Raw genomic sequence first — 70,876 nt, forward strand, 5'->3', positions numbered from 1 at the left:
TGCCAGAAAAACACAAAAGAGGATCTGAGGCAGCTCAGAGGATGCATATGGCTTGTGTAGGTGGAGAAAGCTAAGAGACTGTTACTTTGGGTAGGAAGTGGATTTTCTCTCTCCTATAATCTTGTTAAATTACCCTGTTTTTAAATCAATGATTTATATCTCTCTCTTCAAATCCAGAGGGGGGGGAAAAAAAAAACCTCTCTAAACAGCAAGTATGTGACAAGCAATACATTTTCACTTTCGTTTATCCTCACATTGCAAAGTTCACTCAGCTAACCAAAAGTGTTAAAGGAAAATACTGGGAAGGACCAGTTAAAAAGAAAAACTTGGCTGAAATGAGATGGAAAACAGATTTCCCGAGTTAGGTAAGTATCAGAAAATAATACATAATGTTAGACATCTGAAAAAGGAAGTAGGAAAATATTTAGGAATTTGCATAACCATTTGCAGCCTAAGAAAAGCACAGAAAAACAGTTTCATTACAAAAGAATATTTGAAATAGGCAGCCGTGCCGGGAGGTGCTGCGCACCGTCATCCTCACCGAGAAATGGCAATTCCCTGTGCACAGCACTGGTTTTCTTGCAAGTGCCTGTGTATAAGTGGCTGAGGATTCCCAAACAGATTGCCATTTGCGGTGCTTGCTGTCAGAGTTTCAGGGAGTCTCCCCTCCCCTTTACATCAGTTTTGCATCTGTGTAGGTCTAGCAGCTTCCATGGGGAATCATCTCTTAGCAACACTCACGAAAATAAAATGAAACAAAATAAAACCCCTCACAGACCTGAGACAGAGGCCACGCTGCAGCCCACCTGCAACGGGTGGCGCTTGGGAATTTACACCAACAGCCGCGGATTTTCAGGTGGGGAAAAGGGGAAAAAACCAAAACACCTAAAATCTCTACTTAGTAGAGTTATATACGCTCTCCCAGCAAACTGCAAGGAAATACCAGCAACCTCAGCACTTCTGGGCACACCACCACCACCTTCAGCTGCGACCACCACCCCAGGGAGCAGGGCGAGGAAAACGCAGGGCTGGGAGAGCTGCTGCCGCTGGGATGCATTTCCCCCGGTGCGTGGTCCCATGGCAGGACCCCCCCAGAGGGCCGGCATGCACCACACTCACCACAGCTTTGGGATGCAGCGCTGGGACGAGTTTCCAAATGAAGGCCAATGTCCATGGGTGGAAACCCAGCAGCTTGGCGGGCACGATGCTTCGCGGCCGTGCAAACCAGGCTGCTCCCAATGGCCCAGGGAGTGCTGGTTACCCCTGCACCTAATAAAGGTCACCATCTGAAACGCTGACAGGATGCCAGGCTTTACGCCTGTCAGCTCAAACGCTATAGACCCTTTGGAGGCAGACGTGCATGGCCCAGCTGCCTCTCCTGTGCCGGCGTCCTGCTGTGCCGGCTGCTCCAGGTGATGCCGAGGGCAGTGCCGTGGGAATCGGGAATCAGGTGCAGAAAAGCAGGTTTTGATGAAAGCATTGCTGCAACAACACAGGGGCAAGAGCTGGGCAAGGCACCGCATGCCATGGCCGAGCCCCCCTGCAGCGTGCCATGCTGTGCTGCGGGCACAGCCACGCGATTTCCTGCAATACGTGAGGATTTGTCCTTGGGGGTGCAGGCAAGTGGCGGCAGGGACGGCAGCCCACGCTGCCACCCCGGCACATGTGCAGCCCGAACATCAAAGCCTCTTCCCCGCAGTGGCGTCTTTCTCCTCTCCCCCTCAACCCAGCCACTATTAAGTGTCCCAAACCCGTTAAGCTCGATACGGCCAAAACTGGAACAAGTCAGAATGATTTAAGAGGTACCAAGGTTGGCATCTGGGGACAGTTTGTCCTTGCTGAGCTCTGAGGAAAAGTCTTGTTTTGTTTGTTTATACGGAAGCTTTATTTTCCCCTTGCAGCCTGCAACTTGCGCAGCAAGCCCTGCCAAGGGGTACGAGTCGTCTCCGGGCTGAGGGACAGGACCCTGCAGCTGACCACAGCACAGCCCCCGATTTTCATGGCCCAACACAGGCTGCTCCAGCTTTTTAAGCTCAGAGAAGCATGAAAACTCCCCACATCAGAGCCAAGAAATTGCCTTACATTAAATGATTGTGTCCGTTCCCGTGGAGGAGACGCATGACGTGTTTTGGGTGGTGTCCCCCTTGCCTCTTCAAAGCAGGGTTCAAATGACTCTGAAGGGTCTGAACCTGTGTGTAGGCCGGTGGTGAGTCTCTCCCCTTGCTCTGGGGGACACCACAGAGCATGACCCAACCACTTTAAATCTATCAAATTAACATCTCATCTACCTTTCCATTTCTGAATGCCCCACCTTGGTGCTGCCATCGAACACCAAGTCTTCGCTACTGCCCCAGGAGCAAACAGCTCTGTCCTACCACCCAAATGCCCAGCGTTTGGGAGAGGAGAAGAGAGGAGCCAGGAGGAAGCACTGACATCATGGACAGACATCTGCAGCTCTGCTGACTCACCGCTTTCCCCCCCAGCCTCCAGCAGGGAAAACACATCCCAGCACCGAGAGCCTTTCCCACTGCAGCCCACGTTACTGTTGGTAGACCCACAGCTGAGCAAGACGTGGGGGAACACAGAAGAGCCCCTTTTCTATTTCTGGACCCTGGGTGAGACGGATGGAAATCACAAGGCTCCCAGTTCCCGTGGGAAGCCATTAATAACCTCCTAAATGCCCGTCACATCCTTTAACGTGTATGCTATTATGGAATGCTGAGAGAGAAGCTGTTGGGTTGGTAAGCCCGTGGGGCTCCTTCCCCCGCGCTGCCCACCAGGCACTGCCGGGACAGTCCTGCCGTGCCCCAGCCCAAGACGTGACTGTGCAAATGTCCCCACTGCTGACGGCGTATTTGGAAAGGAAATCCTCCCGCACAGCCTCGATGGCCGCGAGGGAAATAAAGCCAACGGTTCACTGAGACATGCCCGCTTCATTCCAATTTATATAAAGAGCTTATATTAAAGGATCTCACTTAGATGTAAATCCCCTTTTGTAAACAAACCTTACGGGTCTCAGCCCCAGTCTCTAAAGAAAGTTCCAATCTGATTAGTTACTCTACATGCTTTAAATCCCCCCTTATAGTTACAAATAAATAAAACTGTAAACTATCTTTTCGCTGAGACATATTAAACACTTACTGAATTTCACCTTGAGGTGCCCTTTGCAGTGATATTTAGTGAAAGCGGGATCTTGCTGGGTGAAAGACAAGTAATTTAATTTGTTTCATTGCAGTAGTTGTTCTCCAGACCACCGCCCACACACCACAGTTCGAGACCTCCACAACAGTACAGCACACACTGAATTTTCTCTCCCACATACGCACCACTGTTGACTATTTTTGGATGACTGCCTAAACCAAAAAGCACAGCGCAAGGTGCATAGTTCAGTATATAAAAAAACAGGAGACTGAGTTAATGAGAAGGGCGTCCAGCAATAGTTTTCCAACTTTGCCCTGGGAAGCATCTGTGGGAAAAGCGCTTCATTTAGGTGAGCTTACCTGGGTGGGACAAGGATTGAGCATTGCTGCAGGACCTATACACGCTTGTTGACTCTATGAACCCTGGAAAAGCAGCCGGATGAGGAACCACCATCACCCCTACACAGGAAATGTATTTGTTGGCTGATGGTTTAAACCTGGTTAGAAGCAAACGGATCCACGGGCTGCTCCTCCGCAGCTCAAGGAACGCCAAGGAAACTCTCCCAGCTCCTTTGAGCGTGAGCCTTTCACCCTTCCATCAGTATCCGCTTTCTTCTCTCAGATAATTAATTTGTCGTCTTGGTCTTTACACTTCCATTTGAAGAGACAAGCCTGAAAGCTCCCAAAATTGTAGCCCAGCCTGGCGAAACTGTTAAGCACTGTACATCCCTGCCCCTTTTAATTTCAGCCCTGGGCCCCTCTCTGCTCCCCACAGCAGTGAAGTGGTTCCCGGTCACCTCAGTGGGCACATGCCCATCAGTAAAGAGGGTTTGATCCTGGGTCAAAAATAGCCTAACTTCTTTCCCTTGCCTCATACACCACTTTTTTACTATACTGTTTAAAAAATAGGCAGAGAGAAGCAGGAAAATTATCAAACTATGAGAGCTAATGGAATATTAAGAAGTACACATGTCATTTATTTGGGTTTCTTCCCTGTCTTTATAAGTAAAGCTGAGACCCTAGAGGGTACCTGGGGTGGTCATACGGAGGCGCTGGGTTTGCTTCTCTTTTCTTGCTTAGAGTCAGACCCACAATCTTTGCTCAGGAAGAAAGGTCCCTTTCCAATAACGGGAATCTCCCAAACATGGATTAAATATTTTGGCCCTGCAATAGAAAACAGTAAGAGATGCATTTCTGGAAGAAAAAGAGGAGGAAAAAAAAAAAAAAGCTTTTCATTAAAGGTGAGCCCAGTTCCCCAGGAGGTTTCCATAGATGGAAATTCAACTCCTTGTCCAGGAGCTGCAGTTTGTCAGAGGCAGGCACTGGGAGAAGAAAAGGAGAAATCATCTCGAACCTGTTGACAGAGCAGGATACACACATGTGGCCATCACGTCTCATTGCTGTCCTTCCCCAGGGGTGAGCAGCTCTTCTGTCAGCCCAGGGCTCCCCAGCCGCTGCAGAACAAGTATCTCCCCCTCGGCCTGGAGGTAACAGAATGGGAAGGTTTGGTCTTACGTGAAATTCATCACAGAAAGTGCAATTGTGGGTGCCCCGTATACCTGTGTGCGGGGCAGAGCTCCTGGAAGCTGCCAAGCTGCACCGAAACTGGTGCAAGTAAAGGAGGAGACTGATGGCAAGAGAAGAGCCAGTGCTGGGAACCCTCATGATTTTGGCATTGAAAGCGTTACAGAAAACATGCCATCAAGTTCCTCTGAGGCCTTAATGTCCCTCCCCCCAACCTTCTTTTGATTTTGATCCCCTCCTTTCCTCGCATCCTTTGAACTTTTTAAAAGGCGCTTTGAAGACATGTCATAAAGCAGCATTTTCTTTCAGGGTCTCCTCTTTGATGCTCCTCCTGCTGCTGCGTGTGAAGTGCAGCCTCACAGGATGCGGGAGCCGGAGGAGCCGAAAGCCGTGACGGAAGGAATGGAGAGAAAAGTAAAAGTGTGGACACGGTGTTTGTCAGCAACTCGCTGGGGACACACAGGCAGACACAGGCAGCAGCCCTCATTCTTGACGAACATGCTGAGTTCTGGGCTCTAGGACCTGGTGGGAGGATACCCAACCTTCTCCTCCCCAGGCACCACAGGCGGGCAAAGAGAGAGGGGAAACAGAGGAGCCACTGGCTGGGAAGTCATAGAATGTGTTGGATTGGAAGGGACATTTAAAGGCCATCTAGTTCAACCCCCCTGCAGTCAGCAGGGGCATCTTTAACTAGATCAGGTTGCTCAGAGCCTCATCAAGCTTCATCCTTCATCCCAAGTCCTTCATGCCAAAGGCCATCCCCATCTCCCACCTACCCCCGAGATCTAGGAAGACAATGCCAGAAGAGGCAGCTGACCCCGGGGAAGAAGGGATGAGCAGCACACGCTTAGGTCCTGTCCCTGCTCCTGACTGTCTGCCTCCCACCGGGGGGATTTAATTTGGCCTCTCTGTATCCAAAACCACAATGCCGCCAGCTTGTCTGGGCTGGCCAAAGGCAACTGCCCGGCCCAAATCAGTCCTATTACAAGAGCAGCTCTTCAGCCAATAACCCAATTATTCTAAAGAGAGAAGACACACGGCTATTTTGAAGTAGTTGCTAGATGCAAGATTTACGGTATTATTAACTCTATTCACTGGTTATTCTATCTCAAATCTGTGTCACTTACATTTAAATAAATCCTGGTGCCCTCTTTTATAATTTTTTTTTAAATCTCAGGAGATGGAGATATTCTTAAAGTCCTGAAAGTGGGGATCCTATGGCATGGGCAAAATCTTAATTTAAGTTTTAAAAGGATTTCTAACCGCAATGGTTAGTACAGAACAACTGAAAATAAAAAAGCTGAAAACACACAAAAACTAATTAAATGATAATAATAATGAACTAATGCAAGTAAATAGAAACGTATTGCAGGTTTAAGTGTTATGAACTCTAACCCTTGAATTCTAACCCAATCCTCTGATGTGGAGATACATCCCAACTCCCAGTATTTGAGCAGTTTGATACTGAAATGTCACCACAAGCTGCGCTGGACGTCCTTGACCCCAACCAACCCTCCCCACTCCCGAAGCGCTGAGCCCTGAGGGTCCCCGGGGGGGTTCTGTTACACAAACCCCAGTGCCCAGCAGCCAGGCAGGACGGGGATGGGCTGCTTCTTCTTGTGAAAAACCCACCCCAACACGCAAGGAAGAGATTTCTTCTTCTGAAGAGGGATGGCTCGAACGTGATGCTAACTATTTGCCATGACAGATAGCGCCTGTGCCACGTGCTGTGGGATCGCCACTGGGTGTTATTGGATCTGCCTGTCAGGGGGAGACAGAAAGACCAAAGAAAGGATTACATGCGACCATATAATTCTGCATTTACAGCTACTTAAATAGAGAATCTGTGCTACAGGATTATATACACTTGATATTTCCTGGATCAGGCAGACTGTGTAATTCATTGTGATCAAAGTTACAAGGAGGGTTTTTTTTCTTAAAAAACAAAAAAAAAACAAAGAAAAAAAAAAACACAAAAAAGCCCCCTCCTTCTAAATAACTCTGCCAGCAAACAGGTGTTATTCCACCAAATCGCACTAACTTTATTTCTCCCAGCATCAAGGAGTCTCCCCTCACTCTTAGAAGCCAAAGTCACAGTCTCCCCGTCCCCCCGCTCCCCCACTGCTGGGCCACCTCTGCCATCAACTCCCATCATGCCCATCCGCGGGGCTGTGCCTGTGCAGCACGTGGGACGCACAGGTTCGGCCCTGAGCGGGAGTGGGAAAGCAAAGTAAGTAAAGTTTAGATTAAATATTCTATATTTATATTAGATAGGAAGAAATTGTTTGCTATGAGGGTGGTGAGCCCCTGGCCCAGGTTGCCCAGAGAAGCTGTGGCTGCCCCATCCCTGGAGGGGTTCAAGGCCAGGTTGGACGGGGCTTGGAGTAACCTGGTGTGGTGGGAGGTGTCCCTGCCCAGGGCAGGGGGTGGCACTGGGTGGGCTTTAAGGTGCCTTCCAACCCAAACCATTCTATGAGTCCATAACCCCAGCTGTACCATCCGCTAATGCACCCTGCCCAGGTCCTGTCACAGGCAGCTCTGCTCATAGGGCCAACTCATGCTCTAGTGGAAAGAAGAATTTAAATAGATCCCGGCACTTCCCGCTGATGCCGAAAGCAGCGGAGCTGGGAGCTGCCTGCGATAACAGCAACTGCCCAAGCAGAAGGAAGCGGATGCCCCAGCACCAGCTCTTCACCCCCAGCAAAGCGCATTTCTCCCATCGCACTTTCCATATTAAAATATCTTCCCCTCAAACTAGATGGCTCAGAGCTGCAGCCCAAGGTGACTTTTTTTTATTCCCCCCCCCACCCGAGTTTCCTTCTGAATTAGACTTGGACATTTCTGCGGCGAAGCTGTTTTTGCGGCGCAGGCCTCCTCCGTGGCACGACGCCACCGGCCGGAGCCGCTCAACTTTATTTAACCTTTGTGTAGGGAATTGCATTAACTCATCGCAAGAGAACCTCTAGGCAAGGGAGAAACAGATGTTCAGGCATTAGATAAGCTATAAGCAAGTCCGCGGTGGTTATCAGCAGGGATGTGGGGTTGGTTTTGGTTTTGTTATTTTTAAAGGCTGACCAGTGGTAGGAGTTATTCGGAAATAAGTGCAAATTATCCTGAAAACTGCTTGAGGGGCTTTTGAAAGAATGTTTTTCCTCAGTTGCTCCTTTTTACCTGCAATACCAATTACTTTTTTTTTTTTTTAATGTTTTTTTAAATTACAGCCAAGTATCTGCTCCTGAGACTGAATGCAGACGCAGCTGGAACAGGAAATTTTAACTTGCTTCCAACCTGGGAATTTTGCACTTTAAACTTGAGATAAGGGGAGAACTTTGTTTTAAAGACACATGTCCCCTAACAAAAGATAAATATATTTCCAAAGGGGCCACCCCACGGTGCTCCTGAGAAACCAGTACTGCAGAAAATCGCGAAGTCTAAATAGCTATTACGGTTCTACTGTGCATTTATTAAGTTATCCCCATTTAATACACTCCTCCCTGCTTGGTCTTTAAAAAAAACCCACTACAATATCCATGTTCAAATTATTTCTCTTGATTTTGTCCGATTTGTCGGGCATCTGTTGGTTATGCTAGGAGCTCAATCTCTCTGCTCTGCAATTTAAGCCAGAGCAGGTCTCTGGAGGTAAAATCTGGCCGTTGCTTCTCACGAACAGTGTGTACACAGACACACTTGCACCCAGGTGGAACCTTGCATTGGAGTTTTTCAAAGTGCTTAATGTGCAGCCATTAATTTCCCTGCTTGCACTGCTCAGAGATGTGGGTTTAAGCCAACTTACTGAAACCCCGCACAAACCACAAAGTTGCTTGCATTTCAATCAATAACTGGCTGACTTTTTATGTAGATAAAAACTGAACTATTGCATTACCCTGCATTAACTGCATCCATTGACAGATGAGTTCTGGTGAATCCCCACACAGCATTTATAAGTTACTGCCCTGACCGATGTTAGCAGGACCAAACTTTCAGTCTACAGAGAAAATAACTTGGCCAAAGCCACTCATACACACAACTCCACAGACCTCAGAATTCATGGATAAAGGAATTGTAATTGTGACTCAGCAACATGGTTAAGCTTCAATTTAAGTATACATATATACACACACACTCAAAGGAGAATGAGATTCGGGGCTGATAGCCCCTCTGTGCTTAGGATTGTCCTCTTAAAGTGTTCAAAAGAGAGGCCAGGCCCTTTGTGATGCCATGCGTTGTCAACGCCCAAGCAAAGCAATAGCCGTCCTACCCAGAAGATCTTACAGAGGACAAGCAAATCGGGCAAAGCAGCCACGGCTCTTCTGGGTGCACCCAAGCACCAAGCGCCGCGGCGGCCTGGCTCCTTCGGCAGCAGCTACCTTCACACAAGCAGGCTTGAGTAAAGTGACCAAAGAGAAAAATTTTACATAGTTAAGTGAAAAACGAGTGTTTCGTGAGGGGCATTTTGTGTTACTAACCTACAGCAGAATTTAAGGCGCGTTCAAACATCTAAAGCTACAAACATAAAAGCTGGCGCTGCCGAGAAACCCGGTGCCCAGCCTGCCTGCGTCTTAGCTACCCAAACATCATCTAAACCTCAAGCCCTGAGGTTTTCACCCTCTGCAAGCTCTGCTCTCCCGCTTTCATGGGGCATCTCCCCCGTATTGCTCCGTTGGCCCCAGAGCTTCCCAAGGACCTTCACCAAGAGGAAGGCAGGGACGGAGAGAGCTCGGCGGCCTCCCTGCTACCGCCAAACCCACTCTTCAGCAAACTAGGTCAAATTCTAATGCTTTGCTCTCAGCTGAAGGTCACTACTGTCTCCCCAGCCTGCGCTGGGCCAGCTAAAATGTATTTACATTGAGAAGATGCAGAGAGGTTTTGGAGCTGGAAGTGGTTAGAGGAAAAACAGGCTGTTAAAGAGAACATGTGCATGAGCGTGCATCTAAAATGGTGAATGCAGAGGGAGGAAAGAATTAAAAAAAAAAACAAGTCATCAGACATTTCCCTCAAAGGGCAAGAGCACCAGCCCTGCCTTCCTCCCTCCTGGTCAATGGCTTGTAGGTGTTCCTGGTACAAACTACAGCATTCACTAGAGGTAAAGGTCTTGGATAACATTTGCAGAGCACTTTGACACAGAAAGCCCAAATCCCCCTATATGGAGGCAAAGTCTGACAAAAGCATAATGGAAATAGGCTTCCGACGGACAAAAAAAAGTGACTCCCTGGCACACACACAAGCCCACGCAAACTTTCCGGCCTGCCCTCCAAGTGTGAGTACTGGTGTTTCCATTAAGCGCCTGAAAGCTCAGAAAGCATCCGGAGAAAAAGTAAACTCACGATTAGACCGAGCATGACTTTTTGCTTGAATTTCTGCAGAATTATTACAAGTAGTTTTACAATAGGATCGAGGATCACTCTGTAAATTTGAGTGGCTCTTCCGACCGCCATACAGATAGGAATACAGATTTATCCATCTGAGAGTATTTGTCTAAAATTATTGCTGTCAAGATCTGTGTGAGGAGACAGCATACAGAGGAAGGTTGGAAACAGCCCTAGAGCCACACTGAACTTTGGGAAAGCCCAAATCTGGACCACGCTGCCTCCCCTGCCCTGTCTCCCCAGCATGACCCCACTACCACGGTGGGGACACATCCTGACATGGGGGTTGCATCATGGCCATCATTCACACATTATACAGACCAGGTCTTCTGTCCCGACAGCATGGCTGTGAAAGTTATAGCATCGCCTGCACAGGAAAGCTACGTTAGAAGACTAATTAATGTATTTTGGCTGTCTTCTAATGAAACTCGGCAGCTGGAAGCAGGCATGGAGCCAGCGCCACGTGACCGCTCAGTACTTCCTTGGACACGTTTCAGGAATCTCTTTGCTGATGTATCCAGTTGTCCTGCACAACTTCCCCCCCCACCCTCCCCGAACTGAACTAATCAATGTCTGTCTGCTCGATATCATGGAGGGACAGGGAGAAACGCGCACAGACAAGCTGTTGTACATCAACCTCTGTATTATAAATATGCTGGTGATAGAGCTATACACAGTATTTTACTCCACCATTTATCTTCACGCAAGCAGAAAGGCTGTAAGCGGATGAGTGTCTGCCATGGAGAGCAGTTTTAAGTGAGGTTATTGCATTCTTGACTTAAGCCCATTTTTCTGGTTTCCATGCAAACGTCAATGAATTTTAAAAGGGAGCATTCAGTCCAGACCTTCCGATTCAGACAAAATACAGTATCTCTCTATATGGGGATTATACTCTTGCTTGGCAGAGGGATGAATCCAATGGATTTCTCCTGCCTCTCACAGTTAGGACCCCGGACTGTCTCAAAGCACACATCCCCGTTACCTCCACCGTTTGCTGCGGCAGCTCTCACAAGCGCTGGGCAGGAGCGTATATTCTAAATGCATAGGGATGTATATGCTTGCACCTCATACATGTATGTACGCACACATACAGGTGTGTGTCCGGGACCAAAGACAACAGGAATGTAAATATATTTTACGCCTAATTATGGAAAGTACTTTGGCAGGAGGCAGCCAGGGGCACAAAGAGCTACTATTGAGATTCCTCAAGGCATGGCCTCCATTCAGTACACAATCGACAATATTTAGACAGTATGGGCTAGTTCCTTCCTTCACAAGGTAACTTCCTCCGCCTGGCAGCCCTCAGGCAGGCTATAAAATGACCTTATGTTTAAGGACAGTGTCAAGTTAAATAAGCAGTCAAAGGAAAACCGCGCCTGCTCACTCTCCCTGTATCTCCACCCTTGTTTTACGGTTCTCTTCTGCTTTGTCTGCAGAGCACAGGCAGCTTCTCCAGCTGAACGGAGCTGAAAAGCTGCCGAAGCCGATGCCCCCGCGCTGCCCGGCAGCAGCCTGAGTAATCCCACTGCATGGCACACAGTGGCTGCTCTGAGCAGGCTGGCAAGCAGCAGGAAGAAAAGTGAAAAGAAATGATGGCATGCAAATTAAAACTTACATATTAATCCCAAAGGAATTTCAGTTTGGGTTCTGCCCCTCTCATGTTGCCCCCTTCTATGAGATGCCCAAACATTTTCTTGCCTTGCCGCTGTGCAGCTTCACTGGCCATCCCCTCTCGCTGTGCCGTGTCCCGTTCCGATCTGCTACCCGTAACTCTCGGTTCCAGACCACAAGGCACATTGGCTTCTGAAAGTCTGGCTCTACAACCAAATAAAAAGCTTTTCATTGACACTCAAACATATGTGCAGCAATTCAAAAGCCTTATTTTTGTGTTTTACAGTGCTCCCACCTGAATAAATTCATTTTAAGTGCCACTTTTCCATTTGTGCATTATGAAATGTTGGGAGGTCTGGATGCCATAGCCAGGTACCAAAAGGCAATATATTTCCCATTGCAGGAGTCTGTTGGTGCTGCTCTAACCCAGAGCCATCCTCCCGCTAAAGCTTTGCGGAGCTCTGACCCACGCAGCCTCCCAACATGACCAGAGCCCTGCCTTGGACCCGCAGCCACAGACACACAGACAGCCGCACATCCGCCGCTCGCAGGGAGGGATGGGCGAGTAGCCTGGTAAGCTGTAAAGCAATGGTGGGACTTGAATGTGACATGTCCCAGTGGAAAAAAAATTACCAATATAAAATTTTTCCTAATCCACCCACCTTCCTGCTCCCCGCTGGAGCAGAACAGCTCCATTATACCGCGGGGTTTGCTCAAAGCCAGAACCTGCGCGGGGAAAGGAGGGCTTCCCCCGCCCTTCAGTACACACACACACACAACTCCGATCGGACTGCATTTCTCACAACCACCCAATTTAAATACAGATGTGATTCTGGCCATTTTCAGCTATAAGCACAGCATCGCCTTAAATTACATGTGTATCTGTGGGTGTAAATGCCTGTGTATGCAATAGATACAGGTATACTCACCTTACACATTAACGTGTACAACAGAAATCTGGAGAAATAAAGTAGCATGGGATTGTTGGCTCTGCCTATATTTAATTTTCCAGACATTTTTAATCACGTGGAATGACAGCGTAGGTGTATCAGAGCATCACTGTCTACCGATCCAGAGGACAAAGATGCTCCATGTGCACAGCTAAATGATCTGAAGCTCTGTCCGTAGTGGGAACATGTATCACCCTATCAAACACAGAAAATACCAGCAAGTTCAGCGTCTTTCATAAAGGATTAAAATCCAGATCACAATGACTCCAAAAGCAAGAGGTACTATATAAGCTCGCTTCTACCCATTCAGTAAATGACAGGTTTGCCCCAGCCCTCGGTAGCTCTCAAGCAAAACACAGAAGGTTTAAGTTTATTCTGCCGGTGCAAGGAAACTTCTGTGAGAAAGCAAAGAGGCGTCTGGCCGGGAAGGCTGCAGCACATGGTTCCTCACTCCTCGCACATACCAACCTTTCACAGTAATGCAGGGACAGAAGCACTAGGTGGCAAAAAAAGCCAACAGGTCCTTATTAGCTACACTCTGGAAATGAGCATTAACGTATCTATAAAGTTTCAGGTAGTTTAATAACAACCGCGATGGATATCAGCCCATATAGCCATCAGCACGGTTTATTGTTCCCGGTGAAGGAATGGAAACGAGGGCTCACAATCATAGAAAGAAAAGGGGGAGAAAGGGGTTAAACTCCAAACTGTTACTGAATAAATGTTAGCAAAGTACAAATAGCATCTTGCTGGATTTCTGTGCGCTGTTTCCTTCCTGCTAATGGCAGTGTAATAAAGCATCAAAATAAACAGTAATCAAAAAAAAATGGCTAGGATCGGTCTGTATTCCAGATGAGAAACATCTGCAGGGGTAGATCAGCAGATCTTTTCTCTGTTTCCTGGGCAATTAGTTGGACAATGCTGCATTCTCGTAGGTAAAATTATTCTTCCAGCCTCTTCTATCACTTCATAAATTAAATCAGTATTTTTGGAAAGGAAGGGAAAAAGAAAAATCAATAAATACCTCTAGATAAATAAGAGCAAAAGACTCCCTTAGATATAGTTTAGATCCCTGCCTTCGCGAACATTTCCTGTACAGCCCTTCTCATCTCTCGCTGCATTTTCTCAAATGGATGGGTGGAAAAAAGAACCCTCAAACACTTTAAAATTTAAAAATAAGAGTATAATTTTTCCTATACTAAAATAAATAAGAGAAGGGTAGGGTTAGACCAATGTATTAACTGTCTGACTCATTACCAGACAATAAACAAGGACAGTCTCATTAATTTTGGAACCACTACAGCCAATTATGAAAGCATTGTGTTTGCCATACACATTGATTAGAAAAGCTGTTTATTTGAACTAATAAAGCAGTAAATGAGCTGAAATTGTCTTTTCTTTATTTTTAATATGATAAATGGAATAAACTATGAGTACATCTGTTCTGAGCCTCTTTTCCACAATATGGTACATCTGAAAAGCCTGAAAAGTGTTCTTTGCTATTCCAACATTTCAAATTAATGATTTTCTGCAAAGCATCACCTACAAAACATCCATCAGTGCTTGCACAGTTTAATCCTCATTCTGCATTTAGTTCACATTCTAAACTAAACCACGTTACGTGAGGAGGAGAAAACAGGTATTAGCCAACGAACAAATGGTGGGTATCATAGCCCATGGACCTTGAGCCTCCCCCTGGCAGGATAAGCCCCTGGTCATCTCAAACAGGGATATGCACACAAACTGCTCTTATTTTAAAAAGATTTCCGCCAAAGAGCAAAAGAAAGTCCATACACAAATCCACGCCCTACTGCAGCAGCCCTCTTTTCTAGAGAAACACCACACTACTGTGTTTTTCAGTGGAGTAAATGCTGGATCTCATTTTTTGCCCAGGAATTGCGATGACTGAGCCCGTTAATGCAAATACATGGTCCAGGCTCAGGATGTCCCAGCTGGAGCTGGGATCCCAGACCTGCTCCCTGCACCACCTCTGGGAGGGAGCTCAGTAAAGCAGGAAATGGGGCAAAAAATGTCAGCAGATAATGAACACCTAATTTTAGGCCGTGGTCAAGTAATTTTCTTTTCTGAGACAGGATTTTTTTTTATTGTATTTAATGATATTTATTTTTTTTAGGGCGGCCACAGTGAAGTTTCTACATAAAGGAAAAGCAAACAGCTGAAGAGTCTTTCTTGGACTTTGATCCTCCCTGTCGATAGCAAACCATGAAGTGTTTGTTAAAATCCTAATCCGATTTAAAACTGCTTTTGAATGTGTTAGGGTAGGAAGTGCTGGCACTCGCTGTCCCGTCCAGCCCAGGATTTTAAAGCCGAGTTCCTCTGCTTGTGCAAAACCAGTGTCCCCCTCCCGGGCAGCTGTTGTTTAGGCCAAGAGATCCCACCTGGAGATAAAGCCCATTGGAAATGGACAGTTAATACATCTCTTTATTTGGGTAGCCTTTTGCTCCCTGAAGAAAGACTCATTTTCTCAGCAGAGGTAACGACATGGCCCACTGGGCTGCCATGGCTCATCGGACACCACCAGCCTAACTGGACCCTGCCCAGCTTCCCAAATCTCTCGCTGCATTCCTCGCCACCAAAGCCAAGCAGGACAGGCAATCCCTGTGAGCGCCCTCCCGGGCTGGGACACATAGCGGTTGCCACCTCCACCTCCTTTCCAACAAAGGATTCCACACTGGTGGGAGGCGGGTCAGCACAGCCCCCTGCCGCGGTGTAACCCCAATCGCTGTCAGGCCGTCCCAAAAGTCCTGACTCCACGGAAGAGAACAGAATGCTTGTATTGGCAATATTGCAGAATCAGCCAGTTTCTATTGATCGCTAATTAATGAGTCGCTGGAGCTCTGTGCAGCTCTCTCTCAACTGCATAAAGCAGGGGAACAGTTCAAGCAAGAGCAAGCGCCTGCTCCGTGCTGGCAGTCACTCAGAAACACTTGAAAATAAGGCAAGTTAGATAGTTGCTTAACGCACGGTTGACACACCGGGGAGCCTGAGCAACGCCTGGACACCCAGTGCACAAACACACAAATCTCGGATCATGGAATATGAATCCCAACAGGAATGAAACCCCGTAGGAATGAAACCTGCCGTAGCAGGTCCCAGACCCACCAAACGAGTGCTCATCCTGGGCAAAGCCCTGGCCCTCGTTTGAGCTTTGCTGCCACGATCCCCGCTGACAACACGACCCTGCTCACAGCCATCCCAACAGCAACGGGCAGCTCTTGCACCGACTGCTAAAGAGCACTTGTGTGTTGTGGATCTGGAACAGTATTTTTCTAAATGTCTGTTGAACTTAGCACTTTTCTACTATTTCTATTTCTATTTTTTCTATTCTACTATTTCTACTTTTTTCTTTTAAAAATACCATTCCGAAGGGAATCAGAATCAAGCAATCTGCAAAAAACTAATACCATGATTGTTGACCAAACTTCAGCTGCTCCATCTTGCCCTTGTTGAGAAAGGCAGACAACCTGTTGTTGGGAAAATGCCATGCCACAACCCACCCGCCCTCTCCAGGGCTCCACCATTCCCACCCAGACCCCCAGCAGGTGCTCGGGGACCAGCAGTCCCATCCAAAAGGCTTTACTGACCAGCTTCAGGATAAACTGTTGGCTAGATATTTTGAAACTTAAGAAAATACACATGCACAAGGAGCAATCAGAGATGCTCATTTCCCTGCAGGTCTGAGCTCAGGGCAGGCAGTGCACTGCAAAACCTAATGAGCGAAGTTGTTTTGAGAGCACAAAGTGTCCTTATTCTTCACAAAATGGAAAATTCGTAAGATGTCCGCAGGCAAGCCAAGCAAAACACAAACCGCATGCCTGCCATGGCACGGGGGCACAAACGCTGTTATTGTTAATGTGACAAAGTCACACATCTAGTCACACAAATTACCAGAATGCAGAATTCCTGAGTTTAAAGAAGAAAAGCAAAAGTACTGTCAAAATGAGCCACGCTTGGGTCCAGGGCCAGCTCAACTGCATTCCTTCAAATGGTACGGTGCTTCCTTTCTTTTGGGAAAGGAGAGGGAGGAAATGGGATCCCACTTACTCTATATCAAGCAGTATCTATAACTTAAATGTACAACAAAAAAACCACTACAAATGTCTGAAATAGGCTCCGGCTGCCCTGGATAAGCCATACCTCCACCCAGGCAACCAAAGGCCCAGCAGAAAGCCAGCAGCATCAGGAGTCACCAACCCCTCGCAGATGCAGCACCATGGTGGAGCATCCTCTGCCACCTCCACATCCAGCTGCGCAGCGAGGGTCCAGAGAGCAGCCAGGAGACCAGAGGCTAAAGACTATTCATCTAAAAAGACCCATATTTCTACTCAGGGCAGAGTTAACGAGGGCTTAAGGCACGTACAGCCTGCCCAGAAGCGCTGGCCTTGCTCTACGACTGCAGGTAGAGCTGGGCTGTGCCTATGAACACTCATGTGCATCACAGCAGCATTTTCACAGCAGAGCTCTTTCAGGATTGGAGATGTCCAACTTGAGAATACCCACATTTCAGACCAGGAGGACAGGGGTGCAGCAGGAACGCTGGCCAGGGAGCGATGCTGTGCAGGGAGCGGAGCTTAGTTACCTGCAGGTCTCACAGAGCGTCAGCAGATGGGTTTTTATGCCACCCATCATTTATTACAATACCTTATCATTCTCTGGACCTCTGTGTTTTGCTGTCAACAGGGAGCATCACTCTTTGTTGCGGGATTATCTGGAAATGCAACTTCGGCATAGGTACTCCTGTAGCCCAATGACTCCGTTATGCCAGAGAGGTGTAAGGCCCTGCTACACCCTGGGGTCTGGAACGACAGCCCTCGCTTCAAGGAGTTTACGAAGGAGAAAAACAGGAACATTAAAGATTTAGGATCCTCACATCTGGATTCTGTCATCGCAGCAGGATAAAACAAAGCTGTGATCCAACCTTCTTTGGTCAAGTGTGCATCAGAAGATGAACGTACACACCTCAGCTTGGCGTGTCATTATTTTCTACACGTACAGTCCACTAAGATTGTCAGGAGCAGAGATTTCGACATGAAAACTAAGGCCCCAGGACACCAGGATCAGAAGTGTGCTGGTAACTGGCAAGATGTCAGAACAGTTTCCTTGGCTGGAGCCGAAAAGCAGCAATTTTGCCTTGGAACTGCTTATGAATCCCAGCTCCAGAAAAGCTTAAGAGACTCAATGTGATCATTCACACAGTAAAACGAGTCTGCGTGTTTGCAGGACGCAGGTGTCAGTTCCGGGGAGATGGAATAGCGTGGTTCTTCGGGGGGAAAAACTCCCTTCCATGTGCCAACGCACATTTAGTCATGACTGCAGCTCTCACGTCACTGGATCCCAGCTTGAACACGGTCTAAGAGCTGCTTCAGCCCAACAATTACTTACTTAATGTTTTTCAGAAAGTTTCAGAAGGCAGGAACAGGGGACAGACAACATGAAGCACCTCCCCTCCCTTCCAAGAGCAACTTTGAAATAGCAAAATGACCTTTACTTCAGGAGAATGTGCTTATGTAGCAAGAATGTTATATTTTTTTAAATGATCTCTTTTCAAACAATTAAAATACACACCCACACCATATGCAAGTACGCAAGTCAAAAACCTCTGCTTTACATCACACACAGCACTTTTAAATGACATCTCCTTTTTCCGGGGTGGAAAATCACAGTCAGCATTTGTATATAAATATTATTACACAGCTTGAATGTACAAGCCAGGAAACAGAGAGTGCTGCATGACAACGTGCTAAAAATTCCTTGCTGCATTTTTTTTTTTTTTTTACGTTAAGAACCCAGCACTGTTTGTACAGTTATTCCATTGTCACACACCACGTTGTGCCTACAGTGACTGGCAGTTCACGCAGCTACAGAACCAACGCTTCGTCCCCAAACCAAAGTACAACAGCACGTAGGAAATCATCTCCTCATCTTGGGATACTGATGCACCGCTCTCCAGAAAATCACAGATTAATTTAACCTGTGCATGCATTAAATCCCAGGCTGTTGTTAGGCGCTGACTACACACATGCCTATGAATAGTAACATTTTAATTAGGAGTGTGAGCATGTCCTCCAAAAAGAAAGAGATGAAGAGACCATGTTGATCATTCTCTTTAAAGTAATATTAGATGTCTTAATAACATTATTTTAATAATAAAAGTAGTTATAATTAGATAGATTTTCATGCACAACAATCCTATTTTATAACCCACAAGCCACTAACAAGGCCAAAGACTAGGACTTGACTTTGTTTGGGGCTAAGATCACACTTAGGATCAGCTTACAACGCAATTGCTTGAGCGGGGCTGTTGAGTAGCATGAGATCCCAATTTCTCCTGGGAGATTTTGACTTGCTATTCCAGGACTAGAGAGACAGTAGCTTAATAGTCCAGGACTTTTCCATCTCCAAGCAACAAATGACAAAACCTGAAATTGAAGTCTTCATCAAATCCTAATCCCCCTGTATCAAATGGTGAACTCTCTACTTTGCTGCTAAAAATACACCAAACTGGCCTACGCTAGCTGTTTAAGCATCCATAAATAGTGGTTTGTTTTTTGAAAGCCACACACTTCCATGTGTCCACAACGTGCTGTTTGACTTTGAAAACAAAAACACTTCCACTGGAGATACACACTGTTCCGTTAAAAAAAGCCTATCCAATCCCTAAAGCATGAAAGCCTTAAATGGGGATAAACCACGTCCAGAACACGCCTATCACAAATGTCCTACTGACAAAACACTGAGCGCTTTTTGGGATACTGCAGCATTCACATTAAATTCGTGTTTGTAAGCACTAAGATCGTCAAATACAGAGCAATAAAAGAAAGCCCATTACTAACACAGATACACCGCAGGAATCAGCGGGACGCACAAGTGCAAGAAAGGCCCTAGGTAGGGTTGTCCTTAAACAATCTTACTGGGTTCCTGCTGGACAAAGCAGAAGTAACATTAGCATCTTTGACAAGTCATTTCAGGGTTAATAAGAGAACCTGGGACAAAAGAAGGACACGTGACATCCCCCTAAAAGTGTATTTTTTTAGAAAAGTATTGGCTCAGCGCTAGGACTCCTGCTCAGGCTGCAGAAAACAGAAGGGGAATAAGGAGGTGGTTCCCATTCAACTTCGGGTTTCACCACTCGGCAATTTATAGTGAAATTTGTAGAAGAGCAACAGCAAAACCTTCCCGGCACCCTTTGGAGCTTCCGACCTCAGAGCCCTTCCGCTGAGTCCACAGCAGCTGGACGAGGGCTCCTGTCTAAAAAACCCCTGGGATGTTATCTGTAGGACAAATCCACATCATTTTATTAATCGTATCACTGAATTTGTCTAGATATGACAAAAAAATGATGAGGGCTCCCTGCCCCATTGACTGCCAAGCTCCTGTCAGGGATATTAATTAGCAGGTCAACTATCAGAATTTAACATTCCCAACAGTTTGGGGGTGGCAAAATTTGATTTGATTTTGAAATTCAGAGTCATTTCCAGACTTTAACCACTCCACTTCTGAGGACTTTGATAATTAACACAAGTTTTGAGGTGAAATCTCAATTCTCTTTCAACACACACCTTAGTGAAATTTGCAAAGACAACAAATAAACAGGTCAAAGTCTCTACAAACAACTTTTCCCTTCTGACGTTAACCCTTTCAAAGAGTATTGTACATAACTCAATATTCTCAATGGACAGTAGACTTCACTTTTAAACTGAAAAAGTGGGGGGTTAGACTGGACTGAAATACAAATCTCATAACTCCTGCAACTCTGGGCCAATAAGCCCTTATGTATTTTTCTCATCTTTTGTTTTCCATTTCCCAAACATTTTCCATTTATGCCACAGATAAGAAAAGCTCCTACACTGCGCTGTGCACCAAAGCTTCAGTGAAGACGTGCACAAGGACTTCATAGTATTTTCCCTCTGAGGAACTTGACCGTCACGTCCCATTACATTTGAAATTCAGGCTATTTTTGCCCATGTGCATCATTCAGCGCTTGCCCTCATCGGCTCTCGCCTGCCAGGACGATGACTAACTTTCTCCCTCCACTTGTTCCCTCCACCCCTGAGAACATTCACATCCATCTGGAGTTTCTCACAACAAAATATTTTTAAGCTAACCAAAACACCATAAAACAGGATCAGCAAACTCCACTCACTTGTCCCCATGTCCTCCCAAGTGTCGTCACCCAGCTCCATCACAGCCCCAGGCTGGAACCGAGCTGGTGCCCTTGACCTGGGGCTGGTGGAGGCTCCCAATGATGCCAACACGGCTCTGCAGGGCGCCCTGGGGGAGAAACCCTCTTTGAAACAGGGTCTGTACAGACCTCCTCTTAATCAGATCCTGTTCATTGTCGACCATTTAATTTAACTTCCCATTTTAAAAGAAACAAGAGAATCACAGTCTGTCAGGGACCTCTGGAGATCATCCGGTCCAACCCCCTGCCAGAGCAGGGTCACCCAGAGCAGGTGGCACAGGAACATGTCCAGGTGGGGTTTGAATATCTCCAGAGAAGGAGACTCCACACCTCCCTGGGCAGCCTGTGCCAGGGCTCTGCCACCCTCAAAGTAAAGAAGTTTTTCCTCGTGCTGAGACAAAATTTCCCATGTTCCAGTTTGTGCCCATTGCCCCTTGTCCTGTCACTGGGCACCACTGAGAAGAGCCTGGCCCCATCCTCTTGCTACCCGCCCTGTAGATATTGCTGAGCATTGATGAGATCCCCTCTCAGTCTGCTCTTCTCCAGGCTGAACAGCCCCCGGAGATGAACAGCCCCAGCACAGAGATGCTCTAGTCCCTGATGGTCTTCAAGGAGCCCACCTCTCCTCCTGCTCCAAGCTCTACAGCCTGACTTCTACTCTCCATCCCAGCCAGAATACGAGGCTCAGGAGGATGCTTTACACAAACTACCCATATTCTACCCAAAGAACAGAAAGCTGAGGAGGGACAGAAACAAAAGGATGCTATCAACTGAACATGAATTAGTTACATTAATTAGCAAGTGGGAACTGAACAAGATGTAACAGCATTAAGCTGCAGCAGAGGACATGGATTTCGAGGTGCAGGAATATCCTGGTGATTAAGAACGGTGTGGCAGAGACATCCCCGCCATCAGGGGTACCCAAGGCTGGCCTGGAGACGCGGCTGCTGGGAAGGGCTGAGGAGGAGCTGCAGCCTGCGGAGAGGTGACGGGAGCTGGCAGCTCCAAAGCCCAGCCAGCCCCGAGCTGCCGGCACCCCTCACCACCAGCCCCGCGTTTTCGCCTTTCCACGCATCCTCCTCCCAACCTTAACCTCAATATTGCAGAACCCACGCAGTGCTGCCCCACCTCCCCTCCGCAAGCAGGTCTTGCAGAAGCAAGCACTTATTAATTTCAAATACTATCTGGTTTTGTTCATCAGCAGCCGGGGCTAATTACTATGCTGAGGAAATATGTCGCCTGAAATTCGTTGCCCCGACTGCTCGTCCGTAGGCTGTGAGTACCCCACATCAACAAGATCACCGACTCGCGGGAAGAAAGAAACACTCCGAAGAGAACTAGTGACAGCAGAAAGGAAGAACATGAGGGTGCCCAAAAAAGATTTTTATGAGTAACAAAGCAAGAAAAAAAGCTTTTTGAGATCCATTAAAGGCAAATCATTTAACTTTCCTTTCTGTTGCTGTTTTAAGTTTCCACATTACTGCACCATTAATTAGGCAAAACTTGAGGAAGCAATGGGTATTTTGACAGAGCATGGACTGCTGGACGCGGCCCAGCAGAACTGTCATAACATTTTGATATACAGCATTAGGGGAGCTGGGGGGTTGAGATTTTTAAAGAAAGAGGGGAAAAAATAAAAACCACCCAACCCAGTAATTCTGTGAAAGGTAACAGGTTAAGGCAGCAAAGAAAAGTGGGTTTTAAGTGTTAAAAAAAAAAAATCCTTGGAAATCATATATTTTCCAGTCTATAACTTTTTAATGGATCTAATCTGGGTATTTTCAAAGCAGGGACAGGAGGAAATTGGTCAGGAAAATATTTAAGTGTCAGAATATGGTAATTATATACAAGTATGTGACTCTGTAATACCCAGCAATACTTCAAAGAGGGAAGGGCTGAGTTAATTTTATTCTACTGCCCTACCCTGTGGAAGAGTAAATGCACGTGGGATGGAGCAACAGGAGGATGGGAGCTGATCCTGCAGGGAGAGACAGAGCCCCCCTCACCAACGTGGGTCTGGGGGCGAGGTGCAGCCCCCCCGCTCGGCTGCTTTATTTTGATTTCTTGTTTGTAAATTCACTTGATGAGTTGAATCAGGACCCACACCAGCTCAGCTCCCCCCAGCCGTCGAGGGTCAGATGCTGAGCGAGGAAAACTCTCCTAAGGATGGCAGCGAGCTGCAGGGCTTCATTTTATACTGGTACTTTGTGCTAAAGCCAGCTTGGCTGGCAGAGGTGAGATAATTTATTAGAGCAACAGATACAGCTGGAAAAAGCTCTGGGGAAGGCGGTGCCTTCAGCGGGCCAGTGAGAAGCCGGAGGGATGCAGGCATCCTTCTCCCGCTCCAGCCATTCACACGGGACAGGGAGGGAGAAGAGGGACCTTCGCTTGACACCTCTCCATAAGGAGGTATTTTGATTTCTGCGTTACCTGAGGCTTTCCCACAGCAAGGTGCAACTGCAAAGCTGCCCAGCACCCAGCCAGAGCGAACCAACACCCACCAACCCGCTGGGAAGTTCACGCGAAGGGTTAACTGGGAACAAACTGGCGCCGGTTGCTTGAGGAATGTTACTTTCCTGAAGGAACCTTGCCTTGGAGGAATATTTTGTCTTGCAGCTTATTTCAGGAGTTATAAATCATTAATGAAATGTTACATTTCATCCTTTTCTATTGTAATATTATTATATGTACAAAAATTAAAACCAGTTAAATATTACCGTACGGGGATGGAAATAGGAGCCACATCAAACCCTATGAGTGTTACAGGGCACAAAGGAGCTGTGGTTAAAATACACAGTTAATCACCACCAATCCTGGGAAAACAGCAAAGAACTACAATACAGAATGGTTTCATAATATTAAAAAAAAAAAAAAACAAAAAACAAAAACAAAACCACACAATTGTTTTCCATCAGCACAGCCACCTAGCTATCCGCAGCGTCCAGACACCATCTCCAGTGAAGTCCTTGCATTTTAAACCTTAACCTCAGAAATAACAGAAATTAGTTAACAGACATACTGCTAACTACTGCAGCAGCTAAATTGGAATTCAGTATGTTCCTTTTTGCTACAAGTTTCATAAACTTAAGCCCAGAAATGCAACAGGAAAGAAACATTAGCGCTGCCTTGGCAATCAAACACTTGAAAGCTCAAGTGATTTATACATTCGCGTTGTAGGACTTCAGCTCTTTTTAAAGAAATGGCCCCAACATCTTACCCAACAAATCAAAACTAATTGCCCACAAAAAATATTTTAAAGCTGAAAATAAGTTATTTAACTGAAGAGACCTCAGAGATCATTCTGCTGTAGTCTTTTTTTCAGGGCGAGCTCAATTCTACAGAAGGGAAAAGGAAGGAAAAATAACATAACAGTAACTTATTTGAGGTTTTATGGCAATACAATTCATGCAGTATGGCTACTAGTGACCAGCATCCCTGTCTGTATCAGGTGGAAGGTATAGATTTTAGTCCTGCAAAAATAAAGCTGGATTTGCTGTTTGCTTTTGATCACTTCATATGTGCAAAAAAAAAAAAGCTGATGTTTAAGTGTTTGCTTTGCTGTTCGTTAATTACATCATTTCTAAAAATGGAGCCTTGCAGTGAAAAACTATCTAGCTTTTTAGGAAAGCGCTATAGCTTTTTCTATCCAAAATATAACTCAGTATTAGCGAGGGTTTCAGGGAAGGATGCAGCATTTTTTCAGGCTGCTGTCAATAATTCGTATCTCTCTTTATAGACTGGTGCCAGAGAAGTGAGAACAATCCCAATACTTGGATTTTTCAGGCTCAAACTGGCATGCTATAGCAATACAAACACCAAGAGGGCTGGTAAAGCACCGCTTTATAGTCACTCTGACTTTTAATGTCAGTGCTTTTCCATGATGTTTCTTTGTTTGCCAGGGAACACAATTTCCTCCATATGAAAATTCATTTTCTTAGTCACAAGCAAACTGGGAGGGCTTTGAGAAAGGTGTGCCGGCAGGTAACAGGCTGGTAGCACCAGTTCTTCCTTTGCATTTGAAAAAAAATAGATATATACCAACCATTACAAGCCTATAAATCCATTAGAAAGACAATCCCCAGCTGTTCCAGACCCAACCGAGACAAGGGGCTGCGCCGTGCCAGGGGACTACATTCTGCCAACCGGGGGCATCGGCCACATCTGGCAGCAGCTGGGCACATTCGCCCAAAGGGACGGTGACCAAAGGGACAAGAGTGAAGCCTCAGGCGGGCCCAAGGAGGGGGGACATGATTCGGGGTACTTCAGCAGTAGATTTGTTAAAACCTTCTGGGCTGAACGCCACCGTCACAGCCTGCACTGCTGGGAGAGCGGGAACGGGCTGTCCCCATGGCCCCCTGCCCACCCCACTCCTGCGTCCCCGTGCAGCCGGGGGGACAAAGCTCCAGTGGGGCCATGGGACAGAGAAAGCACTATATTTGCATTATTAAGTTGCAGGATGGCCAACATCCCTGCGCAGACCTGGCATTCCATTGCAAGCCCTCCCTCAACACAGGATGCTCCACAGAAGGGACATCCTCCTTATCACCTTTCAGGAGACCTGGGGCCAGGTCTCCCAGGCACTCAGAGGGAATATGGATAGCAACACTTCCACCGCCCTGAAAATATGTTTGCATTTGTTCACTTAGTTGCTAAAAATGCTTGAGTCACATGGGAACGCCTGGGAAGGCAGCCCAGGAATTTCGTTTGTAAGCAGAATTGTGTTTCTGGAGATTATTGACCTGAACTGTAAATAAATACTCAGGAAAAAAATAGAAATATTCACAATTTATGGTCCTCAAGATGATCTATTCAATCAGAAACAGAAGTATTTCCCATAGGGCCCTCACCAGTCTACTATCAAGTGCCCAAGTCCTGTAGATTGGAAAATAACCCACAGCCCGTCCGCGGAGGCTGAGTGGATCCAGTTTCAGACCTGGAGCCTATGATGGGAAAATCCATATCTTAGATTTACAGAGTCTCTGCCCGATGACAAGCACTGTCGTTCTGCCAGTTGGGCAGCAGGAACAATCACAGCAGCTTCAGAATCTTCTTTATTCGTTGCAGCCGAGCCCTATCTGCTCTCTACCCCAAGGATTTCTACCTGTGCAAGCTGCAGTTGTGCAGAACAGCCAGTCTAAAGAAATCTGTATTCTGGTAAGGAATCGGCTTCAGAATTTGCATTTACCTCAATGGAATTTTTTTATCCCAGTGAATAGCAAATTGCTCTGATATCCTGAGTTCAGATTTTGAGACTAAGAGACTAAGCCAGCACACAGCAAACATGAATCAGAAAACTAGATCAAACCAGCAAAACTTTGAAAAGCAACTGCAAAAGACGGTACACTCAGGTGGAATTAAAGTTGCCAGACAGTCGGATAGAATTGCAAAAAATAAAGAAGTATCATACCTGATCCTTCAAAAAAACCTTACATGCAAACCTACAACCCAATAATCCAAATAATTCCCGAATGGGGTTTTTATCCCATCAATGACAGTTAACTGCCGGTGCCCAGAGGTTTATATGTGCCCGCAGCATCCTGTCACTTTAATACTGAGCAGTTAGATATTCTTTGGGATCACAGGCAAAATAACGTGGTTCTGCCCAGTCCTATGTCAGACACATACACATATATACCATGCTGAAGTATAAGGTAAATATTATATATACAGATTTAAGTGCATAAGAAAAAATAGTAAAATAATTTTTGCCATTGAGTGGGGGGACCAGTCAAACTTAACCACAGCTTATGAAAACCCCTTTTCAAGAGAAGCTGTTGAGCGAGAGCTTGCTATTGTCACCTGAGTGCAGAAGAAACGCTAGCCCTGATCTTGATTTTTGACTTGATAGCTGCAAGAATCACGTTCTGTTTCCTGCTTGTACCTAATCTGAGCAGAAACGGAAGAAGCAACAGGCCAGCAAGAGGCAAAGGAAAGAGCTGCTGCTGGCATTCCTAGGAGAGAGGGCAAGTCAGGGAGACTGGGTGGGGTGTAGAAGGACAGGCAGAGTTTTTGCCCTGGATTCTCTTTGCTCATTCAGGATCTCCTTTTTTGCCCCTCCATTGAAGAATCCCATTTTTCCATCTTCCTCACACAGACCATCTTTCCAAACTCCTCATTACCTTTTGCTTCACACTTTATGCGCTTTTATAGTACCTCACTGAGCATGAGCTTGTTTTAGTTAATGGTGTAGGTTCAGTTACTACAATTGTTCCTAAGCACCACATTATTCATTTAAAATCAGGTCAATAGTTATTAAAAGCTGAAGTGAATTACCAAACACAAGTGAATCATGAGTTACTGCAGCAAGCAAGAGTGCTGGCATTATGGTTCCCACCTCAAACCCTGGATGTACAGGTGGTGTCAGTGCTGGAAATCTCCCAAAAATACCCGACAGTGACACTTGTTTTGGAATATGGTTCCCCTTGGTAACATCCCGACCCACCTCAGAGCATGTCACACAGCTCTCCATCACCCAGCTCCCTCCTCTGAGGCAAAGCCGCCGCAGACAGAGGACTTGCCATTTTCTGAGCACAACTTTCCAACTGCAGCCTGCGATTGCTCCACAGACTTTTCTGTAGGTGTGCTTCATTTTTATTTTTTTTTTAAGCCACTCATCAGGAACTTGTATGGAATTTCCCACCCCAAACTGTGGCCAAAGCAGCAGTTCAAGACTAAAGAACATCCCTTATACCAAACTAAAATATTCTCATCTTTTATGAGCCGATGCCCCCGAAGCTGATTTCCATTCCTTGTGTTAATACTCAAAAATAACTCGGAATGTTCCCATAGCCAGGTAAGGCCACAGAGCAAGACTGCAAGAGAAGGAAGGAAATGAAACGCAGTTGGTGCTAATTATGCAAAACAAGATGTGACCTAAAGGATGTGAGTAATGTCTGGATACAAGCAACAGGTGCCTGATAAGAGAGGAGGAAATCCAGGCCTTTCATCTGTGCCGCAGAAGCGGACAACAGCGATAGCTTCATTTATAGCAGAGATAACGATACTTAGTCACCTCCAGGGTGGATTACAAAGCTTATAAAGTAATTTCATAACCAGAAGAGGAGATGTGCTGCCCCCATGTCAGGGAGCCCGGCTGCCAGGGAGAAGCCCCCGCCACGGGCCAGGGTGTTTCAAGGCAGCAAGATAACGCTCAGAAACACTCTTTCATGATTTATCGCTGCATGAATGGGACCGGCACTCCCCTTCACCCACCAGAAATATGGGGTCTGCTTCCACATCCGTCCATCTCTCTGGGTTACGAGAATGGGCTTCTCTCTCCCTTCCCACGGAGGCTAGGGTGGGATCCAGAAGGCAGCTCCTGAGAAGTGGTATCTCCCTGGGGAGCAATAGGCTCGATCACTTCCAGTCCTCCCAGATCCTGCTAATCTGCTAAAGCTTGCAAACACAGCCCTGCAAGAACTGCACCCAAGCCTAATATCTCTGCATGGAAGCAGGCACTTCTGTTTTCGGTTTGGCATCTGCTTTGCAGCACCTGATTTCTCTTTGGCGTCTCGACACAGACCCGGTTCAGGCTGGGACCAACAGCCCACAGTACCGCTGCCAAGGCAGCGGTCACCATTTCCCCAATATTTTTGCTATTCCACACCTACCTTCTCTTATTTATTTCCAGGCGAGATAGACCAGCACAGTAACTGCCGTTAGCGGTGCACAAGGGGAGGAGAATTCCTATAGCAACATCCAAACAATTTACCTAACATATCTATGACAAATGTTTGCCACAATACATCAGTAAATTCATCAGTAGGTCCAATTTTTCCTACTCTGCCTACGGCTAGAAGCATCACAAGTGTCAGACAATCAGAAATACACGATGCTGCCTTGGGTGGATTTTGCAGCAATGCATTTCCATGCAAGGGGCGTGTCACCTCAGTGGATTAAAAGATAAAGATCCAGTTATCCAGGTTTTATGAACTACTTCTAAGAGTTAGGTGATAAAAAACTGAAAATCCCTTTTCTCATTTTTCATAGGAAATTTTAATCTACGGTTTCCATCCTTATAACATACACAGAAATGGTTAAGTAAATAATGAGAAGGAAAAAGTTCTCCTCCTTGTATCTCTAACATATGGCAAAACCACCCATAAGGACATCCTTTGGTTTCCAGGGGCGAGGCCGAGTTTAAAAACCACCTCTTCTGTGGTTGAACCCACTGCAAGCAAATTAGAAAATTCCATATGCAGTATCAGTTTGGGCAGGGAATTAGCGACTTCTTCACGCAGGAGTGCTGCTCTCACCCTGCCTTACCATAAGCCTAGAAACCCCAACCAGAAAGGATTTGGAGGTACATGAAAACCTCAGCAGATGAAGGCTACACATGTGCTCTTGATCCAGCTTAAAGATAGTAAAATGCCAAGTGACCAAAGATTTAAGACAGAACATGGCTACGCATTCAAAACATCTCAGAAGCACAAGCCGTGCATTCCCCGGGGGGTTGCACTTTCACTTTACTAAATTGCCTGCATATTTGCTTTTTTCTGATGGTAGATTAGGAACCGTGCATTTCCTTAAACCGCCAGCTTTTGGCCAAGGCACACACGCCCTTCCTGGAGCCCTGCCAGCCCGGCCTCGCAGAAGAGGCGGATCCAGAGACCCACGTTCCAACCTGAGCTGCCCCAAGGCAAGCCCAGGAGCCGGCCACTGGCCATTGCCCGGTGCTCCCCACGGAGCCAGCACTCTCGGGCCGGGCAGGCGGCAGTGCACTTCAAAAGAAGAAAACTTGGCTGAGGAGCCTGACCCCTCTGAACCAGGCCCAGGGTTCAGCCTGCCGCATTTTATTAAATCTTTATACAATAATTTTGCGACAGTGAAAAGCGCAAATTTGAAAGCTCAGAGGAATAAGCCCGTGTTCCATCTAATGTGCCTGGCTGTAAGGGGAATTTTTTTTAATTTAAAAAGGTAGGGAAAAAAGGAATACAACCTTAAAAACATGGGCAGTAACACACATTCCTCTAAGGCAAACCCAACCTGTGAGCCCCAAAACCCCTGTGTGCTTCCAGAGGCGGGTTATGAGTGTGCTGCACAGAGCAGGCTATACAGCCTTCGTGTGAAAGCCCCTTAAATATTCTGTATCTGTGACTCTGCTCAGCGCTCACACACATGGCTGCTTAATGCAACGCCGTCTGCTGCCTCAGGTAGTCAGGGAGAAAACTGCCCTCCAGCTGTCCCCAGGTGTGAGCTGCTGAGAAACCCCATCCTCCAAACCGGCCCCGTTCCCTCTTCCAGGCACACACGTACAACCGGGATACCTGACCTGCGCTGCGCACGGTTTGGTGGCTGGATTGTGGCCTGGTGAGGCACAGCACTTTAAGGGACATGGCCAGAAGGGTATCTGACATCTGAAGACACTCGTCCCGCTGGCAGAGGTGAGGAGCAGAAGTGGTTGCTCAGCACCACCCGGGCGATGCTGTCCGGTGGCTGTGGGAAGAGATCATCCACCGTTGCTTTAGCAGGGTAGTAGCTGTTAAGTACCCGAGACTCTCAGGGCTTTACAAGTAACGAATAGCAATAGTAAATACAAATGCAAGTAACTAATAACATGCACCTTACAGGATCAGCAGTGGTTAGCAGAGTGGGGTACAAAACGTCCATTTCAGATGTCATCTTACTGTAGTCCCTTCATAGCATCACAGCTCTTCCCCTAATTGCAGGGCATCAAAAGTTGACTGCAAAAGGGTTTATCTAGAAGATGATGATGAGTATTTTCTGTTCTCATTGGAAAGGAAAAAGACAGGCAAATAGTGGAGGTTCCAGGCACAGGTAGTATTAGTCATTCTGCTGCTCCATACTGTTTCAGTAAAACAAATAATATTACCTGATCCTGACAGATAAAGTAACACAAAGCCCTACAGAAGATAAGGGTGCAGCCTCTATCACAAAGCGCAGGCAACTTTTCAGCTTTTCCAAGGATATGCAAGAACAAAATCAAAGTATTTACAGGCAATGCAGTTGCAGCACTGCCACAATTCATCCCAGTGAAGAAATCACATTCAAAAATCTACAGCCATTTCAGGGTGTAAATGTGCATGAAATGAATAAGCAACTAATTTCCTGCACAAGAAAGGAACGTAGAGTTCTGCATCACTGGTACTGCCAACACGTATAAGTGTATTACATGTCTTGGGATAAGTGGTATTTCTCTTGAAGCCTCGGCTTCCAGAGTCACAGAATCACGGAATCTTCAGAGTTGGAAGGGACCTCTAGAGATCATCTAGTCCAACTCCCCTGCTAGAGCAGGATTGCCTAAAGCACATCCCTCAGGGCTGCATCCAGGCGGGTCTTGAAAATCTCCAGAGAAGGGGACTCCACACCCTCCCTGGGCAGCCTGTTCCAGTGCTCTGTCACCCTCACCGTAAAGAAGTTTTTCCGTGTATTTGAACAGAAATTCCTATGTTCTAGCTTGTGCCCATTGCCCCTCATCCTGTCACTGGGAACCATTGAAAAGAGCCTGGCTCCGTCCTCCTTAAACCCACCCTTTAGATACTTGTAAACATTAATCAGGTCCCCCCTCAACCTTCTCTTCTCCAGGCTAAAGAGTCCCAGCTCTTTCAGCCTTTCCTCATAAGGGAGGTGCTCCAGTCCCATAATCATCTTGGTTGCCCTACGCTGGACTCGCTCCAGTAGTTCCCTGTCTCTCTTGAACTGGGGAGCCCAAAACTGGACACAGTACTCCAGTTGTGGCCTCACCAGTGCAGAGTAGAGGGGGAGAATGACCTCCCTCGACCTACTGGCCACAGTCTTCCCTATGCAGCCCAGGATGCCATTGGCCTTCTTGGCGACAAGGGCACACTGCTGGCTCATGGATAATTTGCTGTCTACCAGGACCCCCAGGTCCTTCTCCTCAGAGCTGCTTCCCAGCATGAGTCCCAGGATGATAACGTGACGCTCCTCCCTGGCAGTCTTTATCAACCCCACAGACCCCTCGCTACAAGGACAGTCTCACCCTCGCAGGCAGCAGCACAATCTTCTTTTTACAGCAGAACAAGGAGATTTGCGAAGCAGAGCAGAGCACCAGGGGGGCGGCAGAGGTGGGGGGAGACACCAGCCCTCCCACGCACATCCCACCCCAGCGCGGCAGCGAGTGCGTCTTCTCGGCTTCTCTTTGCGAACAGGAGGAGGAAAGAGCCAGGAGGTTCCAGAGAGCAGACAACCAGCACACCACCCTGGTGCTGGGGCTTCGCTTCGGTCACCCACGGTTCAGCTTCTGAATCCCAACCCAAACTGGGTCCCGCTGGCACAAACAGACACGGCAGCTGGGAGGGACCCACAGTTCCAGTCCAAAGCAGCCGTACATGCTGTGTAGCAAACATGATAAACTCCAGCAAGAAACACCTCTGTCCATAGGGAAGAACACCAAATATGTTTTAAATACGTGCTAGGGATAGAGGCAGAAGGAAGAAGAAATGGATTAACTCAAAGATTGCCCATTTCAGAATTCTGTGCTTAAAAAGGTTTCATACAGTTTGCAGTGATACCAGCAATATTCTGAGTTCTCTCGCTCCACGTTTTCTCTCCCTAGAGCCGTATGGCCAGACCCCATTTCCTCCTCAGCCCTCCACACACACACGAATAATAATTTTTATTTCCTCTCTTCAGTTTATTGCTAGGGCTTTTGTCAAAAGCGTGCTGGCTAGCTGTGCTTTGCCTGTAACTAGTGTGTAATTACAGTGTCAGCCTTCTTTGCTACTGCATAGCAGTCTGCAGTTGCCACATAGGCGGCCAGGGGCTCGTGGGAAGATGCTCACTGTACTGCAACAAAGGGCTTCCCCTGTGTCTATTGTAGATGTGCCCCTGAAATACAGAACTCAGCATTCATGTAGAAAAGCCTTTCATTATGAGATGCTCAACTCTCACACTACTGCAAAGCTACAGCAAAACTCAAATCAAGAGTCAGAATTTATGCACACATGGCTGTTGAAAAATGATGGGGTCAGAGCAGATTTTTTTTGCCCAGGCATTTGAGTCTCTCTGCTTTGAGCTAGTTTCCAGCACTAAATACTGTGAGATTTTTTTATTATTATTATTTTTTCCTCTATGTAACCTTTTTAAAAATTGCATTTCCTTCCATTATCCATTTATTTGCCAGTTTTCAAAATCACAGACAAGAATTCCTATGGTTGCCTATCCTTCAAGCAGTATTATTTTGCAAAGAACATGACCAATAACAAAGCAACTTTAACAACCATATTCTATTTATTCTGAAAAGCAAGCATCAGTCTTGTATACTTGAAATCTAGTAACATTTTATGTACCACTCAGATAAGCTGTTCTTTAGCGAGTCTCCTTCTTCCGTCCTTTCCTTGTTAAATTGCATTTGCCCATGACCCATGAACACTGCTCCCACTTGGAAAGGTCTCTGCCCTCAGAGACAAACACATACGTAACTAAACAATCAGTCTTAGAGCAGACGCTCTCAGAGAGAGAAACCTTTTCTGTGGGGTTTAGCTGCAGTAACAGACAATGTTCATATTAGCACCGAATAAACAACACAGACATTTTTTCAGTGCTGTGCAAGCTTTTCAGCATACGTGCCATAAATATGGCAGGAAATGAGAAGGGGCTTGGGTTTGTACTCTGAATATGTCTCTTCACACACATTAAAAATACACTGTTATTCTTAATGCATTTTCAGTGTGAAGCAACCTGCCTCTGAGGATCCCAGAGCACCCATGAGGAGAGACCCAGCCTGTAGCTGCTCCTGCACCAGCTGAGAACGGAGAGAGATTCTCCATTTGCTGAATGGGAACCGAAGCACAGAAGGACATTTCAGAGCTCTCAGCACACAGTGAGGGCAAGGTTTTCGGGGAAGCTCAACACCCAACGGCAGAACAGCAGTTACTTGCTAAAGCTCATTCAAAAATCTGGCCCTGAGGGCCTGCCCCGGGTTGCCTGCAGATGAGGTCCAACAGGAATTACAAAAAGCTAAACATGGTAAAAATTGCAAAGCAGAGAACAGCACAGAAATCACCTCACTTCCACCAAGCCAGACCATCTCCTTGCTCTTGGTGGTTTTGTGTAACCTGCACAGCTCTGCGCTACCTCTTCTACCATCTCAAGAAACAAGAGCCATAAAATAAATCTTTATATTGCATATGTGACATGCAAATATAGCTATGGCTTTGGCTTACATTTTCATACAGCTACTGCCAGCAAATCGCACAGGGGAAGGACGCGTGTGTGTGACAACACTGCAGCGAAAGGCACGAACCGCAGGTCTAAAAACAGGAAAATGAAGCCGGGCACTGAAGGAAAATCATAGGATCGTGGAACTGCACCAACACCTCCTCGATTCACAGTCGCACACCCCAAAACCGGGGCTCGCCAAAGCCTCCAGCCTCACGCGGCCCCGCTCCCCCCGATACCGGCAGAGGGGTAGCGCGGCCGCCCGCCCCTCCCCGCCTCCCACCGACCTGCCGCCCCCCGCCCCGCTCCACAGCGACGGGAGGCGGGGGCGGCTCCGGCGGCCGGGGAGGCACAGACGGGCTCTGCTAAGGGCTGGGGACATCCTCACGGCTACTCTCGGCTACCGGCGATACCAGCAGAGGGGTGGCCGGGGCAGCCCACAGGGGAAGGGGGGGGGTCGGTGGGGCCCCCCCAACAGCCGGGAGCGCGGTGCCCCCCACTTCCCCCGCGGCGGCGGCCACCGCCGTTACCTCCAGCCCCAGGCGGGGGGCGCGGTGCATGCGCAGCTGCCGCTACCCTCCATTCATAAAAAAAAAAAAAGGAGGAAAAAAAAGGAAAAAAAAAAGCGCAAGCCGTCTCCGTCCTCCGCAACTCGCAACAAGTTCCTCTCCAGCCCCCCATTCATAAAAAAGGCAGCCGAGCATGCGCGGTGGCGCCCCGGTGCCCACCCATTCATAGAGTCGGGAGGCCGCGCATGCGCAGAAGGAGGCGCTGCCCTCCCATTCATAAAATAGCCATTTTCCCAGGCAGCGGCGGTTGCAGCATCGCGGCTGCCGCTGACAGCGCCGCGCTCGCAGGTCCCTTCCCGCAGCTCCAGCGGCTTCTGCCAGGATTTTCCCAGGTCCAGCCCCCCTCGTCCGCCTCGGATTTAGGATTAACTCGCCTGTGGAGAGATGGTCTTAGCTGAATTACTTAAAGTAAGTACGAGATCTGTGTTTGCCAGCAAATGTTAAATATTTTTAACTAGAAAAAATAAAGCCTGCTCCCCGAGGGAAAATCTTGCGCTCTTTCTAGATGTATTCATCTAGTGCCTTGAAGATCACTGATCATAAGCATGTTTCTGACTATGACTTTTCTAACAGCAATTATCTATAATTATATACAGTGGATAGCTGCCTGGTGCTTCACAACCTAAAGGAGACTTTGTATTCTGAAGAAATATCCTGTTTCTTGCAGAATTTGCATTTGTGTTCCTGTCTTTCTTATTTATACCTCTCTTCTGTGTTCTTTCATCAACATCTGCATTTGGTGTATGTATATGGCAGGCAGGCTTCACCATACTTGCGTTGGGTTTATTTGCAGGGCTTTTACAGCAGAATAAGGCTCCTCTTTCTGTTGATGGGATGTCTTCTCCTTCATCCCTTCTTCCTTCCCCAAAAAAGGAGCACAAATACATGGTTACCTGGGCAGACAAGTAAGAATTGAATATTTCTTGCTTTGGAATATGAGAACTGATTATACGCATTTCCTCTCTTTTTCCAAAGCCTTGTGTCTTGTTAGTGTCAAGTAGTTCTGAGCTGTCTCCATAATAGGACACTTCAGAGATCAACCACTGGTGTGTCAGATCTTTCCTGCATGACCTTTGCTCTTTAGCATTTTATTTCATGCAACTGTCTTTTTTTTTTTTTCTTTTTTTGGCCTCGTTGCCTTATTCCATCACTGTTCTCTTCCCTGTCTTGCTGTACACTTGGTTGCTTTGGTTTTAAATCTGGGTGGATTATATATTTTAAAGGCTAGATAAGTAATAAAAATGTGTACCTAGAATAATTTCATAAAGGTATATGAAATACATTATATATGGAAGAAAAACCTGTCTTGGTGCTCTTCTCTACGAACTGCGTAGCAAAGATAAGCCAGGATTTTATTTTCTGGTACCAGTCCTGGCGTCACAGGAGAAAGACAAGCCTAGAGACGACATGTTCTGAAAATTCATTATCAGAAGGGGAATGGGAAAAACAGAAAAGGGCATATAAAAGGCACAAAGGTCTTAGAGGAAAGCAGGACTGGAAATGCAGACCTTGGAAATGGAAGTGCAAATGAATACAAGCATTAATCACAGGACGAAAAGGCTTCACTCTTTTTCTTCAAGTGCCCACAGGTCTGATTTCTTGATTTAAATCTTTTATAGCCATAAGTTTTTTCTTTAAAGGGTGAAGGAGAGAAAGAAAGAGAAAAGAAAAAGCATCACTGAATTATCCGGAGTAGAAAAGGCACGTTCTAGATTCTTTAAAACTTCTTCAGCTGCTGCCTTTCTTCCCTGCCATGCTAAGGGTACAGGATGTCAAAAATCAGCTCAGGAATTGCTGTTTAATTAGGTAAAGAGAAACCCAGCTTTCTCAATATTAAGGCTTCCCCCCTCTCTCTTTATTTTGGGTTAAAGAATAAAGCTCCAATTTGTGCACTGAATCACAATGATCCTGATGACTGGCTTCCCCCTTCTCCATATAAAAATGAATGATAGCAGGAGGAGGGGTTGTTCTCAGTTATTGGAACCCCACTGGGGATGTCTCATTGATAAATGTGCCATTTTCCATGGGCTACTGTGTTTTCTGTTGCTAGAAGGGACTCTATATTGGTATTATAAAATTAAAAGGACTATTTCTGAATACTGCAGTCCTTTTGAAATTCCCCGTGAGGTATGCGCAGGGGAGAAATTATTTGTTCTCCTCCTGAAACAGCAAAACAAAAGCTGTTTTCATGGAATCGTGACTAATTCCCAAATCATACTGGGAAATGCAACATCTCAAAAAGCAATTCCCCCCTACCCCCCCCCCCCCCCCCCAAAAAAAAAATCCTGTTATCAGACTTCAGTGAAATTAAATTTACAACCCTTGCAACACTACAGCAATAATTAATTCTGATTAGTTTTCCAAATAGTGCAATTAGTTCTGATATTCCATATTCCAATTAGTTCTGATAGTGTTCCAAATATTAACTGTAAAACCAAAAAATTCATTGATCATATTGCTATACAATTTCCCAAATTCGGCCCAGTACTGAAAACTGCCTCTTCATAGGCAAACAGTTGCACAAATATTGTTTGTTTTTTATTCTTTTCAAATGTGATACAATGTATTTCCTTAAGAAAATACAAAATCCTTCTAATACGGTTATCACTTAGTACCATTAGCTTATTAGATCATATCTGAGCTTAGTTTTCTGGCCTTAAAATAAATGTTCTTAGCCAATAAAAAGCCTTGACTAAGAAATTTGAGTCCCTAGAGATCTGCACATTACTAGGCCAAAATGTGCTTTATTCACTCGCATCACAGGAACAGGCTTTAGCTGGACAGAGACAGCTTCTTGGAAGTCTACAGGTCTCATTTCCCAGCTTCTGAATTTCCACGCTCTGGCAAGAATTTAGTGTCTCGTTTTAAAAATGGCAGGTTTCCCTAATAAGCTTTCTAATTTTTTTTCCCTTGTTACTTGTAGAGAAAATTCTAGCTGTCCTTAGATAGATAAGGCTGCTAAGACAAGGAATAAAAAGAATTAACATCAATATTTTGTTAATATTAATACACACTATAGAAAAAAGCTTCTTTTTTTTTTTTTAAAGCATTTACAGCTTGACTCAAAATTCAGACAGCCTAACTCAGTCTTAATGAACTCCGACATTATATATTATTCTTAATCGCACATTAAAAACATATGCTTACTGAAAGGTCTCCTTTAACTTCCAGTGTCGTCTTCCCTCATTAAAAGCTTTTATTGAACCTTTTGATTTCCTTCAGTAGCAGCATGTCCCTCGTCGCTGCCGGGAGGTCTGGACAAGAGGATGTCCTTAATTCCAGACAAAGGCAATGGCAGAATTCGTTCCCCTATCACCAGCTCCTCCTCTGTGGGGACTTGGGATTGAGTCCTTTATTGATCCCTCTTGTTTGCTGTGGTGGGAGCGAGTTCTGGCCGAGCACCTGCCTGGTCCCAGCTCGCTGCTCCACCAGGCCAGCCCCACATGGTGCATATACTCTATGAAGCCCTATGGATCTTCAATTTGCAAGTATTTTTTGATAACAAGGACAGGTCTTACACCAGACACCCTGGATTCATTTTCAGTGTGTGTCCAGGGTATTTCTTTCTTCTCCAAACGCCTATAAACTGCTGGGAGTCCTGGCCTCCAGCGCAGTGCCAGAGCCAGCGAGGCAGGGCTTGTGCACATCCCCAAAGCGGGGGATGCAGCCGTCATCAACACTTCCTAGACAAGGTTTTCTAGTCTGTGTAACCAAACCACCTCAGGAGAGAGAATAGTCATGACTGTTCTAAAAGCATAAAAGGAATTTTGCATTGTTTACCATCAATTCTGAACGGCGTTGACTTGCACAGGCCTTGGAATATATGGCCTCCCTTGACATTATACTACTTCAAAGTATATTGTTTTCAATTATGATAATTTCTTTGTATGCAGATGTATCTGTAAAGATTCTATTGTTTTTTAATTGTCTTCCTGTTGCCCCATTGTCTCAGAAATTCACATTTCCCATATAGCAAAGAAAATAGGCAAATTTCTGCAGTACGTTTACAGCAACTATTACTACAAATATGTTAATCTTGAAGAGGTGATTGTCACGTCTCTTTCAGAGACTGTAATTCAGCTTTTGCATGGATAATAACAGGTCTAGTAGCATAGTAACCAAGAGGAGGTGTGATCCTGCTGTTAGGTGAGGAGGTCCAGAGGTCTCTGGTCCATCCCCTCACCATCGCTGACCCAAAGCAAAACTCCAGCAAGAAGTTCAGACCCTAATGCAGCCCCAGTGCCCGGCATCTCTCTCCGGCAAATTTTTATCCCTTCTTCACAATAGCTTGTGGTGCTTCAGGATTTGGAAAATTCTTGGAAACCTTATTGAAAACTCAAGTTTGTTTTACCCTGCTAGAAAAGCTTCTCTAGGTTATGGTAAGAAGGCAGAAGGCAACTCTTTCCATACCGTTACTCTCCATCCCACCTAGTACCATTATAACCATTAGAGATGTTTCGGAGCTGGCCACCACCGCCCCAGCGATGGGCAGCACTGCCCCAGCTGCATGTTCAGCAGCTCCCCAACATTCCAGGCTCAAGAGAGGGGGCACCCACACCATTACAGAACACGCAGGGGACAATGCGGCGCCAGCGCTCCCAGGAGAAGGCCTGGATTGCCGACGCAAACAGCTCTTCCCTGACACCGGTGCTGCTCAGACACAACAGAAGGCACAGGCTGCTCGTGAGGTGTAATTAAGGCGTAATTCATTAGAAGGGGGTAAAGTGACCCCTCATCTGGTACTTGCAGATTACAAAGGATAGAAAGAGCTGACGGTGGCTACGTTACTTCTCTGATCACACTGGTGGTCTGTCTATTAGCAAACACGCTCCAGGCACCACGTTTGGGGCATTTCTGTCCTACGACATCTAAGACTGAGTTCAGACTCAGCACATCAGCATCTGCACATTGACATTTTCTGCATCTTTCAGCCTTGGATTGGGCAAAGCTGCAGTACCTCGTACCTGGTGCAGGGTGGGCAGGAGGTGGGTCATGGGAGCATGTTTTCCCATTTTCCTGTTGCCTTCCCCAGGGCTGTGGGCACGGGGGATGTGTCAGGGTCACACCAGCGCTTCTCAGGGCTGGGATTTGCAGAATTGCTTCCATACGGGACCCGATTCTGGGCTCCAAGTCCCCTATTCTCACTATTCTTTTGTTACTGCATACATCTAGAATGTCATAAAACATGTGAGAAAGAACTTATTAAAATTATTAACTAATAGGTAACCGAGCCAGTTATAAACACTATATATGTCTGCACTCATTAGACGTGTAAGTCAAGATACATTTTGGTTTTTTAGTAACTGGAAGACAAGTTATTCAACTCCACTTGGAAAATAAAAGTACTGGAACCTTATTGCTTCAGAAATTGTTCTGCAGACATTAATGAGAATGAGCTTTCCTGGGGGTTTATATGACTTTCTCATGGAATTGCCTACAAGGAGGTAGCTTTCTATAAAATTACATAGACAAGTTCAAAATCCTATTAAAATATAAGATCACTTCTGTTTTAATTTCATATGACTAAAGAATCTTACAAAACTTTCGACTCTGAAGTAATACCAAAACACTTTAAAATAACGGTTGGTTTCCTACAGCTTTAGGACTTGTAATTATCTAGTACAATAGTAATTTTAAATTGGCAGTATCTTGATGAAGAGATGAAACAAGCACTGCAGCACACTTATGAACTTGACTTTTGAATCCAATTTTGCTCACTTGGAAGGAAGTATATTTTGACTTGAAAATTGTATGTGGTGAGCAACCATACAGTCCCTGGATGGCATGGGGGAAGAGAAATTTTCTCTACATGGGAGTTTGTTGACATTTCTGCTTTGAAAAGAACTTCATTGTTTCACCGACCTCTAAAGAATGAATAAATGTAAGAACATAATCATGAATTTTTCTTCCTGTTGTCTACATTCAGAAAATTGCCTGTACAATTGCAACCAGTGAATTTGTGCCTACATTAATGCTATAATATGTCTGTAATTACTGGTGATCCAAGATTAACTAACTTTGTTTACAAGTATTCTGTATGGCATTTTTTCCTCAATTAAAATGCAATTTACAGTCAGGCTGGGTTAGCGCAGTGGCCAGCAAAGGCACTACATAAAGCTTCGTAGCTTCTGCAAAGTTATGGTGCTTAAGTATCTTAAATCTTCTACTCTGCTTTGTTATTATCTCTTCTTCCATTTTTCTTCTTTTTAAGCTTCAGTTTTCTTCAAATGACACATCTTGTTATAATAAATCTGTTCAATCTGAGCAATTAATTCAGTGTCTGCAAGCAGCACACAACTGCCATTGCCAGAAAGAGAAGATCTGTTCACAACACTGGTAAGAATGGACTTCAGGCCTTTCTTACCACAGCAGATGAGCCCTTTGAGCAGAAATGTTCTTTCTTAGGGGGTTTGACACGTGCAGCTAATCTTTAGTAACCAGCCCCTTCTTGGTTAGCCAGACTGGCCGCCACAGGCAGCTTCAGGCCCTCTAAAGGTGGGGAAAGGGGGACATGGACATCTCAGCCTGTTCGTTCTTGCTTTCCTTCCCAACCAAAGTTGCTCACGTTTGTCACCACTTCTACCTAGGGCTGCTTCAGACATGCAGTGGCCACTTCCACGTGCCATACGCTGAATTCGGTCACTTCAACATCTGAGCCAATGCCAGCAACTACAAGACACAGTTGACCACTATGAACCCCACCTTGCTCACCTGCACAGGACTTCAGAGCCAATGCAGAGTCCCAAGGTTACACCCCTTTCAAGGTCTTAAGTTCTGCCAGGTCACCCCAAACACTAATTTTGAGGGGAGACGTGGCTGGAACAGAAGCTGCAGTTTCTAAGATACCAACGTTGCTGCTCAAGGCAATGTTGTCCTTGCTGACAAACGCCCTGTGTGCATGAAGGTTTCCTGGCAGGGAGATGGAAAGGGAGGTGAAAAAGGGCAAGGCGTCTTGCTTCTGCAGCGGGAATGAGCTTTTCTGCTGCTGAGCGGACATCTTACCTCGTGATTGTTTACAGGAGTATCTCGTATCCTTATATCTGTCTGCAAACCAACTGCCTTTCAAAGGGTGAATTGCTTGTGCTGTTCCTGTCATCCTGGAACAGTTTCAGACTTGTTGCAGCTACGTAGGTCCCTGTGGGGAACACACCAACCAAAAATGGTCAAGTTCTGATGCCTTTGGGGATCTTCCAAGGAAGTCCCCAGGATCCATCCACATACCCAGGCAGGCACACCTCAGCCTGCAAGGCGTCACGGGAGCAGTTTGGCTTCTTGACTTGCTTCTGATCCAGCACGAGTCCTTAACCTGAGAACTTCCCTGGATTCCTCTTCTCTGCCATGAGAGCTGGAGCACTGTGCACATACACAGCTACCTAGTACGTTTTGCTGAAGTTTTTCTTTTCATGGGATGCAGACATAAAGCTTAAAGCAGAAACAGCTCAGGGAAAGGTGTGCTCAAGGCACGTGCCAGTGGAAGCACGCAGACACAAAAACTGAAGCAACCACACCATAAAATATTTTCATTGTCACCTGAGCAGATCCCAATGGAGGAGAACCTCCTTGCACAACGAACGCCACCCAGCTCACTCTCTAGTTCAGCACTGGAGATGTTTGACCTGGATCTGTCACCAGCAATCTTACTGCACCGCTGAAACTTCTAGCAACAAGACCATCAGCAGCAATGTAGTCACGGTCCTTGGAAAATTCCATAAATATCAGAAATTTATGTCCCTTAAGTGTAGCTCAAAAGGGGAGAGCAGTTAACTGTGGAAACCCTCTGCTCAGGAGCAAGAAGGCAGGGCAGAAGTTGAAGGACCATGTGTCCTAGCACCAAAAACTGGTGGGGTGTGTATGTATGGTGTTTTCAAGGTGATCTTCAGCAAGAGAGACCTTATGTCCAGAGCAGGGATCTGGGAATTAGGAGACCTGGGTCTTATTTGGCTGTCTTCTCTCCAGAGGTTTTATCCAAGTAGATCTTGTGCCCAAATATCTGCTGGGTCTTTGAGTTTGCCGAGCCAGGGCTTCCATTCCCCTTGCTCTGCAGTAGTTTGCCTGTTAGACAATTTGAAACAGCATTATAATGAAAATAGATTATGAATAATTTTCAGCATTAACTATCCCAAAGTGTGGTGTTTGGTCCAGGGTTCATCTCCTTTCTGTGATAATCGACTCGGAAATCCTGATTAGCATTATCTCAGTTAAGCCATCTCTTAATGTCTGCCCGCATATGGCCATGTCTGTGTACCAGGGGGTTGGGTGTTTTAAGAGTGCCGGTGGCTATAATCCCGCTCCAAATTAACCTGATGACCTAACTGCTACATGACATCATTGCCAGCCCAGCACCATTGCAGAATGTGCAACTACAGAGTTAACGGAAAGCGCAAATGCCAGCTCCTGTCCTGGGGAATTGGGGGGGGCCCTCCCGCTTGCTGCTTGCCGGGGCGAGGGGCTCCCCACGGGTGCCACCAGCGATGCAGGACACCCTCAACATGCCACCCTGGCTCAGAGCTGCCGTATCGGGGAAAAGCAGTATCGGACCAGCCTCGCCGCATCGGCAGAGGCGGCGGATGCTGCCTAAGGGCTAAAGAGCTCTGCTCAACACAGGCGCTGGCACACAGCGCACCTTGGAATAAATAACGGTCCACGCACCCAGGCTAAACCTTCTGCGGATGGACCAGACTCCAGAGACTTGGTAACAAGTGGGACCGAGGTTAGGCCAGAGCACAGAGCCCCGTGCTGGAGGTTATTTAAAAATTCTGGAGGGGCAACGAAGGCAGCGCTGCCGGTGACATGCAGGAGCAGACAGACAGGCTCGGAGCATCGCTCAGCGTGCCACCATTTCCTCCAGCGACCTCCCAGCTAAGATCTGCACTGCTGCACTTACCCTGGCCAGCCAAAACAGCTGCATCTCTCTCCTTAAAAATAACAAAACAACTGTGAAGTCAAAGTCTTCCTGCAAACACAGCACCCAGCCGATGCAGAACTGGCTATTTTGTTAAACTCTGGCTTGAAGCACTTTTATCTATTGAACTATTTTTTATATCGTGACGCTGGATTCTGATGTACAAAAGAGAATCAATTTTTCCCTCTGCATGTCCCACAGTTGTCAGAATCATTGCTTCTTTTTATTTTTTACATACGGTAAATAAGAATAGATGCTTTAAAAACTCTCTTGTTTCTCGAGTCAGGATGTCAATGAGCTATGAATAATGAAAAAAAAAATTTGCACGAATGGCCAAGACCCAGCAGAGAATTTTAACTAGTGAAGAGCAACAGCATAAGGAGCTGCATTACAATAATGATTCATTACTGCTAGATAAAGCGCTTCTTCCTGCTCGTCCTGAGCAGTATGTGCCGTGCTGAGCAGGCGCTGCTGCTCCGGCCTCCCTGCCCCGGCGGCAGCCCCTCTCCCATCCATCTCAGGAGAACTGGCAGAGCTTCAGCCCCTCAGATGCCAAGTGATCTATCCAAGCAACAATTTACCAATGTAACAGTGGACTCTAGTAACGTTTTTCAGTGGGTAAAAATGCACTTCCCTTTCTCCTTCCAAAAATGCATAATTAGTTCCTGCTCCAATTTTTGTAGCACTGTATTAAATTTGGCGGGGGGGGATATGCTCTTGCAGGAGAGCTGTACATTTAGTCACACACACACATTTCTCATGTGTGAGTTGGTCGTAGCTGGATGCAGTTTTTTCCTGACTTTTTTCAGGCTACTGTAATATTAAAATCCTTCATGCTGTTGGAAAAGGTTAATTTGTTTGTCTGAAGACAAACAACTGGCAATGCCTTAGGCTGTTCGCTATTTCCTTTTGCTTGATACCAGAAGCTTTTCCCCTCCTGCAACTCGCTCTGAAGCTTTACTCCCCGCTTCTTTAAACTGATCTCCAACATTATATTATTGATGAATAAAGGTCACCCCGTGAGGAAATGGCACATCTACTAGAAAACAATGTGCACTTTCTAAATTTGAACCGAGTCGTTTCCGTTCTTTGATTTAAGTTTAGTTACTTCCTGTGGTTTCTTGTCCTACGCCGCTGCTGAATCTTTGGATCGACTCCAGGATAAATTGCACTCTTTCAATGAAATTAGAGACTGCGGCAGTACACAGCTTAGCTAGCATAGCTAGTAACCAGCTCTTCAACTAGATATTAGTCCACTTAGTGTTTTGACGAAGAGTGCCTCATTACCTGCGCGAGGTGACATGTCAAGTCTGAGCCCTGGACCTGTCCACTCCCACCCTGGTTTGCAACCGGACAAGCTGCTGAGCGAGAGCTTCCACCTCCCGCAGCAGGGCTGAAAGCAGCCTTTGAAACCAGCAGCTCCCGCTGGAGACGGGACACTTCCCCGCCGAAGCCGAGCCACCCTCCCGCAGGCAGGTCCTGGGTTAGCGAGGACAAGCGCTCAGCCCCGCGCTCCGCAGCGTTTTCGTATCGGGCCAAGGCTCCCGCGAGCCACGATTTTGCATCAGGTTTTTTAGGGATCGGAGTCAACTGAGGAAAAACCCCAAACCTTAGATAAGGCATTTCAGGCAGTTTGCTCACAAAAATACGTGTGAATGTACACCAGTAACCCTAAGATGTGCTTTTCCTCAGTAAAAATGATGGTTGGGCACTTGAGGGGCCCACCGTAGTGGTAGCCCTCACAGGATCAGAGGAGCTGTATATGGCCAAGGTTAGGGAGAGGAGCACGATAGCAAAGGAAGGGTGATGCACTTTACACCAGGGCGAGTGCTCTGACTCCCTCGCACACAATTTTACCTTGTAAGACCTTCTGCATAATAACCAGCCTCAGTAAAGAGTCCTGTTTGGGATGAGGCCACAGGGTAACTCAATAACCATGTGCTCTTTCTCTCCCCCACCCCTTTTTCTTTCTCCTTTCCTTCCCCCAGGACACTTAAGAGCAGATTTTTCACCAGTAATCAGACTGCTTTATCAATGGAGCCCCGGATTCCCCACAACATCACCGTTGTCCCCAACTCTGTGATGGTCCAGCCCTTGCTGGACAGCCGGATCCCCTATGGGCGGCTGCAGCATCCGCTCACCATCCTGCCGATTGACCAAATGAAGACAACTCACATCGAGAACGATTACACCGACAACCCCACCGCTTCCCAGCTGGCAGCCCAGAAGCGTCCCCGAGCCCCCCATGAACTGGTCTTGACCAACCAGCACCTGCAGCGGTGTGAGCAGGATGTCACCCACCCCTGGATTTCCTTCAGCGGGCGTCCCAGCTCCATCAGCAGCAGCAGCAGCACGTCTTCAGACCAAAGGCTCTTGGACCACATGGCCCCAGCACCTGTGGCGGAGCAGTCCTCCCCCCGAGCGGTTCGCATACAGCCCAAGGTGATTAACTGCAAACCCCTGGACCTGAAGGGACCCGTGTCTCAGGAACTGGACAAGCACTTTCTACTGTGCGAAGCCTGTGGGAAATGCAAGTGTAAGGAGTGCGCGCTGCCCCGGACTCTGCCTTCCTGCTGGGTGTGCAACCAAGAGTGCCTCTGCTCGGCACAGAACCTGGTCAACTACTCCACCTGCATGTGTCTCGTCAAGGGCGTCTTCTACCACTGCACCAACGAGGATGACGAGGGCACGTGTGCTGACCACCCCTGCTCCTGCTCCCACTCAAACTGCTGCGCCCGCTGGTCCTTCATGAGCGCCCTCTCCCTGGTGCTCCCTTGCTTGCTCTGCTACCTGCCAGCCACCGGCTGCGTCAAGCTGTCCCAGAGATGCTACGACCAAGTGAGCCGGCCCGGATGCAGATGCAAAAACACAAACAGTGTCATTTGCAAGGCACTGCCGGAGAGCAAAGGAAGCAGGCCAGAAAAGCCCTTTTGATAGTTTGGGAGGACGGGGGGTGGCGTTGGCTCTTTTTAATAACCTGTGTTCTGAGGATGACATTAGCCTTTTGCCTTCGGAGAAAGCAGAAGCAACTGTTTCCACAAACTGAAGCACTTTGGGTTATTCAGGGTTTTGGAACTGGTCAGAATTTAAATAGATGGGGCCAAAGGAGGAATCTTAATAATGTAGAGTGAAGGCTGAAAACCTATGTATATCGTGAAGTACAGCTGCTTAAAAACTCCCAGTTTGGAGGGACGGACGGCTGCTCACCATGCCTGCATACCACAAGAACCATTAACTGCTCGCTTGGCAGGCACGGCCGCACCAGCAATACCTACTCCCTTCTGCAGAAAGCTGCACTGGATTCACGTTCAGGGTGGGATGCTTGGTTTTGCTTTCCTTCCAAACTCCAGTTTGCTCCCAGCAGCCTGCTGAAGGCAACGGGTTCACTCCCTCCTTCCCCACCCGCACACCGTTAGAAGGGCCAGTTGCACACAAAGTACGTGTTTCTCAAAAGCTTTCTGTGTCCCTCAAAGATTTTGAGCCAGAAGTAAAAATACAGTTCACTTGCTTAAGGGTCTCTTAACATTCAGACATTCAGCTTTCTTGGAACCCACCCGGCCACGTTGATTTGGACCCTCTTTTTTAAAGCAAGATGGTAGCAGGGTTGCTCCCTCCATGGGAAGAATGCGTTCAGGCGGTTGTGTCAACACCGTGTCGTTCTCCCTGTAAGCTGATCCGTAGCATCAGGTTTCACTCAATGGAATATTAATTTTACATCAACACTACAAACCCGCTCCAGAAGGACGGTGGTCGAATCCCGTTTCCCCAGCGCGCCGCTTGCTCCCCAGTGCTGGAGCAAAGGGTGGCTTAATTTCCACAAAGTGAAGACGTTCAGTGTTTGCTTCTCTAAACCTCTCAAGCTCTGTTAAGAAGTCACAAAAACCTAAGCATAGGACACACATAGGTGTATTTTTATAGGGATATCAATCCAGTACCTCCTCTCCTGGAACAAGCTCTTCTTTGCTCATTAAATATTAAGTTCTTTTTAATTTTTTTTTGTCTTGGGGAAGAATGGCATTCGCTTGAAGTACAGCCCGTTCCCCCATCTCTGTTGCTGCTGTTCAACTTTTGCCTCCTCTGTCCAAAAGTGTGTCTTTTTAAATGTAGAGAGTGCTTTTAATGTTTATTTTAGTATTAACAAATGCTAGGGAAAGCCAGGGGAGGGAAGAGAACGTATTTAAGAAATTTGCCCGTGGTTTTCAGTCAGTGAATATCATTGGCTTTGTCCGTGCACTCATCCTAGGGCCAGTTCTGCGTTCTCATGAGATGCAGTAACCCCTTTATCTTGACAACTACAAGGTGCTAAAGAAAAATCTTTGTCCAAACATGCAACACTGTAATATGTAGGTAGGTACTTGTTGCATGCAGAAAACTGATCTAGTCTCTCTTTTTTTTTTTTTTTAATTAGAGGAAATTTCCTCAGTAAATGCACAGCAGTGACAGTGAAATGTCATCTCTAATTAGATAAGCAATAGGCAGAGCTCATGTAGCATTTCCAGGAATCCCATTTGCTTGGCCGCAATACAGTTGGAGCGTAAGGGTTGGCAGGAGCATGCTGATGGGAGTTCTGGTGTCTTTTGTTTTAGGAATTCATTTAACCTGGATGACTTGGGGTTTAGTTAAGCTAAATTGTAGATATTTATTGAATGGAGAATTTAAAAAAAAAAAAACAACCAACTTTCTATATTTATAACATTTGCTAGCTTGTGTCTGATAAATCATAGGAAAAGGGATACTACATCTGTCACCAGATACCAATTCCTATGGTTTATCCTCATCTTGACTGTATGGGGACACCAGAAAGAAGGAAGCAGGTGGGGATCCAGAGCTGTATCTGTTAGCTTGCACAAATGAGAAGGGAAAGGGTAAAAGGAAAACCAACCCCAAACTAGCTGAGCTGTTGGTCGAATGTATAAGGTATTGTATTTAATAAGAGAAAACCTTTTCCTATGATGCAAACAGGCTACAAAACGCAGCAGGAGAGCTATTTACCTGCTGCCCTCCTCTGCTGGGACCATACATATCCAAACGGCCTCCACCTATGGTTGTTTTGCCTTTTTGACCCTCTGTCCTCGGCTGTTCCTGGGGGATCTGTGCTGAAAAACTGCAATAGCAAAGCCCGTGGTTTAGATGCATGGTCCTTGCAAGCAAATACAACGCTGGAGTGGTCGCCACTGTGCCAATCTACACTCATGTATATACACCCAGCAATCCCCTATGGATTTCCTTTCATTGTACATAGCTGTAAACTATTTCTCTGTTGGTTTCTTTTAATATATAAATCCTGCTATGGTGTAAGCCGATCCCGCGCTGGAAGGCTGTAAAGCGTTAGTGGATGTGTTAGAGCAGTGGTAAATGTAGCAGAGCGACCCTCCCTCTCCTCCCGGCGCAGCGGCCGGACTCTGCTCCATCACCTCCTGGCCCAACACACGGCAAAAACTCACTGAGCTCTTTGCAGAGGGCTCGGAAAGGCTCGGGGCAACCGAAGCGGGGGCTCTGCCGGTGGTGCTGCACCGCGGGGCTGGCGGAGGGTACGTCTCCGGTCAATAATGTCTTTATTCCCTTCTTTTTCCCCACCCCAACGCCTCTGTTCCCCATCCCTTTTTAAGGTACTTGGGTCTCCTGCCACCCCTCAGCCGTACCGCGGGCACGGTGCCTTGTAACCCAGCCCCGGCGAGGGCAGGGAGGGGGCAGCTCTGGCCATCCTCCCTGCAGGTCGTGTGCCCCCCTTGCAAACTGACGAACGGCTGCTAATTAGCACAGGGATGTGCGCTCTCCGGCCGTGTCGGCACGGTGCGGTGGCGCCATGAAGGCAAGAGAGGAGGGCAGGCTCCCCGGGACCGGTGCTGTGCCACCGCAAAGCAGCTCTGGAGGAGGAGGAGGAGGAGGATGGCAGAGCGATTAGACTTTACCACCTTCAACTGCTAATTGCTGCAGCACGTTCGTATCCGGGTGTTGTCCTCTGCCCACACACAGAAGCCCAGAGAGCAAGAAGGGGTGACTGTATGACGCATTGGCAATGCCACACCATGTCCCCGGAGCTGGAGCTCACCATCAGCAGAGTGGCTTCAACAGCCGAGTAAACCATCACGGCACCCTGTGTCCCAGCACCTGCCGGGCACAAGGACCAGCTACAAAATTCACACCGTTGCTCCCCGGGCACCGGGTTTCCCACCCCGACGAGCCCTTGCCCTTTCGCAGCATGGGGTGTTCCTCTCCCCTCCCACGCTCCGACAGGCCGATAAAGGTTTCCCCCTTCTCCTGTTGCCACCCCACCACATACACACCCTGAAAAGTTACCACAGAAGGTTTTCTTTGTATAGAATATTTATTTTGAAGCTCTATTTTAATAGTATTTATTTTAGAAAGTCTACTATTGTAAGAGTTCTTCTGTTTGTGAAGAAAAACAAGTACTGATGAATGTACTGATCTAGAAATTATATATATATATATAAATATATATTGTTAAATATATAAATGGCTGTTGTGGTTTTTAGAAAAAAAAAATCCCAAAGAATGTTTATAGCAATTATTCTAAAAATACAAGCAGAGAGTAGCCCAAAATCAGATATTTGATACTACGCACAGCAGGAGCGATCGAGGGAGTGGAGAGCCCGGGTGGGAGAACTCGTAATACAGATGGCACGCTGGCCCCGGGGACGCTGGCGTGGGGGTGCGGACACCCCCCACCCGAAGGGGAATCGCAGATCCCGCTATGCACCAGTGATGGTTGTGATATCCACCGGTGCCACACGGGAAAGCCGTGGCCGGGGCAGAGCTTCCCAGGGGAAGAGGCACCCCCAGCCCCCCGCACCTCAGTGAGGGGAGCCCGGCTGCTGGGGGGAGCCCCAAAGGCACACAGCCCCTCGCCAGGATGCTCTCCAGCCCCATTTTATTCCAGCTGAGGACCTCAGGGCGATGCTGGGGCTGTTCTGCCCTACAGCCTGGCTCATCAGGGTGCACATCATTTAAATATTCTTCAAGTCACCTGCAGCTGGGAAGAGCCTCAGCGAGAATATCCTACTCCGTCCACTTGTAGGAGCAATTCTCTCCTTCCCTCCACCTATAACATATGCCCGGGAGACTTGCACTGAAGTCAGGCTGCTTCTTCCACAGGGCCAGAGCTCAACTTGTAGTACAAAAATTTGACTGGAGATTTTTTTTTTTTAAAAAAAACCCACAAAGTCAGTGGTACCCACCGCGGAGAGGGATTTTGCAGAGAGGCACATCCCACAGAGCCTCCCTCGACCCGCTCCCTCCTGTCGTGCTTCTCATTGCCAGGAGCAGAGCCTGTGGTATTTGCACACCAGGCAGTTCGAGACGGGTCCGCTCGAGCGCCACAGCCACCCCGAGGGAGCGAGGATGGACGGACCATGCAGGACAGGGCTGGAGGTCAGAGGACAGAAAACCCTCTTCATTTCCCCAAGTCATTCAAAACCCTTCCCGCATTGACACTGATATTAGCTCTCCGCAGCTACGGCGGTGCCCCAGACTCCCCCCGGGAAGGGCCGTGCAGGGCAGGATGTGGCCCCCAGCCCCACTAGCCAGTGGGGAACGCAGCCATCGGCACCAAGCATACAGCACCGAGCCGCTCACGTGCCAATGCAAGCAGCCACTTGCTTACAGCCGCCTCACCAAAGACCCGGGCATTGTTTCCTTCACCATTATTTATTTTTAGAGACAAAAAGTCAGAGCTGCTCCTACAGCATGATTTACCCCGGTGGGGCTGTGCTGCCGACAGTGGTTGCCGGTGCCCTGGCTGGATTCCGAGCATCCATGGCTCCCATCCACCGGGACACAAACCCCGACCTCCCCCCGGCCTCGGCTGCTGCCTCCCACCTCACCAGCATCACATTCGACTGCTAAAAATAAACTATCCAGGTTATTTTTCACCATTCCTGTTATTTATTTGCACGCACTATGGAGCTATGACTCATTAAAAGACACGCCACGTTTTGTGTCATCCGCGAAGGTAACCTGAGTGCTTTACCTGGCCTGAAACAATACTATTGAAAAAATAACGCTGAGTTAGTCACTGGATCAGATAAAGAGACAATAACTACACTGTACAGATCATGACATCTGATGCCAAAAAATCTGCAATAAGGAGAAGACGCTGAATTTGTTATGCTGGTGGTGGTGTGTTGTTTTTGTTTTTTTAACAAACAGACTGAGCCAGGATGTATAAATTTAAATCAGAGTTTGGCAACACTGACTGATGTCTTGCACATAAAGCATTAAAAATATCAGCTCATCGTTCACGTCTCTCTGCTGGAAGCGAACCAGAGGACTCTTGTTGATTTGACTAGTAGATGTTAAAGCAATATTTTTTCAATCAGAATTATCACCTCTTTTAAATCATTTTTTACACCATTTTCAATAATTGGCCATTGAAGGGAACCAATTCCAACAGCACGAGCACAGGTTATAAGGTGGCAAAGAGAGATACAGAGCTAAAAGGATAACAGACTTCCCAGTTCACTGTCTGCTCCGAAGCAACCACAGCTCTTGGAGGTCGGACCAGAAAGAGAATTTCTAGTGAATCAGAGCATCCAAAATACCCATTAAGCAATGCATTAATTCTGAGTGAATGGGCTGAAACTTATAGAAATGAGCTAAAAAGCTAATTTTAAAGTTTCCTTTAAAGCTATTTTGCTAAAATATGTACTTAATAAACCTGCTGAGATTTTTCCAAAGGTTTAAAAAAAAAAAGCCACCGGCGATGAGATGTGAGGTTTGTCGGCGCTGCCAGCAGCGGGAAGAGGGGACGGGGAGAGCAAACAAGTGACGCTGGGCCAAAGTTGCATCCATCCTCGAAGACAAACGCAGCGATTATATGGCTTCACACCAAAGACTAAATAAAGCCCTGAAGATGGGGCTTTTCATTCACTGGCAGCTGGGAGGTGGTTTGTTTTTTGGCCAGGGAGCAGGACGCATTCTTCCATGCTGAGACGCCTCTGCAAGAGCGAGGGGAACAATAGATGCGGCGGGATCCAGGAAAAGGCAGGAATTGCAGCGGGCATCGGCTGCCCGGTGGAAAGCTGGGGCAAAAGGGGTGCAGGGCTTGCTCAGCACCCTGCCATGGGGGACCCGCAGGATGCGGCCCGCCCAGGCCACGTGCCCAGCACCGCTCGCCCTCAGCCCCGGGGCCAGGGCAGAACCCGTCCCCCAGGTGCAGTTCATGGGGGGCTGCAACACCAACCCGCCCAAGCTTCTCCAGGAAGGGATATTTTTTTTTTTCAGTTCTTTGCAATTCTAGAAATGTTGTCCCACCGCACGTACACATGCCTGCAGGTCTACAGGTACGCACACGGAGCCGGAGTGGGGTTATTCAGTGCCATTCCCCTCAGTGGGCACCTCTGCTCTGTTTACATGGACATTAGATAAGGGATTCAAGGTCTGGTATGTCTTTTAAATAAAAAAAAGGTTATTAAAAGTCAGCAGAACCACATCCATGATCATGCTGCTGGTTCAGGAGCTTTTCTTTCCTGTCTTGAATTTCCAGGCATGATGCTGGGGCAAGCATGGCAAGCAGGAGCCTGGCTGCGGCACTGAGGAGGGCTGCGCTGCTCACAGGCGGGTACCAGCTCCCGCGGCGCTTCTTTCCCAGTAATAAATAATTTCTATTGCCAAGATTAGACACCAGTGGTGAACGGGCATGACAGCAGGAAGGAGAGCCCTGAGTGCCAAGCCCCATCCGGACAAGGAGCCGGCTCCTCGCAGGGGATCCACAGACCAGCACATGTCACCCACGGATGAAGTTTGGCCTTTTGTGAGCAGCAGACAAATGGCCAGGATAAAGATAAATTGCCTTCACATTTTGTTTTACTTCCTAATGACAATAACCTCCTGTGTGAGACAGCGAATCACCGGGCTGCCCGCTCCGACCCCCACCGAGCGCTGTAAAACTTTAAGGATCTCCTCAAAGAGCTGAGAAGAACCACGACCCTTCAGAGGGCACCTGTGCTCCCACAAAAAGCCAGTGCTTCCTTTTCAGGGACATTACGAGACGGCTGTAAAGGTCAAGGCAAAGCCTTCCAGCAGGGAGATGCGGATCTCTCCCCTCCTCTTGCACCCCACGCCAGTGGGGCTCAGCCTTGGCCACCTCCGGGACGAGGGGCACGGAGCCACCCGCGCCTTCAACAGACCCCGGGGGCCCGAGAGGGACACCGGGTGCTGGGTTTGGAGGCAGAATTGGGGTGAAAGGCGTTCAGAGAAGCTGCTTGGTCCACCGGAGCCCATCATAGCCCTGGGGAAAGCAGCCCTGGGCACCCAACCTGGGCACACCAAGGCTTCTGCTACTTCCTCAGGGGTTATCACAGGTTAAAAAAATAACCAGCAAGCTGCAAAAGAGCCGTCAAAGGCATGACTAGAGGAGATATTCTTCATAAGATTTTTTTTTAAAAAAAAAAAAAAAAAAAAGAAAAAAAAGACAGCTGCATCTATTTTGCACTGGGTCAGCAGTCACCCGGCAGCAGCTTGGGCTGAACGACAGCTCGGGACTCAGCGCTCCCCCCACCCAGCAATCCCCACTGCCTACTAAACCCAGAAAACAGCAAAGGGGATAGGGCAGAGTTTCCGAACCGAGCAGCCAGGATTTCCAGCCTCTCAGGTTTCTATATGCTTCTGCCAGACCGTCACCCACCAGCCTACACAGGCCGTGGGGCAGCATCCCTGGGGGCAGCCCCAGCAAGGGATGGGGCAGGGTGAGCATCCCCCCCAGCATCTCCCGCTCCCTTCCCAGCCCGGCTTGGCTCTGCAAACCCAAGCGGGGTTTGTCCTCCCAAGCACAAAGGCCCAAGAATTATGAAATAATTTCTTTTTCTGTATACCTGAACTAAGGCTCAATTGGAACACGTGCTGCCCGCTTGCTCTGCAGCGCTGCAGCTTTCATTGACGATTTTTCTCCCCTTACAACAGGGGAATAAATAGAAATTTATGCATGAAGACATTCTTATGAATAAATCATAAAACCAAGCTCCGCTCGGTGCCAGGTATGTTTGTGATTATGTGATGCCATTATGTAACTGGGTTTTCCTAATCAGAAACATGATATTCTCGGAGCATGAAACTGGGACGTTCTGCACCACGTCCCCTCGCTCCAATTACCGCACTGGAGCGTCCGACCGTGCGCGGAGCAGCAAAATCCTCCACTGTGAAATGTCCTGCTCTGAGCTGGGAAGGAAACGGTTCACGTTGCCTCTTCCCTGGACCCGTCTTGCCCAAAGACACAGTAAAGCATGAATACAGGAATAAAAAAATCCATTGTTGTTGATACGGTGTTTAATTGCTTTTCACAAAGAATGAACTGTTAGCACAGATTCTCCACTTTAGACCCTATGTGGGGGTCTATGGTCTAAAGTGCCCAGGGCTCCACCAAACCCAGAATTTATCATCTCTCGTGTTCGAGGATGAGGAGTTTCCATTCTGTTTTCACCAGTCTCATGGCGCTGCTGCCCTTCTGCAAACAGCTTCAAGGCTGGCACGAACCAGCGCTCCTGATATTCACATAAATAATCCTTATAAAGACAACTACCAAATTTATTTTTTCCTTTACATGGGTGTCTGTATCCACTGCTAAGAAACTCCCCGGCTGTATTTCAGAGCAACTGAAATGCAGCAAAGCTCTAGCTGGGGGATGTTCAGCTACTGGGAATTAGGGACAGGACAAATCCCAGTTCACCGGCAGAGATCTGCCTAAAACTCTGAGAAAAGCAACGATGCCCCCGGTGAGGTCCCTGCCACCCGCAGCATCCCTCTTCACCGGAGCATCGGGACGCGGCACCCATCCGCTCTCACCCAGGAGAGAGAGTTTTGGCCACACGGTTTCTGAGTGAATAGGAGGTGGGGATGTAAAATAAGGCCGGAGAGCATGCACTGAGGTCCCGAGATAAAAAAAAACCCTGAATTGGAAAGACCCCACACTGCTGGGAAGTGATGGGCTTTTCTGCCGGTCCCAAAGAAGTGAGTGGAAAATGCGGGTTAGGACTCCAGCGAGGCAGCAATATATCTTAACGATCCCTCGGCCGGCTCCTTTTCAGGGTGAGCCTGGCTAAACGCTGTAAACTGCAAAGGAAACCCAGAATGACAAACAATTGTAGGAACCTAAAAAACCAAGTTCCTCTGGATTTCATGGGAAGTGCGATTTTAAATACTCCGACCTGTCTGTCTGAGGGGAAGTGGGCAATAAATAGCAGCCTGGTTGTTATCAAGAGGATGTGAGCTATTTATAAAAAATTCTTGGGCTTTTTGAACTCTGTTTAAAGAGGCAATATCCTTCACTTGGGTAATTGGGGGACTAAAATGCTAAAGCAAACAAGATTACTCAGCCACCTTGGGAAAGTTTAGTGCTTACTTGTGTGTTTCTGAAATTTCGAGCCTATTTAAACAGCTGCGCTGTTATTGTCCCCAAATCCAGAGGAGAGAAAAGGTCTTTCAGACCGTTGCGTACACGGGGACGTACCCGCAGCCAAGAGCTGCCCCTCACGCACGGGGTCTGACCATCACAGCTCAGTGATCCCAGCTGCTGGCAGCTACGTCACTTCATTAAATAATATCTTACATCAATTAAATGTCTCACCTGAAAAGGGGCTTCTGAGTGCCTTACAACACGCTGGCTTCCCAGCGGGATTAAACGATCTCCAACGCTGAGGCAAAGCATGGGCATCAACTCCTGCGACGGCAGAGGAGGGGGAGGTTTTGGTGGGAGAGCAAGGGGAAGAGGAAAATGGGCACCTGTATAAGGCAGGATGTGCCCGGCAACACAAATGTCCACACCAAGCAATAAAGACCTCCTTCGCTCCAGGGAAACTCATCCCATCCCTCTGACAAATAACTATTTTTAATTAATTAGGAAAAACTTTGCCACCTTTGCTGGGACAACCACCTCCCCATCCCCGGAGCTGCACCCCACCTTCGGGTGCTTCAGAGAGAGCGGGGCCGAGAGCCCAGCGCCGAGCCTGGGGGGCACAGCCATCCTAGGAGGGATGGGAAAAGGCCCGGGTGGCCTTGGCCGGCGTGCCCTTACCCTCCCTGCGCCATGCAAGTGACCAAGGAACGATGGATTTAGGGTTGTTGAACTGGGGAGCTTTGAGGGCAAGCCTTGGAGCTGCTCCCCTTCGCAAGGTCCCAGCCCCTGCGGTGGAAAGCAACGGCTGAGACACAGCAGGGAAACGTCCCTCCTGCTCCTTCTCACTGTCCCAGGACCCGCATGTCAGGATGTGGCACCAAACAGAGCCCTCAAGGGTTTCCACTGGCTGCTTTTTTTATTTTTCTGAGCACGGCCGTCAGGCAGACAACATTGCTCCTGTGTGGGAACCACACACAAAGTGTCCTGACAAAATGATGGCATCCTCTAAAATATACAAACATGCTCAAAAGAAGGAAAACCATGAAATTAAGGATAACAAACAACAAAGAGAAACTCATACACAGAATCTGTTAGTGTTTATGAGTCACTAAGGCCTTCCTGTCTCCTCTTATAAATTGTGGGAATCCGCTGTGGTCCATCCTCTCCTCGCAAACCACCGAGGTGCTATTTTCCTCACAGCCCCAGTGCCCGGCGCGGGGGGAGCCCGCTGCACAAATGAAAGATTTTTTTTTTCCTCTTTCTTTCTTTTTTTTTTTTTTTTGTCCTTTTTTTCTTCAAAGTAGGAAACCAAATCTGAGGAGTAAATGCTGCAAGGCGCGTAAACAGAGGCGACTGCAGAAGCCTTCGCAGTGAGATCACCGAGCGCCTTGGCCCGGCGCTGTTTTCCGACAGCAGAGGGCTTAACAATGGAATGGATGGGAAATGCCAGGAAAAGTTAAAGAGCTTTGGACACGAGGGCTTTGTAAAAAGCTCATTCTTTATTATTAACAAACAACTTCTCCCCATCCTCCTTCCTTTCTCCCTTCAGCAAACAAGGATTTTCTTTCTTAAATATAATTTTTTTAATCTTAGCATTTTTAACCTCTCCCAGTGTGTCCGTTCTGCTCCATCGAGGGCACCCCACCACATCGGGATGCCAACCACTGCATCACACCTCCACGCACAGCCACCATCACCCTGAGCTTTGCCCTGACTTCAGAGCCCCAGTCTCCCCTCCAGGTCACTGGTGGGTTTGCAGGACAGTGCAGTCCCCCCCCGGCAAAGGACAGACACTGCAGGACCCCCCAGGAGCAAAGAGCATCACCCTTTGGGTGGGCAGAGCCTGTGCAAATGCTTCCTCTAATCTGAGGGAAGGATGCTCAGCCCATGCTTCCTGGCTAAAACTGGAATACACAAACTAGAACCAGGAACAACAAGCTTTTTTGGATTTTTATGTGAAAGCCTCACACACCAGAGGATCCCGGATGGCTCCAAGAGAAGCCACCCAGACTCACTCAGAGCAGGGCCAGCCTTGAGCAGCTCATCCAAGCTGCAAGGAACACACTGGCTGAACACATTTGCATCTGTGGGGACTTTCAGTACCAACTTTGTGTGCAGAGATAGAAATACAAACAAAGATTGCAAGATGCTCTAAAACGGCATTTGATACTAAAAGGTGATACCGAGCCTTTGGGAGAACGGTACGTAACCCCACACAGCGCCTCGACGCGACGATGTCGAGCACTGCCGAAAGCTCAAGGGAGACTAAATCTTGTGGTTTCGCTGCCAAAATTCCCTCCTTGCCTTCTTCCTGGGGAAACACCGCTGGCCACTGACCAGTTCCGTAGTTTGTAGAGCCGCAAGGGAAGGACAGAGCGGAGCAGCGGGTGCTGCTCCCACAGCCGGGAGCGGGGCCCGCGTGGCGGGGGCTCTCAGCAGCACACCTCCACTGAGATTTCCGTTCACTTCACACGGTTCCTCCTGCCAGTTCTCAAAACAGTTTTCCTGCTCCCTCTGGATTTCTTGGTTTCCATGCCACAAGCACTGGAAGTAAAATTATTATAATAATGATTACGCTACAACAAAAAGGCTACCCCCAAAATTACAGACTTTGGAAGAAACAGGGGAGTTAAAAACCCCTGAAACATCAACCATAAGTGTTATAATTTTATGTTTGCGCTAACTGGAGGACATGCTTCAGCTGCCCCTTTCATCACCAGCAGCATCTCCTTCGCCGGAGGAGCCCCGTGCCCAGGGCAGGGGCTTGGGGAGAGGCAGAGACCCCGCCGCCGAGGACGCTAAAAGCACCAACAAAAAACTATTTCAATACTAACAGTGTGAGATATGGAGTGGAACCAAACCAGGATTCTTACAGCTACTCTGTACCACTGCAAATGGCTGCAGAAGGAGCAGCAACTCCGGGGCACCGAACCCGCTGTACCCAAAGGGAGGACGGTGCCTCCGTGAGACAGGTGCCTGGAGCTGAACTCTTCGTTCAGATTGAATCATTCAGAAAGTTGTACCCTCTAATGTCAAGGAAGTCTCTTTCACTCATATGCACACTGTAAAAATCTGTACTACAGATTTCTACCCCTCAAGAGCTCCTAGGTGGGTGCGATTTACTGCAGAAGCAGCCGTAGCATCCAGCCCGGTGCCCGACGTGAGCCATGCCGCAGCGACAGACGCACGTTCCGCACAGAGCCAGCAGCGCCACTTGAAACTTCCAGCTTTATATAGACTGGCAGTTATCGGGAAACGTTGCAGAAACCTCTCTATTCCCCCAGGATTATTAAAGAGATAGTTAAAATAAAACCAAAATAGTGTAAATTTTTTCAGCATCCCCACAAGTTGCGACTTCTGGGGTGTTGCAATGGGCCTGTTCTTTCAGTATTAGGTTCCTCCACTATATGACCACTTGTATGACAAGGGAGTATAGAGCCGGGGAGCCCAATGCCGTCACCCTCCCCACAACCCGGACTGCCACCAAAATGATCCGCACACTCCACACCTGGCTGGGAGCAGCAGGGGCGGGGGGGCCGCGCCGGGGCTCCCTGCCCTGGCACCGAGCTCCAGCCTCCCCGCCGGCTCCCGACACCTCCAACTGCTTTTTAGCTGTGGGAACAAATTAATTCCCTTTTCTGCCTCAGCCAGAGGCAGGAGAGCCAAAGCACTACTCGCGCACAAAACGACTCCTCTCCTCCCCTCTTCTAGTTTTTTTATTTGCTTTTCTCCTGTTTCACACAAAGTTGATCACGTGTTAGCAGAGGTGCTGGGAAACTCGCCCACCCGAAAACGCATCTCTGCTCCCTCAGCAAGCCGGAGGATGGCATGGCCCACGCCACGCAGACACGAGGGTGGCCTTGCAGGGGACCCTCGCTCCAGGTATCGAGTTCGTGCTGTTTGTCCCAGTGCTGGGCCAGCCCGAAATCAAAGCCATGCCCGCAGGCCCAGATTCATATATAACCCCGTGGAAAAAAACCCTGGTGTGGGTGCCCTGGGATCTGCTGGGGTCTCAAAGCCCCTCTCACACGTGGCATCAGGCACATCCCAGTTTCAGTACATCCGTAACACGGAGCATGTGGCGGGCACTGGGAGAGGCAGGGCTGACAGAGCATGAATAAAACAATAGGTACCACTCATCGCCCTGAGGGCTTCCCCATACCGGGACTTAATTTCCCTGAAAAACAAAGAACAATTCCCCGCATCATGTATTGATGGGTCTTGGGTTTGGTCCCCACTACTGACACACACAATTTTTTTCTTTTACATTTTTGCGTGATGACTTGCATGACAAGCCTAATAAAAGCCTAGACAAATAACCCAAAACACACAAAAATGTAGTACTGTTTCATATTAACTTCCAAAGCACTTCACTGGCTGTAGGAATAAGCGACATTAAAACATCGGAACAAAAAAAAAATTTAAAAAAAAAAATCAACCATGTATGGAAAAGATATATTTGTAAAAATGCCCACTTAAAAATCATTCACTGTTATGGAGTTGACAATGAGAAAACCTATCATGGAATGGTTCAGGTTAGAAGAGAACTTAAAGCCCACCCAATGCCACCCCGTGCCCTGGGCAGGGACACCTCCCACCACACCAGGTTGCTCCAAGCCCCGTCCAACCTGGCCTTGAACCCCTCCAGGGATGGGGCAGCCACAGCTTCTCTGGGCAACCTGGGCCAGGGGCTCACCACCCTCACAGCAAAGAATTTCTTCCTAATATCCAATCTAAATCTCCCCTCTTTCAGTTTGAAGCCGTTACCCCATCTCCTATCATTACACTCCCTGATAAAGGGTCCCTGTGGGCAGAGCTGCTCTTGGGGCACCTTTGTGCAGGGGTGACCGATCTGGAAACACCGACGCAGGCAGCTGCAGCCCTCCAGCAGAGCCCGGGGGCACAAGATATTTAGAAAAAAAAAAAAAATAGAAAAAAAAAATCCCACTCGCTCATCCGTCAATAGCCCTGTTGTGCCCCGATCCCTTATTTGGACGAAGGTTGGTGTTCTTGGGCCACGGCTGCAAGGTTGGGCTGTGGAGTCAGGGGAGGTCCCGGGGCGGGAGATGGTATGGAGGAGCCTCGTGGGCCTTGGCAGGTCAGTACAGCCCCACTGACACCCTGCCAGCTCTGGGGAAAACCTCCCCGAGAGCCTATGCCGGGGTTCTGTGGGAACCACGCTCAGCCCCGGCGCAGGACGCAGCGTCAGCATGCGGGGAAGGACAACGTGGTGCCAGCCAGGGCTGCCTCTGTGGGACCCATCGAATGCCACAGCTTCGGCCCTGGCCAGCTCAGATGATCCGAGATCTGCCCCTGCCTTCGGAGCCCCAGGGCGTCACCCCAGTAACTGCCAGCAGCGAGGGGCAACGGCTATAAAGCCCTCCCTACACCAGAGCAGCAGCATGGCCTGGGGGGGCAGGAGGCGTCCCCATCCCCAACCTGGGGACAGCCCTCATGGGAAAATAACATCCATCCCACCAGAGAGAGCGGGGCCGTGGCAGAGGGAGAATCATCTGGTCTCAGCAGAGCGGAGAGGCCGTTCTGGAGAGGTTTTTCTTGGCAGGAGCCGATGGGGCTCTCGCTTCCTGCCCGGCGGGGGGACATCCCCCCCCAGGGGACCCTGAGGTCGGCGCATCCCATTTCATGTCCTGCCTCCCAGCCTCACTCAACTCCATTCCGGCCAGCAGAGAACAGCCTCTACCCTCCAGCCACACGGGCATGCCGTCCCAAAAAAAAATAAAGAATATTAAAAAAAAAACAAACCTACCAAAAAACACCTCTAAAACATCTATACTGTAACAGGAAAAACAAACAGCATCTGTGCTTTAAACCAGGATCTCTCTTCTCTTCACCCCCCAATATATTTATAACCTACCTGTGGGTCTTCTAAGCTTTTTTTAATCTAATGACCCTAATGGCTTGGGGACGCAGGTGGTAAAAATATGAAAGCGTGATCTATATCTACATGAACTGCTCCGTGTAGAAATGAGACAAGTTCTTCGCGAAGCTGATAGTGGACTGAAAACAACTTTTCTGACTCTGATTGTGCCAAGCAGCTGGAAGAAAGAAACACCAGCAGGAATGGAAAAATGTTTCCACTTATTTTCCTAGGCTGCCTGCCACGGCAGAGCCCCCAGAGTGGGACGGGGGGCTTGGCAGCCAGGGGTCCCCGTGAACCCCCCCGGGGCTTTGCCCAGCTGCCTTGGGCAGGAGGGAGATGTTCCCGGCCCCTCGGTGCCAAGCAACCAGCCCCACTCCCAGCCTTGCCAGCCACGCCAGGGGCAACCTGAGGTGGGTAAGTGGAAACTGACCCCCGCTTTGCAATGCAGAAACCAGTAGCTAAACTTTAAACCACTTCCTCTACCTCCGAACAATGCACAGAGGAATTTCCACAAATCCCAAGGCTGCCCTGACTTCCATTTCTAAACTTGGAAAAAGAAATACCAGGACATTCCTTTGTTGTTCCAGCTCACTCGCTGTTTGATCTGGGTTTTTTTTTCTCCAGCTGAGCCAATTAAAGAATCCCAGTTTCCCCTGGAAAAAAGCATAAACCAGTAACAAACAATGCGCTTGCTTCTTTGATTTTTAACTAATTGTTTTCGAGTTGGATCAAAACCTGCCACCTCATTCTCGTCGGCACGGTTTAATGCTTAAATAGTGTCTTGGCCAGAGAGGAGAGAGCGATAGAGGCATTTATACTGCATTCCTGCCCTCTGAAAGGAAATGGCCTAGCGCTGCATTTATTGAACAGTTGCTATTTCATATCACAGGAGTGGCTTGGAAGATATTCCCCTCCAAAAAAACCCCACGGCCAGCCCCCAGCCGTGCCCGGCGCAGTCCTACAGTCCCACACCAGCTGCTGGGGCAGAAACTCCTCGACGCTTACACATGCTCCTGCGAAACGTTTCTATTCTTTGCTTTTATTTTCAGGGCTTTCATCCTTTTGTCTCCCTTTTCCACCTGCCGTGCCACCCGCTCGGATCCCTCCCATCCCCGGACACCTTCGTCCCCCAGTACAATCCCCTTCCCCACTCGACAGCTCCTCTCCCCGTGGGCAGCGTCCCGGCTGTCCCCTGCCCCACAGCCAGATGTCCCGCCGCAGGGACAGCCTCCTCCACCAGTGTCTGTGGCTGTCCCACCAGTATCTGTGACCATCTGCCATGGAAGCTCCGGGCACCAGCAGAAGGAGTTGGGAACCAAAGCAGTGACACCCAGCAAGGTCGCGGTCCCTGCTCGCCCCATGGGGACACGGGACCTCATGCATGGGCATCTCCTGCGTGGCCTCCGCGTTTGTCCCCTCCACTGTCCCCAGGGGTGTTTGGATGGGAAAACACCATTTCCTTGAACTTACAAAGAATCTGTCAGCATAAATCACCGTGCTGGAAAACAAGACACGCACTCAGATGCGAGGCGCTTGCCTTCCGTTTGCTCCAGGAGTTTTTAAATGGTCATGGGAGCTCCAGAAGCACTGAGGATGAGGTCTGGGTGCCTACGCTGGGCAGAGATGTACACCTTGACTTGCAGTGGGTGAAACTGATAATACAGTATTCCAATAAAACCCCACAACCAAAAATACTGCAAGCAGCCACCTAAGCACAAATAAATAGCAAAGCTAGTAGGGAGACTCTTGCCTCAAGTGTAAGGAAGCATCTATTCTTCTGCCAGGAAGAAAGAGAGACGCAAACCTTGAACTTGAGGAGGAAGGACCGGGTTCCTGTTGTTCAACTGCAGTAATTAATTGCATACGTATCAAGAGAGGCCAAAAGGGGAAACACGTGCTGTTCGTGGAAAGCCAGCACGGAGCCAGTGCCACTGGCGGGTGATGGTGGGAAGATGCGACTCCTCCATCACCTGGGCTGAGGCTCTACCAGGAGGCTCCAGGGGCCTGGCCCAGCCCAGCTGGTGGCTGAAAACCATTGTAATGGCCTGAATCCAGCCCTTATGGCTGGAACGAGCCTTCAAGTACCGGCCCAGAGCAGACAACAGACAATCGTGTGCTCAGCAGGCTGGAGCCCGAGAAGACCCTAAGAGAGATATGCTACTGTGCAGCATCAAAGTGGTGTTGGGTATCATTAGTGAAATTTTCTTCTCATGATATGACAGAGCTGAAGCTCAGACCACTCTTTTTGGTTTGGGTTTTTTTTTTGGTGGTATCTTATCATCCAAGAGCTCATTAGCCAGGAATTCCTCACGCTGTTTATTTTCCATTTGTCCATATGTTCCCCACAAACTCAGCCTAGTCTCTGTTTTAAGTTTATACTTAGAAGCGGTAATTGGAAGGGATGAACAAAGGCACGAAGGAAGGCAACACAAGCACAAACAAACTTACCAGATGTTTTGGATTCCTGCATTTCCCCAAGAAGCAGGATCCTTAATGTTTTGATCATGTCATCACAGCACAGAGCTGTTGCTGTCCAGAATACAACTGGCTCCTCTCTTCTGACTACTGGCCACAGAGACAATAATTCAAGTCACCACGAGGAACCCAAATCTGCTCTTACCGCAAGCAAAAGCAAAATCCTGGGATGTGCCTATTCGGCATCAGTGCCTATGGTGGGATTGTCCCAGGGATGGATTTGGCTTTAGACTTTGAAACCACAGGACAAAACTGAACTCCTCAATCCACACAACCAGCTTCCAAGGTGGACCAAGAGCTCGCGTGGCCCCGCAAGTGCCGTGCTGAGTTGAGAGCCAGAGGAGAGCCACAAAGCCAGCACTGGGACACCGTCCCTGTCCCCTCCCCGTCTGTGTCTCACTGCTCCCCCACAGACGGTTCACCCTGCCGAGTCCCTCTGCATCAGGGATTTACATCCTCAGAGACCGGCACCGCTTTGGCTTCAGAAGCAAAAGCAACTGGTTTAGTTGTGTAGGTGTGAAATCTTTTGTGCATTTTCTTCTTTCAGTTCAAGAGTGCTTTTTTCCTTTAAGTTTTATGCCAATTCAAAATCCAACAAAATAAAACAATATTAATCTGAAACGGGGCGTTGAACTAGTTAAATTAAAATGGTGTATGTTTGCTTGTAGATAAGGCATTGTTTTTCAATACAGCTATTGCAAAACACTTGGGACAACATCGAGATACTCTACAGAACGGAAAGAATTAAAATGAAAAAGGGATACTGGCAATTTTGCACGGCCCAAGGAGCAGCAGACGAGAGCCGCTGGAGTGGGGAGACGACATTTACATTATGGTTAGGAGCCTTCTCTCCCATTCAGAGTGCAGCAGTGAAAACAGGCCGTGAGATTAATGAGAGGAAAAACTGCGACCGCAGCAAATAGAATGACTCATGCCTACTCGATGGTCTTAATTTCTAATCTGGAATAGTAATTTTCTGCTGGACCAGATTAAAAATATTTCTCCTCCTGCTGAGCCCATAGCCCACAGGGATCCAGCAGCCCACACTCAGGGCGCCGACCGCTGCTGGGGTTTAATGGCTGAACGAAGCCAGCCTCAGAATTACCCGAGCTCTACCTCAGGGACGCACCCGGGAACAGCGGCTGGGGGACGAGGAACAGAAACGCACGACAAAGAAATCCCCGCCATCTCCCTCCCGTTCTACAGAGCAACGAGCCCTTCAAACACCACCACCACAGGCTCGCAGAAATCGACTGAATACACGGAATTAATTAAAGGGAGAGCACTAAAAGCAGACTAAATACTGGAAATCATGTACTAAAGCACAGCTCGCATCATGATCGGAAGGGGAACTTCCCAATTTGATTGCAGAAAGCAATTTACTTCAATTAGCAGGGACATAAACAGAGCGCTTGCTTAATAGAAGTATTGCATCTCCAAAAAAGCAAGCTTTCGTAATTGCATCTCCGCTCTTGGCACTTGCTGAACTTTCAAAGCCTGGTTTATGAGAGACGGGCCAAAATAACCCTTTGGTTTCAGTCAGTCCTGCCTCCTGCCCAAACGCACCTTCAGCAGAGGAACGCGGGCGCCTTCCTGGGGGGAGATTTAAGCCACGTCCCAATAAAGGGACACTGTGGGGACAAAGAGGAGATCACTGAGGGGAAAGGCAGCAGCCAGAGCCTTCCTCTGCTGCCTCCTCCTCCCCGGGCGTTTGCCAAGGGCAGCAGCATCTACAGCTGTGCTTTGCTCAGACCCGAGCCCCAAAGCCCGGCCTCGCTTGCCCCCGTGCAGGCGTGAGCAGAGGCGGTCGCCCCGAGGTACGAACCGGGCACTCGGCCCCTCCGCGTCAGTGCTGTGCTCACCTCCGCCGGCTCGGCCAGCCAGGTCTGCAGCCTCCTCCGCCGGGACCTGGCCCATCACCTCCCACGGAGACACCTGAAAATGAAGAATTAGTGAAATAGCTGGCAGCATCCTTCAGTGACATCCCTGGGAAGAGCAGGAGGAGGCTGTCAGGAGCCACAGCTCTGCACTGGTAGCCCAGACCAAACACTGGCCAGTGCAGGATCCCACCCCTCATCTCTCTCCTCTGGAAACTGGGAGAGAATTTACCCTTCCAGGCTCCACGGTCCCCCTGTGCCCAGCCCCTGGCCCGATCCTGAAACCAGGGGCTGGGCTGAGGAGAGACCAGTCCCGGCTCAACCCAGGGTGTTGGCACGAAGAGCTCCCAGCCAAACTCAGGAGAACCAGCTCACATCTACACCGGCTAATTATTCCAAAGTGAACCCCAGTTCACTCACTGTTACTGCAGTCACTGTCCTGTACTTTATATTATAACATACAGTTGTTCCGGTGGTTTAAATTTACTTTTTTGGGGGGAGTTTTAAAACACCATCATGTCAAAGCCAAGCTCTGTTATTCTTTACATCACTGCTTGCACCTGCAGACTCCATCCAATCTTTAGATTTGCCAGGCATCGGCGGGCTAGGTCTTTGGGGTTTTGGTTTTGTGGTTTTTTTGCAAAGTCAGAGTTAGGGCTTTGGGTAGAGTTAAGTCGCTGTGTTTCTGCTGCCCCGTTCCTGAGCCGCGGGGTGCTGCTGCCAGCGGCTGCCCCGGCAGTAACCCAGCACCATCAATAGCTTCACCCCCAGCTCCCGAGCCGAGGGGCAAATCCCAACAGCGCTCCACGCTACCAGTAAGATTTTGTGCTGGTCCCACTTACCTCTGTGCAACTTGGAGAAATAACTCAAGCCTGCCCTTGCACAAATAAGGAGCGCGGCCCACACCAAAGGCCGCTGCCGCAGGTCACAGCCTGTCTGCTGGGGCAGGGGGAGCTGCCTTCCCCCCAGCAGCGCTCCCCATCGCCTGCTGCAGGCACAGAAGCCCCAGACCAGGTAACACCCACCCACAGCTGGGGCTTTTGAGCACTCCTGCCCCGGTGGCAGCTGTGGGAGGGAGTCGGCAGTGGTTGCAGCTGTGTCGCAGGCTCCTGGGTGGCCATGGAGGGGCTCAGCCGCTGCCTTCCAGCCACGGCACCGTGCGGCCTCGGAGGGCATCCTGCAGCACGGCACAGCCCGGCACAGCTCCCTGCAGCACTGCCGGCTCCCATGGCACGGCATGGCCTCACACGGCAGCACCGCTCTTGCGTTGTTTCCATTTTTTGGCTGCTCTGTGCACCCATCAGAAGCGGTGACGCCAGCGCAGGAGCCGTGTCTGCGGTCACAGTGCGGCCCACAGCCCCAGCCCCAGCCCTGCACTGTGATCTTTTTGCCGCCAGACCCTCTCTCACGGTGGCACCAGGAGGGCGGCCTCAGCTTCTCCCTCCCCTGACACCCGCAGCAGGAACAGCTGGTTTTGGGGCAGGACGATGCTGTTTGGAGGAGCCACATGCCACAAACCCAACGGAGCAGCCACCACCTTGCTCCCAGCCCAGGACCTTGTGTTTCCATCCCATGACAGAGTACATTTGGTAAATGGCCACTGCAGCAAACCCAGGGCAGCCCCAGTTTTCAGACGGGCACAGCACAGGGACCGTCTTTGTGTTGAAAGTGAACCCTCCAAAGTGAACACAGGGCACAGTGCCGTAACTCACCACCAGATACCTTTAACCTGGCCAGCACAACATGAGTGTGTACAGGGACTGGTGGAGAGAAGAGCAGTGACAAGGAGCCCAAAAACATTAAAACAATGCAATATGTAGGCAAAAGTTCCTTCAGGCATCCCAGCGAGGACGGCAGACCCGCAGCAGGGAGGGATGGCCCCGCACACACCCGGCTGCATCCCAGCCTCATGGTACTTGACCATTGAACATCTGCAACCCCTTTTCTTTTTTCTTCTTTCTTTTTTCTTTTTTTTCTCCTCCCAGATCACTTTAAAGGTCCAGATTAGGGCATAATTAGAAAAGCAGTTAAAGTGGCGGCCTGGCGAGGGCAGTGACCTCGGGCGGTGGCAGGAAGCGGCAGCGGTGGGTGGGCTGGGGGTGCAGCCCCGCACCCTGCACAACCCCCGCCGGCCGCCCGGGAACCCCCACTTGGTAACAAATGCTCCTTCTCCATCCCCCATCACCGCCTCGGTTTCTTCATCTGCTCAAAGAAAACAGGCGTTTTGGTGAAACGGCCGCGCCGAGCGATGCTGAGCGCCCGTCCCAGCGCTGCTCACTCACACACAGGGTGCCCTATCCTCTCTCCATCCCCCAGCCCGGCAGCGTCGGCTCCAACCCACACAGCCAGGGGCTGCCACACCGTCACTCATCCCCCGGCACTGGCACGTGGCCGATGACCCGTCCTGGTCTGCCCCGGGCGCTCGGCTGTCGGCCCCGCGGTGTGGGTGCTGCCACGCAGGGCTGTCTGCCACCGCCGCGCTCCCTTATCGCCACCGCGACCTTTGCTGGTCGCAGATTAGGGGCTGGAGCCAGTTGGATTTGTTTGATTTCTGTTGATGGTTATTAGGCAGAGGAAGTGCCAGAAGGGATTTTGACCTCGAGTTTAAACCTGTTCCAATTAGAGACACTGAGCCTTTAATTACCGCGCTCCAGCCACTTCAGTTAAAGCAACAACAAAAACAAACACAAAATCTGGTCAAAGATGGGCTTTTCTTCTCATCGGCTCTTCAGTCTGCTTCGTCCATGCGGGTGTGGGGCATTTTGCCCCACAAAGCCCCTCGTGTCACCTCCGGACCCGGCAGCTGCTGCAGGTGACGCCACTCCGGGGTGATGCCCATGGGCAGGAGGCACCTGCCCTCGCCCACCACCCCGGCACAGCACCCACCACCCTGACACAGCACCCACCACTGCTCAAAAGATGTTCCAAGGACCGTCTCCTGGTGCCCAGGGGGCTCCAGCTGACAAACACCCAAAGTTACAGTTCAGGGGCCCATTAGAGCTCACCGAGAGATGGTGGATATTTTGGTAACACTGATTTCTTACTTAACATAACTTTATTGAGTAATTCAACTTTAAAAAAAAAGCAGTCCAGAGTGTGCTTGTACTTTGCTCCACTTGGCGCTGGGTCACGGCGGGTGTTTTACTCGCCCCTGGGGACTACAGCACCCTTTGGCTGCCGGCGCAGCCCCCTTCTGATGCTCCAGACCCCGGCAGAGACGCCTGCCTTTTGCTTTATTTCTTATATCCATTGCTATTAGGTTTTATTAACATATTTTAAGATTAGCAAAATAATGCTTGTGTCTGTGTACGTCCTATGATTGAAAAATCATTTCTAGGATACATCCTGTGATTGATTTTTTGCGTTAAACAATGACTAAACCCTGGTATTTTCCTTCGCTGCCTGGCTTTTGTCCATTCCCCCAAAATTGTAGAAAAAAAACCAAAATGGGAATCTTCATCCTGAGTGCCCCAGCAGTGCGGGCACATGCAAGCAGCTGAAGCGGGGTGAGATCCCGGTGGGGCGCAGGGTCCTGGGGGGCTCTCCCCTGTCCCTCCTGCCCCAGGAGCAGCCCGTGCTCGCAGGAACCCAGCGGCCACAGCCCCGCGGGGCCCCTCTCCCGCAGCAGCACCGCTCGCGTGTCCCAAAGGTGCCGTCTTTTACCCTAGAATCTCCCTCACCTGGGGGTGCCCAAAAGCAGCTCGATCCAACTCCCTGCGGCCCTTCCCTGGGAATTCAGTTCATCAAGGTGGAGAAAAACCCGAAGCACAGATAAACGCACGGGGCGTATTTTGTACGTAAGCGCCTGGATAGATTTGCCACCAGCTGGGTACGGCGCTCTCGCCATCGCCTGAGCCCCAGTCACCAGGAGGCTGCGTTATTTAGGTGCTTGTGGATTAAGTCTCCGTTTTGGCACCTCATTTCCCCTCACCAGCTGCTGCCGCAGGAACCTCATGGCAGGGTGGGAGCAGGGATGGGGAGCCGCGTGCGGGAGAGGCTCCGCGTCCCCTCTCCCGGCTGCGGGATGGGTGGAATCCAACCCCCAGCGGGGGCAGGATGACTCCAACTGCAGCCACATCGTGTGGTGCTTTTATAACCTTACATTTGATTGTAAACCTCAGCAAAATCTGCCCGGTTTGATCACCTGGCTTGTCTCTAATTGCTTCTGGTAGCCACACAATGGGAAGGCTGCCATATGGGGAAGCCTTCAGGTGATCATTCCGCCATCTCTTTTCCACCACCCAAACTCTGTACGTCTAATTCTACCTCCCGAGCCACATCTGGCCAGCAGCCGACCGGGATTTTTGCGCTGGGCGAAGCGCCGGGGCGGGTGCGCGGTGGTTATCCCACCCCCGTCCCTGCAGGGTGACCGAGGCACCGGGGACCCGCTCCAGCCCCGAGCTGCTCCTGGGGACACAGGGACGGACTGGACGCCCCTCTGCCTTCCTCACAGAAACACCGACGGACACGGCCGTGCCGGAGCTCGACACCCCTCTGGAACCCCAGCACCTCACAGGAATGGGAACTTGCTATAGACATCCAACAGTTAATGAAAGAGAAAACCATGAACTTCACCGTTACTTTTTCTTGCATTTTCGTACGTTTATGAGACTCATGAAGGCAAAGCAGGCCTAGGACGTTAATTAAAGTTTCTTCATAGAGCACACGGACCAGAGGGCACGGGGGCCAGCACAGCACGCTCTGCTGCGGGGACACAGCAAACACCCCACGGGACGAACTGCAAAAATAACACACCCAGCGGGATGGTTTGAGCATGGCTTTTGTTGGTTTGAATTTGAAAAAAAAAAGAAAGACAACAAAGCCACACCAAAATGTTCATTGGTGTTTACACACACGAGATTATCCAAACAAACGATATACAATTATTT

At 48.4% G+C, this 70,876-nt stretch overlaps 1 protein-coding gene and 1 long non-coding RNA gene across 3 annotated transcripts; one reads left to right on the forward strand and one right to left on the reverse strand.

The window, feature by feature from the left end:
• Positions 1–34,453: 34,453 nt before the first annotated feature.
• Positions 34,454–49,820, forward strand: SPRY4 (sprouty RTK signaling antagonist 4). Its single transcript, XM_074604318.1, has 2 exons — positions 34,454–34,911; positions 45,394–49,820. Exon 2 carries the CDS (start codon positions 45,440–45,442, stop codon positions 46,337–46,339), a length of 900 nt encoding a protein of 299 aa, XP_074460419.1. The 5' UTR covers positions 34,454–34,911; positions 45,394–45,439; the 3' UTR covers positions 46,340–49,820.
• Positions 49,821–55,992: 6,172 nt separating this feature from the next.
• Positions 55,993–66,967, reverse strand: LOC141749968 (uncharacterized). Of its 2 annotated transcripts, none has more exons than XR_012589534.1 (3): positions 66,830–66,967; positions 65,973–66,045; positions 55,993–56,078 (listed from the first exon to the last, which is right to left on the reverse strand). It is a non-coding gene; the product is annotated as an uncharacterized LOC141749968 (long non-coding RNA). The 2 variants fall into 2 exon arrangements; XR_012589533.1 differs by lacking the exon at positions 55,993–56,078 and adding an exon at positions 57,602–58,298.
• Positions 66,968–70,876: the final 3,909 nt, after the last annotated feature.

Source organism: Larus michahellis, chromosome 11 (genome assembly GCF_964199755.1).
Source record: "Larus michahellis chromosome 11, bLarMic1.1, whole genome shotgun sequence".
Lineage (NCBI taxonomy): Eukaryota > Metazoa > Chordata > Aves > Charadriiformes > Laridae > Larus > Larus michahellis.

Coding starts and splice junctions, on each gene's coding strand:
- SPRY4 (XM_074604318.1), top strand. CDS start 45,440: ATGGAGCCCCGGATTCCCCACAACATCACCGTTGTCCCCAACTCTGTG.